At 32.4% G+C, this 72,089-nt stretch overlaps 6 protein-coding genes and 1 non-coding gene across 14 annotated transcripts in view; 6 read left to right on the top strand and 1 right to left on the bottom strand.

The window, feature by feature from the left end:
* LOC102621016 (putative receptor-like protein kinase At3g47110) overlaps positions 1-8,392 on the top strand; it is a 19,245-nt gene extending 10,853 nt beyond the window's left edge. The window contains exons 1-4 of one of the 6 annotated variants that reach the window (XM_052443838.1): positions 5,039-5,176; positions 5,509-5,608; positions 5,741-7,594; positions 7,864-8,392. In XM_052443838.1, coding sequence (XP_052299798.1) covers positions 5,578-5,608; positions 5,741-7,594; positions 7,864-8,243 — 2,265 coding nt within the window. In that variant the 5' untranslated portion in view covers positions 5,039-5,176; positions 5,509-5,577 and the 3' untranslated portion in view covers positions 8,244-8,392. Of the gene's footprint in view, positions 1-4,759; positions 7,595-7,863 lie in introns of those variants that run through there. The other 5 variants (XM_052443834.1, XM_052443836.1, XM_052443837.1 and 2 more) reach the window with 5 other exon arrangements.
* On the bottom strand, positions 8,389-11,684 carry LOC102613182 (putative receptor-like protein kinase At3g47110). The gene is made up of 2 exons (XM_006481344.4): positions 8,941-11,684; positions 8,389-8,857 (listed from the first exon to the last, which is right to left on the bottom strand). Exons 1-2 carry the CDS (start codon positions 11,612-11,614, stop codon positions 8,457-8,459), a joined length of 3,075 nt encoding a protein of 1,024 aa, XP_006481407.2. The 5' UTR covers positions 11,615-11,684; the 3' UTR covers positions 8,389-8,456.
* Positions 11,685-21,884: 10,200 nt separating this feature from the next.
* Positions 21,885-25,446, top strand: LOC127898654 (probable LRR receptor-like serine/threonine-protein kinase At3g47570). The gene is made up of 2 exons (XM_052443839.1): positions 21,885-24,771; positions 24,872-25,446. Exons 1-2 carry the CDS (start codon positions 22,089-22,091, stop codon positions 25,255-25,257), a joined length of 3,069 nt encoding a protein of 1,022 aa, XP_052299799.1. The 5' UTR covers positions 21,885-22,088; the 3' UTR covers positions 25,258-25,446.
* Positions 25,447-45,538: 20,092 nt separating this feature from the next.
* LOC102619808 (uncharacterized) lies at positions 45,539-47,890 on the top strand. Of its 3 annotated transcripts, XR_008055840.1 has the most exons (3): positions 45,539-47,002; positions 47,227-47,576; positions 47,700-47,890. XR_008055840.1 is itself a non-coding variant. In XM_025100209.2 (2 exons), exon 1 carries the CDS (start codon positions 45,745-45,747, stop codon positions 46,975-46,977), a length of 1,233 nt encoding a protein of 410 aa, XP_024955977.1. In that variant the 5' UTR covers positions 45,539-45,744; the 3' UTR covers positions 46,978-47,002; positions 47,700-47,890. The 3 variants fall into 3 exon arrangements, 2 of the variants coding, with proteins under 2 accessions (XP_024955977.1, XP_006480989.1); XM_025100209.2 differs by lacking the exon at positions 47,227-47,576; XM_006480926.4 differs by lacking the exon at positions 47,700-47,890 and having other exon boundaries at positions 47,227-47,648.
* A 1,617-nt stretch (positions 47,891-49,507) lies between these two features.
* LOC102612578 (uncharacterized protein At4g19900-like) lies at positions 49,508-51,010 on the top strand. Its single transcript, XM_006481342.4, has one exon. The coding sequence runs from the start codon at positions 49,563-49,565 to the stop codon at positions 50,931-50,933; it is 1,371 nt and encodes a 456-aa protein (XP_006481405.2). The 5' UTR covers positions 49,508-49,562; the 3' UTR covers positions 50,934-51,010.
* Positions 51,011-51,620: 610 nt separating this feature from the next.
* TRNAL-AAG (transfer RNA leucine (anticodon AAG)) lies at positions 51,621-51,701 on the top strand. Its single transcript has one exon. It is a non-coding gene; the product is annotated as a tRNA-Leu (tRNA).
* Positions 51,702-58,128: 6,427 nt separating this feature from the next.
* Positions 58,129-59,424, top strand: LOC107177427 (uncharacterized protein At4g19900-like). The gene has a single exon (XM_015531200.2). It carries the CDS (start codon positions 58,129-58,131, stop codon positions 59,422-59,424), a length of 1,296 nt encoding a protein of 431 aa, XP_015386686.1.
* The last annotated feature ends 12,665 nt before the right edge of the window (positions 59,425-72,089 follow it).

The raw sequence follows: 72,089 nt of genomic DNA, 5'->3' as shown, positions 1-72,089 counted from the left end.
CAAAAGCCTAATCAGTATAGTTAAGTTACCAAGGGAAGATGGGATTAATCCTGAAAACTTGTTACCATTCAACTCCAATCCTTCTAATTTGTTGAGCCTCCCTATAACTTCAGGAACACTACCACTTAAGTTGTTACCTTCTAATCCAAGAAGGCTCAAGTTAACAAGGTTTCCGATCCCAACAGGGATGTTTCCATGCATCAGATTATCCCCCATTGTGAGAATTCGCAAATGGGCTGAAAGGTTTGCAATGGAGATCGGCATCTCTCCCCCAAAACCATTTTGGGCAAGACCTAACACTTCAAGACTAGTACAATTAGCCAAGAATTTGAGAAAATGCAAGTCACCTATTTCTCTGCTTCCAAGTTCATTTTCATCAAAGTTTAGTCTAACTAGATCTTTCAAGCTCCCAAAGTTTTCAGGAATACTCCCAGTGAGACCATTTTCAGCAAAATCAAGAACCTGAAGATTAGAAGCAATTGACAATGACACAGGAATACTTCCTGTGAAATAGTTAACACCACCAGCAAATATTTTCAGATTAGGAAGGGTGAGGCCAACATCTGCAGGCAGCTGCCCATGCAGCTGGTTTTGAGTCACAGAGAAATAGTAGATAGATAAGATATTATAAATGGAAGAAGGAATGATACCAGATATAAAATTCCCATAAAATGTGAAAAATCCCAGGCCTGAAAGCTGGCCAAGTTCATTTGGTATGCTCCCATGTAAATTATTCCTAGACAGCAACAGAACTTGCAGAGAAGAAAAATTGCCTATCCAAGCTGGGATATTTCCTGTAAGATTGCTGGTTCCAAGGCCGATGATTTCTAGTTTTGTTAATGAACTAAGCTGGTCGGGAATCTGGCCAATGAAATCGTTGGCACTAGCTTCAAATGATCTAAGTTCTGTACAGTGAGATAAATTTGTTGGAATTTTCCCACTAAGGTAATTGTGAGTTAAATTGAGATCCTGCAGCTGCTGTAGACGTCCTATTTCTTCAGGAATTTGGCCATGAAAGCTGTTCTGGAATAGGTTGATCCCTGTAAGATATGTAAGGTTTCCTATAGAAGCAGGAATTGGGCCAACCAACTGTTTTGATTCCAGCTTTAAGAATGTGACTCTTCCATTAGAGGGACTGCACGTAACACCAACCCAGTTGCAGAAATGGACAGAATCATTCCATGAGCTCATGATTTGCAGAGGATCTTGAGTTATATGATTCTTGAAGTCAAGTAAAGCAAGCTTGTCCGCTTCAATGGTTGCTGATTCTAAGCTTGGAGCTAGCCGTCAAACAGGAACGAGGACAAACCATTTGAAGTTCAAAACCCGATGCTCCATGGATTCACTTTCTGGAATAAAGTGATTCGAAAGGCAATGCAAATTGGAGCAATTTGTCCTTTTAGACTAATAAAGGGCAAAAATAATACTTGAGTCATTAAATGTTCTGGGACCATTGTTATTATCTATCTGTCCAACTACTTGATTTATTTCGTTGACATTAAACTGGGCAGTTAAATATTCTGGGACCAGAATTAAGTCCAATTGACGTTAAGTAAGATATTTTAGGAGTTGGCTAAGTTACGGATCATGTAACTTATCCAGTGGCTGCCAACTCCCATTGCTTGTTTCAGATTTCATATTCAGATATTTTATTCAGAATTCATATTCGAGCTATAGTGTTTTTTTTTTTTTTTTTGAGAGTTCATTAATTTGGGAAGAAAATTACTAAATTTCGTTTATTTAACTCCATTGATGATTTCTTACCGGCCGTGTTTCGACATTAACAAATAAGACGATGAAAGGGAAAGTAAATACAAAAAAACATATAATAGTCCCTAATATTTTTCTTTCACGTTTTTGTTTAATAATTAAACCTTGCTTCAGGAGGAATCACATGCTTACAAAATCGGGATATGATATTCATATTGCAAATGATGAAGATAAGAAATGTTGGTCATTCATTAGTGCTATGAAATCATCTCGTTAGTGATGATATAAAAAATTAATTATTACCAAACACTTGGTAATCATTGGTATTTAATTAGATGACACGTTATTTGGGATACAAATTTTGTATTCTAACTTTTTAAGTATATAACAATTAAATTTAATTGAAATTTTATTCTCACTTAACAATTAGTAATATTTGACCGTGTCAATCTTTTCAAAATAAAATTTATAATCATATTAAAAAGGAATAAAAACGATAATAAGGATACATTGAGGATTATATAAGGTGTATTTAGGAATTTTTTTTTCAAAAAGAATTTGGTGAAGATAATTGAGAAATTTAGGCTAATGAGAATTGAGGGTCAATTTTTTTTTTTAAACAAAGCAACGTTGTTAAAAATTAATCTTTTTTGGATAGACTAGGCCTTTGGATACCCTTCAAAAATTCTTATAAAACTACTTTTTAATTGAAATTGCTAAAATTAAAGATAATTTAATTCATTTCTTATTTTTTGAATGGAAATTCAATTAAGCACTTAAATAATTTATTATTTTAACAAAATTTTTATACCTAATTCATTTCATAATTAATTATGTTATATTTTAATTTTAATACAAAATTTTGATATATTATAAGAGTTTACAGTTATAGAAATAGAAACAATTAATGAGAAGAAAATAATTTAAGGTTTTAGGATTTTCATTTATTTTATAAATAGAAAATTAAGAAAAATATTCGTTTTTTGTGAAATTTTATAGGAAGATTGTTAATTTTAATACATGCATTAATATTTTATAAATTAAAACGAGGTATTTTGGGAAATAAAATTCAAAATGGGTGTTATAAGAATTTCAACGGGCTGTTAAAAGTTCCAGTCTTTTGGATAATCAGGAAAGCCCAAAATTCAACCTGTCAATTAAGCCCAGGCCCTTCCATCGGGTCAAATTAGAAGTCCGAAGGGTTTTGATAAAATCCCTCTACTAGAAAAACCCCAATTAACTGATTAAGGGACTTCATAAATTTATAAAGACACTTATATACTGCCAAACCTGTTCTAATTCAATCTCTTTCCAGTAAATCACTTCTTTCTTTATCAAGAAATTCTTTTCTTTTCTGAAAATTAACACTTCATTTTAATGAATTAGGGGACGTACGCCAAAAAATTAGAAAGAGAATTATTTTCTCATCAAAATAAATTAAGACATGAAAGTCGGCAAATCGCTTAGGGGAAGGATGAAAAAGAGAGAAGCATTGGAGGCGAGCTTGTTGGCGTGGTGAACATGGTGGGGATACGTGTCACAAAGAGCTGTTTATTGGATGTGCAAAACACCGAGGCTCCGTTTTTGCTACACACATCACATTGGACCTTCATCTTCTTAATAATAATATTAAATAATAATAATAATCATCATCATCATCATCATTAAACTCTTTAATTTTTTTTTAACACATAAAGCCCTTTAATTAAACTTGTCAGATGTTGATTCTAAAATGTTTCAATTTAGTTGCTACAGTAATAGAGAAAGAAAGAGATTATAATGCAGAGTAATGATAGATATTTCAAAATTTTTATCCTAAAATTTATCGCAAATGATGTGTCATTAATTGAGTATTTAGTAATTCTTTACAAAATCTAAGTGATTAAATGTCTTATCTTACCAATTAATTAACGAATGCCACATCATTTGAGATAATTTTTTGAGATAAAAAATTTGAGATGTGTAACATTACTCTATAATTGGAGAGAAAATAAGTGTTAGTGTCTTAATTTTATTACTTTTTGGTTACATTACCCTACTCCTCTTTTATACTTGAGTCCTTAAACCCTTGCCGTTAATATAAGAAGCAAACAAATTAAGCTGTTAAAATAAGTTTTTGTAAATCTAGCTACTTAAATTATCGAGTACAATATAAGACATACTTACATTATATTATTATAATAAAACGTTGATCAATTAACGATATTGGAATCAAGAAAAAATTATTAATTAAGCGAATGTCAAGTAATCAAATTATAATTTCACAAGTAAGGATCGACAAATCCTATTATTTAATAGAAATTTTAATTTATCGAGCATTTTACTTATGAAAACATGCAATAAATAATTAACCAATGCTTGAAACGAAATTTCAAAATCCCAATTGTGGAAGTTTGAATGTACAGTGCTTGCACGAAATTTCAATATAAGAGTTTGAAAGTACCCTAAATAAGCAAGAGGCTTAGAACGCATTTTCCGCCGACAGAAAGAACTACCCACTAGTCATTCATTTGGTTGGTGGAAATTTTTGTCCGGTGTGGGTAGATTGTTTCTAAGCTGTGAATTCTCTCCTCTCAAATTTAAATGTTTTGTGGATTTAGATAGTTTTATTTTTTATTTTTTCAGAAGGGTATATTGTAATTTTCTTCTTTACCTAAGCTGTGAAAGATCTCAATAGTCTCAATTGCTTTATTTGTTCATTTTTTACTCATTTATTGTCATATATGTTCTTTTAATTAATCATAAAAAAATTCATACAAACATAATAAAGGATTGACCAAAAAGGGACTGTGCTTCACCGCTTCTAGAATACCAAGACTATATGTCTGTATCTTTTCTTTGATAAGATGACAATAAATTGCGTGACTATTTTATGTAACGGGTTATTTGAATCGCACTTAATAATATATATGTCGATTGGACCAACTGTTGTTAGGTTGGATGGAATCTTGAATTAGTGTGAAAAAGGACGAAGCTTGAAAGGGACCCAAGTGCTCATTATCAAGAAAATAAGGCCTCTTTGTCTCCAAGCTTCGTACGAAAGAAATAAAGCAAGAATCATTTACTATTGATATAAGATCTTCCCAGCAACTTCCTTCCCACTTACTCATAGCTTTATAAAATTAGCAGGCACTGAGGCAGATCATTGCACCAAACGCTGAATACTTGTTAAAATTCGCTTTATAAATGAGGGACACTAAAACTTCCCCTGTAATAGCACTCTTGTTTTTCTTCCTTTTCATCCTTCTAAGTTTCTTATTTCATTTCTCTTTTTCCCACTGTGCCAATCTTGGAACTGAAACTGATAAACAAGCTTTGCTTGCTTTCAAAAGCAAGGTAGCTGATCCATTTGGAGCATTGAGTACGTGGAATGATTCCGTCAACTTTTGCCTGTGGCTAGGAGTTACTTGCAGTCTCAAACATCAAAGAGTCATATCATTGAATCTCAGTGGCCAAAATCTGACAGGTACACTTTCTCCTTACATCGGGAACTTGACATTCCTTAGGCTTATCAATCTTCAACAAAATAGCTTCTCGGGAATGATCCCACATGAAATAGGCCGCTTGTTTCGGCTACGATCAATCATATTCAATCGTAATATGTTACAAGGAGAGATTCCTGTCAATCTCACTCATTGTTCTAAGCTCAGGATTCTCGACTTAGTCGTGAACAAGCTCGAAGGTAAAATACCTTCTGAATTGGGCAGTTTGTTCAAGTTAAAAGGACTTGGACTTGCTAGTAACTATCTCACTGGGCCTGTTCCTCAGTCCCTTTCAAATCTCTCATTTCTTCAACAGCTTTCTCTTTCAGAAAACAGTCTTAATGGCAACATTCCTGTTGAGCTAGGCCAATTGAAGCACCTAAACATGTTCCAAGTCTCTGTAAATTCCTTAACAGGTTCAATTCCCATCCAGCTTTTTAATATCACTCCAATGGATTACTTTGCCGCGTCAGAAAACCAACTTTTTGGTGAAATTCCACCTTACATCGGCTTCACACTTCCTAATATCCGTATACTTTTATTGGCAGGTAATCAGTTTTTTGGGAATATACCCCATTCTATATCTAATGCAAGTAAGCTTGAGTGGCTAGATTTTGCAAATAACTCTTTGACGGGCTCGATACCAGAAGATTTGGGTAGATTAAGGAATCTGACTAGGCTCAATTTTGCAAGAAATAATCTTGGAACCAGAAAGGGTAATGACCTTAGATTTCTAGATTCTTTGGTCAATTGCACTTACTTAGAAGTAGTCAGCCTGAGCAAAAATAATCTAAGAGGGATATTGCCAAATTCAATTGCTAATTTTTCATCCCATCTTAGCTATTTATATATGTCAGCTAATCCGATATCTGGTTCCATCCCAACGGGAATTGGTAACCTGAAAAATTTGATATTAATAGCCATTGAGGTGGGCCTCCTCGCAGGAAGCATTCCAATTTCTGTTGGATCACTTCCCAAGCTACAACTATTGTCCTTGTTTGGAAACAATATTTCTGGAGAAATTCCTTCATCTTTTGGGAATTTAACTTTCCTGACAGAACTTGATTTACATAGAAATTCCATACGAGGAAGCTTACCTTCAGCTCTAGGAACTTGTCATCAACTGCAGAAATTAGATCTGTCAGATAATAATCTTTCTGGGGCTATACCCAGTGAAGTTATTGGCGTATCCTCCTTATCAGGATGGTTGGATTTGTCGCACAATCATTTCACTGGTCGAATACCATCGGAAGTTGGAAATCTGAAAAATGTTCGACAATTAGATTTATCGGAGAATAAGTTATCAGGTGAAATTCCAAGCTCACTTGCAAGTTGTGTTGGCCTGGAGTATCTAAATTTGAGCGATAATTTTTTTCGTGGCCCAATCCATCCAGGCTTTAGTTCTTTAAAAGGTCTTGAAGAACTTGATCTTTCGCAAAACAACTTTTCGGGGAAAATGCCAAAGTTTTTGGATACATTTCCCTTTCTGCGAAGGTTGAATCTGTCCTTCAACAATCTAGAGGGAGAAGTTCCACATAAAGGGATCTTTAAGAATTCATCTGCCATATCGGTAGCTGGTAATGGAAAGCTTTGTGGAGGAATCTCAGAACTCAAGTTGCCACCATGTACTTCCAGTGAGTCAAAGAAAAGTGAGAAATCCAAAGGGCTCAAGTTTATGATTCCGCTCCTCCCTGGGCTTGTGGGGCTAGTTTTGGTCATGTCTCTTTTAATAATCAATCGATTGAGAAAGAAAAGAACAGTGACTGGTTCAGAGTCTTCATCAAGGAAGGATTTGCTTCTAAATGTCTCCTACGAAAGTCTCCTGAAAGCTACCGGTGGATTTTCTTCTGCCAATTTAGTTGGTGCTGGAAGCTTCGGCTCAGTCTACAAAGGAATACTAGATCCGGATCAAACAGTTGTTGCGGTGAAGGTGCTGTTCTTACATCAACGTGGGGCTTTAAAGAGCTTCATGGCTGAATGCGAGGTCTTAAGAAACATTAGGCATCGTAATCTTGTCAAAATCCTAACTGCATGTTCAAGTTCCGATTTTGAAGGCAATGATTTCAAAGCTTTAGTTTATGAGTTCATGCACAATGGAAGTTTAGAGATCTGGTTGCATCCAGAATCAACTTCGGATGATCTGAATTACAGCTCCAGGATTTTAAGTCTTCTTCAAAGATTGAACATTGCCATTGATGTGGCTTCTGCTCTAGAATATCTTCATCGCCACTGCGGAAAGCCAATTGTTCATTGTGATTTAAAGCCAAGCAACATTCTTCTTGATAATGACATGACTGCACATGTCGGCGATTTTGGGTTAACAAGGTTTATTCCGGAAGCTATCCGTTCCAATCAAAGTAGCTCAATTGGACTGAAAGGAACCGTTGGGTATGCTCCACCAGGTAACCATTGATTTCTTGTTTTATTCATGAACAATTTTTTAGAAGTCTTTATTCTCGGAAATTGTATCCCAGATGCAAAATATAACTATATATTGGGTAGGTGTTCAGTAATCATTAGCTATCAATTTGGTCGGTGTATTGGTAATATAAGTTCTTAACACGTTACCTGTGCTTACAAACAGGCCAAATTAAGCACAAGTGAGAAGTAACTGTACTTAAAACTGAAAAATTCTCCTGCTTCTAACTAATGAACGATTTGAATATTGTAGAATATGGCATGGGAAGTCGGGTTTCAACATATGGTGATGTGTACAGCTATGGGATCCTCTTGCTGGAAACTTTTACAGGGAAAAGGCCTACCAGTGACATATTTGCGGAAGGTTTGGACCTCCACAATTTTGTTAAAAACGCATTGCCTGAACAAATATCAGAAGTTTTAGACCCACTCTTTGTTACTGGAGGAGAAGAAGGAGAAGGAACAGCTGAAGAAAAACTTAAACAGGACCAAGTACAAGAGAGTCTGGCCACAATACTCAAAATTGGAGTTGCTTGTTCAGTAGAATCCCCCAGAGAACGGATGGACATCAGTGATGTTGTAAACAATCTGCAGAAAGTCAAAAGCACTCTTCGTCGATGTGGGATTAATTAATGCTCAACTCAAGATGCAGGCAAATAGCAGTTATCTTTCACTGTTGTTTCAGCGAGGTGGCTGCAAGTAATAAGAAATATATATATGTCAGCACGAAAATGTTCCATGAACATTAAATTACAGCAATAAAACCAGGCCATCTTTATTTATCTAAGTTTTTACTAATTTGAAATTACATACTTCTAAAAGATGAGTTGAAATCTTTTAGACTTCTCATTCTTCTCGCATTCTTATTTTTGATCTAATCGCTTGCAGATTGTTAACAACAAATTTCATGCCCACCCGATCTCTTGGCGAAGCTGCAGAACACATGACTCCAATTCTCATCACTGAAACCAAGCATTCTTCCAATTTCTTTTGAGCAACTTGTGATTCAATGTCTGGAAACAAATCTTCTTCCTCATGTTTTTCATGATCGTTTTCTTCTTCAAGCAACATTGATAGGTCAAGAACATCCATGACATGGCTGGGCAAGGCCATTAATACAAACTTGTGAATGCTCAGATCATCTTTAAACATATCATCTGTTGGTCTTTTTCCTGTAAATATCTCCAGCAATAGTATGCCATAGCTGTATATATCTCCAAGTATTGAAACATAGCCGTTGATGTACTCTGCACTTTGTGAAATTTGTAATTAGAATATCAAAGTTGATAGTGTCAAGAAAGAAGTGTGATGTATTTGGTTTAAGAAGTACCTGGAGGGATGTAACCAACGGAACCCTTGAGCCCATTTGACATTGTTTGATTTTTGGAGGGAGTATTGGATTCTTCAAAGAGGAATTTTGCCAATCCAAAGTCACCAACATGAGCTATCATATCTTCATCAAGGAGTACATTGCTTGGCTTTAGATCACAATGTGCAATTGGTGTGTCATACTGGTTGTGGAGATAATCCAATGCTGATGCTACATCTATCACTATATTCAGTCTCTGCATGAGGCTCAATTTCTTATAATGACAATACTCATCAGTACTTGGGTGCAGCCACTGGTCCAGATTTCCATTCCGCATGAACTCAAAAACTAAAGCTTTGAAGTCATTCCCTTCATAATCAACACTTGAGCATGAAGATACGATCTTGAGGATGTTACGGTGTCGTATACTACTCAAAGCATTGCATTCATCAATGAAGCTCTTTAAAGCTCCTTGCTGTTGCAGTTTTAGTACCTTAATTGCAGCAGTTTCCCCATCAGCAAGAGTTCCTTTGTATACAGAACCAAAACTGCCAGAACCAATCAAATTTTCCTCAGAGAAGTTTTCAGTTGCATTTGAGATCTCCAAATAAGACAGGCCGGATTGCCACTCATTAGAAGGAGGAGCGGACTGTCTTCTTGAAGTTTTGACTATACGGTAAATAACCAAAGCAGCCAAAAGAAGAATAAAAATTGGGACTGAAATAGTTACTGGGATTACTATTTTTAGAGAAAGACGTTTTCTGGGATTTTTTCTGGAGCATTCAGGTAACTGTAATTTTTGGATGCCACCACAGAGCTTATCATTCCCAACAATGGAAATGGCACTGGCATTTGCAAAAATCCCTTCCCTGGATATTTCTCCATCCAGTTCATTGTAAGAGAGATTGAGATGCCTGAGAGATAAAAGCTTGCTGAAAAATTGGGGAACCTTGCCAGACAAGTTATTACATGAAAGATCTAATTCTGCTAAACCTCTTAAACTTTTTAAGGATACAGGAATTGTCCCTTTAAATGAGTTATTCCCCAGATACAGACGCTCCAAACTAATACAACTATCAAGGCTGCTTGGAATTTCACCTGATAACCTGTTGTACGACACGTCCAATTCAACAAGATTGGTCAACTTGCCTACTTCAGGTGGGAGTGAACCAGTCAAAGAATTATGAGACATGACCAAAGAAATTGAAAGAGAAGAGAGGCTGACAACTTCTTTGGGTATGGTGCCGTTGAGATTATTACTTGATAAGTTCAACACCTGTAACTTTGTGCAGTTTCCAAGACTGGAAGGGATGCTTCCTTCAAATCTATTCTCCTCCATCAAAAGCCTACTTAATACAGTCAAGTTACCAAGGGAAGACGGGATAAATCCTGAAAATTTGTTAGCATTCAACTCCAATCCCTCTAATTTGTTGAGCTTCCCTATAACTTCAGGGAAACTGCCACTTAAATTGTTCCCTTCAAATCCCAAAAGGCTCAAGTTAACAAGGTTTCCAATTCCAACTGGGATGTTTCCATAAAAGAGATTATCTCCCATTGTAAGAATTCGCAAATGGGTTGAAAGGTTTGCAATGGAGCTAGGCAATTCTCCCCCGAAGCGATTTTGAGCAAGACCTAACACTTCAAGACTAGTACAATTAGCCAAGAAAGAGAGAAATTTCAAGTCGCCTATCTTCCCACTTCCAAGTTTGTTAATCTCAAAATTAAGTCTAACTAGACTGTTCAAGCTTCCAAAGTTTTCAGGAATTGTCCCAGTGAGACCATTATCAGAAAAGTCAAGAATCTGAAGCTTGGAGGCATTAGACAATGATATAGGAATACTTCCTGTAAAGTAGTTAACGCCACCAGCAAATATTTCCAGATTTGGAAGAGTTAGGCCAACATCTGAAGGCAGCGGTCCGTGCAGCTGGTTTTGAGTCACAGAAATATAATGTATGGATGAGATATTATAAATTGAAGAAGGGATCATACCAGACAGAAAATTCCCATAAAGTTGAAAAATTCCTAGGCCTGAAAGCTGGCCAAGTTCAATTGGTATGTTTCCATGAAAATCATTCAGAGCAAGCCACAGAACATGCAAAGAAGAAAAATTCCCTATCCAAGCTGGGATATTTCCTGTAAGATTGTTGCGTCCAAGGCGAATGATTTCAAGTTTTTCCAGTGAACTAAGCTGATCAGGTATCTGGCCAATGAGACCGTTGGCACTAGTATCAAACACTCGAAGTTCTCTACAGTGAGATAAATTTGATGGAATACTCCCACTAAGGTAATTGTAAGTCAAATTGAGATCCTGCAGCTGCTGTAAACGGCCTATTTCGTCAGGAATTTGTCCATGAAAGTTGTTCTCTTGCAGGTTGATTACTTTAAGACATGTAAGGTTTCCTACAGAAGGAGGAATTGAGCCAACTAACTGTTTTGATTCCAGCTTCAAGGCTGTGACTCTTTCATTGGAGGGACTGCATGTAACACCAACCCAGTTGCAGAAATGTATTGAATCATTCCATGAGCTCATGATTTGCAGAGGATCTTGAGTTATGTGACTCTTGAAGTCAATTAAAGCAAGCTTGTCATCTACTTCAATGATTGCCGATTTTAAACCTGGAGTCATCCATAAAACATGAATGAACTCAAGGAAGTTTAGCCAAAACCATTTGGAGTTCAAAAATTGATACTCCATTGTTTGAGGATTGAAGAGTTTCAGAAGTCAATGCAAATTTCAGCAATTTATTTAGAATAACAAAAGGAGAAATAACGATAAAAAATAGAATGATCGAATGTTTCTTGGAAGATAATTAACTCCGTTGAAATTATCTGCTCAAATAATTGCTGTTTTCCGCTGACAGCTTGACATTAATCTGATGAGTGACAGATGGCAATATATTTTATCGACATTTTTTAAAGCAATATTACCAAGAGTTTATTTTATGAAGCGTATCTTTCTCATGGGCCCGTATTTTAACACTTACAGATCCTTTGTTGACCCCCCAAAAAAAAAGAAAAGAAAAAAGACGAGGGTGTTGATTAATTTCCTTAATTATTTTACCTTGACACTGTTATACCGCCTATCAATTAATAAGGTTATATCATATCACTTGTGATAGAAATTATGTATTCTAAATCTTTTAAGGGTAGTTAGTTCATTTTATAAAATCTCTTAAATTGAATAAAAGAGATTTAGGTTCAACGCATGCTCATATGAATTGGGACAAATTTAATTTCCATAAAGCTACTTTAAAGGGGAAAAAAATGCAGCATTGCTTTATTTTTGTTTGGTAGTCTCGTTGTTCGATGCATGCAGTCGCAACACAAAAGTCAAAGCACAAAAGTCATTTTTTAATCTATTCTATTTGGGTTAGGTTAAATTACGTGAAAAAAAGCAAGGGCGTCATGAATATGTTATTTTATTGAATTCTTCTTTTATCTAGCAAAAATAGTAAAAAACTTTATATTAAAAATAAGGGGTCTGGATTTGAGCACTATTTATATAAGTTGGGGGAAATAATAAATTGCCGTTAGGCTAGATAATAATAAAAAAAAAAATTACACAATTCATATTGACGCTTCTTCAGTTGTTGTCATGCAAACGTGTCATCAAATCTAAAAAACTTTATTTTCTTTAATTTCTAAATACAGAAATTTTCAACGGTCCAAAAATAAAAGTTTAAAGGATGCATTTGTTATCAAAATTTTATGCATAAAGAAAAAAAAACACGAATTTTTTTATTGATTTAAGAGCTTTCCTGGTAATATTATTGCCTATTTACAACGATTTTTCATGTAAATGTCGTCACTAATTGAAGAAATTGTCATTTTCTAGAAACTATGTACTATAATCAGGAGGGCGCGAAGCACAGCAGTGCACCAAATCAGGAACACTAGAATTCCTAGTAAAGACATTTGCATCCCAGGTTCTCACATAAATGAAGGGTTCTAAAATTTCCCAAGTAGCATTCTTATTTTCTTCCATTTCATCCTTCTAAATTACTTTCATTTCCCTTCATTCCAATGGGCTAATCTTGGAAGTGAAACTGATAAACTCGCTTTGCTTGCTTTCAAAAGCAAGGATGGTGACGATCACTTTGGAGCCTTGACTACATGGAATGATTGTTAACTTTTACCAGTGGCATGGTGTCACTTGTAGCCGTTGACATCGAAGAGTCGTTGTATTGGATCTCAGTGACCAAAATTTTACAGGTAACATTTCTCCTTTATGAGCAACTTGACATTCCTTAAGACTTATCAATCTTTAGCATAACAAATTCCCCACCCGAAATTGGCCGTTTGTCTCGGCTACGGTTCATCATATTCCATGAAAATGCGTTACAAGTAGATATTCCTATAAATATTACTCAATGTTCAGAACTCACATCGATCGACCTAGTCGTAAACAAGCTTGAAGGGAATATTCCTTTTGAATTGGGCAATTTGCTCAAGTTGAAAGGACTTACCCTTGCTAGTAACATTCTTATTGGGTCTATTCCTCAGTCACTTTCAAACCTCTTGTTTCTTAAAAAAGCTTTTTCTTTCATAAAATTGTTTGAATTATGTACTTTTTAAAGTATATTGATTTATTTATTTTCTGAGTAATAAAATATTTGAGACATTTTCAAACATCTTAATTGCATAAATATTTTGAATAAAGTCAGTTTAATCATATTATATACATTTTATGTAATCATCATATGGATTCATAGAAGACATAACTACAAGTTATCGTATGATTAAATAAATTAAGCTCATAATTAATAAATAGAGTTGGACGCTCTATTTATGTTTAGAATGTAGTAAATTCATTAAATAATTTGTCTTAATCATGTATGAATTTACTTATGTAATTTGACTACATTGAACTAGATCACATAAAGGGATGGCAAAAATCCCCACGGGGACGGGTACCCTCGGGAATTTTTCCCATTCGGGGAGGGTATGAGGATAGTTTCATACCCAATTTCTTATTCGGGGAAGGAACATGAAAATTTTTTTACTCAATTTCTTATTCGGGGAGGGGACGGGGATGAGGTGGAATCCCTATCCCCTACCCATTTCCCCATTTTAATTTTTATTTTTTAAAATTACTAGTAAATAAATAATAAAATTTGAATTATAAAATTATAAGTATTGGTAAAAATAAAAATATCAAAATATTTATATTATTAAACTTTTAGGCCTAATTAACTAATTAAAGTCCTAAATTTTTATTTAGGACATTAAAAAGACCGGACAGATTCTATTAGCCCAAAAATTTTGTTTTAATTTTAATATTCATTAAATATTTTAAACTTAAATCTATTTTTGATTTATCTTAAATCTATTTTTGATTTATCTTAAATCTATTTTTTATTTATTTTTAGATATTATAATTGCCCACAACAAATCACAATTTTAATAGCTAATCTAATCTAATATTTGCTCTTGATTTGCTTCGACTTAACTATTGTGCTGTAAAGGGAATAGTCCACATTTATAAAGTGCCCACGCCACCATTGAAAAGTTAATTTTGAATCTAAATTTGATTTTATTTGTAACAATTTTGTATTAGGCTATTAATTTGTTCATGATAGTTTGTATCCCTTGCATGTTGTGTTACTTACTAATTTAATGTATGTGACTTTTGTAATGGATATTAATGTAAGATATATTTCGAACTTTACTTTTATTTGAATTTTTATTTTATTTTAATATGATTAACTCAAAATCGAAAATAAAAAAATGTATTAGTTATTCAGGGATCGGGGACTCTCGGGGATCCCCTGTTATTATTCGGGGAGGGGATGAAGATTCTCTTAAATAATTTTGACGGGGATGGGGAGGGGACGGGGACATACGTAAAATATCGGGGATGGGTACGGGGAGATTGGTCCCCTCCCCTCCCCTCCCCATTGCCATCCCTAATCACATATGAGATTTAATTAACCTTAAAATGACTGTCAAACTTATTAAATCTCATAGGCATTGATTTTATAGTAATCTCAATTTTGAGTTAATTATAGTTTCATGTTTGTAATTGTCATTTCATTTGAGTTATTAATGCACGCGAAATACATTTGTAATCAAGATTATCCGGAATCTTAGTGAAATCAATTATAAGTAGTGTAATTATAGATTAATAATATAGAATTTTGTAATGCACGTGCAAGCTTAAAAGAGGCGCATGTGGCTGATTTCAAAAGTAACAACATTTGCTTGCTTTGACTAAGCACATGCATGGTTCACCTGTGTGCTTTTCGTGCATGCTTGAAGCGGTGATATATATATAAAATGACGAATTAAAGTAGTTCTCACCACTAGAATAACCGAACCAAAACAGAGCAAAACCGAGAGAAGAAATGAAGAAAAACCGAGAGAAAATAGAAGAAAAGAAATAGGAAGAAAAAAAGGAAGAAACCGAGAGTGGGAAATGAAGTTTAGAAGTGGAATTAAGAGGAAATATTACGGGAAATAGAATTGGGCATTTAGATATATATTCAGTGAGTCAAGGTGGTAATGGATTTATGAAATTTAAGTAGTTATGATTTAATTTACCTCCTACATATAAGTCTTTATATTAGTTTTAACCATTAATTTTTGAATTTTAGGAGAAATTAGAAATCCAAAAACCTACAAGAGCCTTAACGAACTCAGATTGAAACATGATTCATGAGTGGATACTATTATTACTATTTATGTACTCAGTGAAGCATTTATGTTTAATAATATAATTTAATATCATGTTATGATTACATATACGCATATTATATGTTTGATTGAGTCATGAGATGTGATTGCCAGTCACCATATATGTGCTCTTCCTGATAGGCTCTGCGCATGCGTATTGAGTTAGGTTACTTTACCCGTACGATGTAGTTAAATTCCGCCGGGAATTGAGAGGATTTTCCCCCGCTCCACTCGTGCGATGATGATCCTGGTAGCTATTCATAGTTATTTCCCATCGGTACTATGTGATGCAGTTTTGTCATGTATGTATTATTTCCATGTTTGTTGATGAATTACATTCAATGTGGAGTTATGTCACATGATTATGTGTCTACTCTAGTACGCTACTTTATTTTTCTACATATTTAAATTATATTTACTCACTAAACCGCAAGCTCATTATTTTCCTATACATACTCACACTACAATTATATATACATAAAAACATAAGCAACATAAACATGCTCAAAATGCAAGTTATTCAGTAAAGGTTGTTATGTGCTTATATTAGAGACTATTTAGTTATTAGTCTGCATGATTCACCACAGATCCGACATATAAGTCGGGCTGGTCATGTCAAATTTGTACAACATATTTCTAAATGAGTTTTCGTTACTTGATTATAGAATTCTCTGGCCAGAGTGTGTCAACATAATTAATATGTTGAAAATGATCATTAGAGAAAATTAGTAAGAGTCAAGGAACAAGATATAATTAAATTGATTGAACAGTTAATATATCGATTTAATTAGCGATGTGGTACAAATGATTATTCAGTAAAGAAATCAATGTAGAATGAGTCGAATTATTATTCTAGAGCACTATCCTTGATAGCATACAATTATAGATGTTAGTTCCAATCTTTTAATGGAGTAGATTTGGAATAAAATAATTGGGTTAGTTTACTTACAGACCTAATTATTGTAGCTACTATTTTATGCACTCATATGATCTTTGGGTTAGCTCATTTAATTGATTGCTCTGCTACTCAATTAATAAACAAGATAACTAGTTAGTTCGGTTAAAAGCCTAAATATATTATTTAGTGGGAGGCTCCATTAAATATACTTGTGTGTAAGAGCTCTTGTGTTATTGTATAAGGTGGGCTCTTATAACAAGAACAAGTGTAAGACCACTTTAAGACCACTTTTGGTTTCTCTCTTTTATCTTTTCATTTAAATCAAATTTTGATTTAATAGAATTAAAAAAGGAGATAAATAAAAAGCCTAGAATTTTCACCAAAAGGAGATATAAAAATGCTTATTTCTCTGTAAAAAAGGAGACACATGAGCCACAATATTCAAATTAGAAAGAAAGAAGTTTTTTTCTCTAATTTTGAGAGAAAAAAAGTTTTCTCTTACTAGTTGCTTACAATAGTGATAAAGGCGATAAAGGTATCCACACCCACACGTTAAGTGTAGATCAAACTTGAATCATAACCTAGAAGATTGTTGGTGACAGATCGTGATCTAAGAAGATTAGTGGTGACAAATCATAATTTAGGAGCCTAAATGTCTTTTACGAAAAAGCAAAGGCACGATTTATAGATTATGATAATTTTATATATTATATGAGAAATGTGATTCAAATATTTCCGCTGCAAAAGTATTTTTAACCAACAAAAATAGCTTCAGTGGCAACATTCCTATTGAGCTTGGCCTATTGCAGTGGCTAAACATGTTCCAAGTCTCTGTATATTCCTTAACATGTTCGATTCCCATCCAACTTTGTAATATATATTCAATAGATTACTTTGCTATGACACATAACCAACTTATTGATGAAATTCCACATTACGCTGGCTTCACACATCCTAATATCCACGCTCTTCTCTTGGGGAGTATTAGGTTTACAGAGCTAATACTTCCTTCAATTTCTAATGCAACTAAGTTGGAAAAAATAGATTTCACAAATAACTCAATAAGAGGTTCGATACTAGAAGTTTTGTGAAAACTAAAGAATCTGATTAGACTCAATTTTGCAGGAAACAACCTTAGAACTGGAAAGGGTAATGACCTTAGATTTCTAGGTTCTTTGGTGAACTGTACTTCCTCAAAAGTAATCAGCCTAGGCATCAATAGTATTTTGTCCTATAACCCATCATGATTCAACTACAACTTGCAATAGTAGTGTATGATTTACTTCAAAATATTGCATATAAAAACTTGATGAGAATTTAGATGTGCTAGCTAGATTACATGTGGGAGATGTAGTATTTTGTTGAAAATGAAGGATTATCAAAGTGCTTTACATTAGACATGAGAATTTTATTGGTTATTAGTGGATTTTGTTGCATTTGTGTCATGATCTAACTCATACCTAACAAGATATTGTCTGTTTTGAGTCTTAACAATGGCTACACGGTTTTGTTTCTAATGTGGTCATACACTCGAAAACAAGTCTTGCCAATTAAAGTATGAATCACCCTTTATAAACTCATATTTTGCCGATATGGGATTCACCTAGGGTATTACAAAACTCGTGGTGGGTGGTACCCATTGCCATCCCTAGGATCAACATTTTGATAATTGGTTTACTGATTTTCTTGAAATCGTTTATTTTACATTGATGATGGCAAAAGTTGATGTGAAGGACGACAAGGTGGTAGAAGTTGATACAAACTAGATACCTTTTCCTTTATTTGGATGGCCACTCGAATGTGCAGTTTGCCTAATGTTAGGGCTTAATTTGTTAATCTCATTCTGGCAATGTGGCTTGGAAACTGCTGCTGCCAAAATTGGTTGAGCACTTGTTGGCGGCAGACTGCTAGAAAGTTAGAATTTTGAGAAGCTATTTTCTTGTGCGTCTTATATATGCGTCAGTTTATTACTACTCTGATCTTGAATAAATTGTACTGGCTTAGCCTGGGAAAATATTGATATGGATTATAAGCATCTTTCATTCCTCTTTTGCCATCTCTCATCAGCATCTCTGTGCTGCTGTTTTCGTTGAAATTAGCAAAGTCAGCAGTGAGTATATGGTTCTTTTAGATCACAGCCCAAGCACAACGGCGTAATTATTAGGGGCGTGCTCTACCACTAAGCTAATAGTCCCTCATGCGGGCCTCCTATTGGGGGCCTACTATACCAAAAGCGAGAAAAACCCCATCCTTCTCTTTCCTTTTTACACCTTTTATAGTTTGTTTATTCGGTTGGTGAATTAATTTGAAAAAAAAATATGAAGTGAAAAAAATTAGTGGCGAGTCATGAATGCTAACATTTAGCTTGTCTAAGTAAAGACATTGTATGTTCATCCGCTCCAATCCTAGCACAAATGAATGAACACAATGTTTTGAATTTATGATTGATAAAATTTTTATTAGACGGTTCATAATTAAACTTGAGAGCCAAAGTCAAGAGCCAACAGATTTGGAATCCTGTGCTCAGCGGAATTGCCGAGTGATAGAATGAAGAACAAAGATGCTATCATGGAATTAATATTTGCAAGAAGCACAAAAAATGACACAAGCAATCAAGTCCCATAATAATGGCTCATGGCCGGCAGTTATTGTCGAAGTCCTTGGTGAAAATTCTGTGAACAATGTATGAACTCCTATATTTGTGGTTTTTCTTTTCTTTAAATTAACTTTTGGAAAACATTGTTTTCACTTCTAATATTGGTGATGACTTGATAGACATTCATATTAATTTGGAATATATTTGATTGGTTCTAGAAGAGCTGCAAACTTCTATCTGTGTTGCCTTATCTTACAGCATAACACTTGCAAAAGTACTCAACTGGAGATTACTCCACAATTAATGCACAAATTAAATCCTGATTCAATAGAATCGTAATATAATCCCTTAACATCACATCCATGCATTAAGCTTTAACGTTAGCCTATCTTTTAGTTATATTCTATTAGCCTTCTATTTATCTATTGGGATGATAACTTTTGGGTCCTGATCTTTTATGTTTACCCAAATAAGGGCATACTTTTTTTCATTTGTATCAAACAGGTCACTGACCCCATCAGAATCCCTATTGAAATGACCAAATTAACCTTGTGACAACGATTTTGAATGAGTAGATCGAAGTATGAGAGTTCTAACACTAGAATGTAATTCAGTCATTTCAAATAAGAGCTAAGGAATTATTTGAAATAAATAGACAAATTACATCCTTGAGAAATTGTATACGAGATAGGGACCTGGATGCATGCATGTTTGTATTAACTTTGTAGTTAAGAGTTTACAGTCTTTTAAGCTACTGCAGGTAAATTGTAAGTCGTTATCTTGCAAGGCAGCCTTTTTATCCGTGACAGCTAATTAATAGATCATGCTCCAATATTAGATTGTTACATAGTTTAAAAGACTGTTGTCTTTTGACATCTTAAATAGTTAATTTTGTTAAATGAGTTTTATTAATCACAAACTCTTTGCAGATAAATTTTAGTGCGGGTATCATTATTTTCTAAAGGTCAACTGTATTAAAATTTAAACTATCCCATTAGAATTTAGATCGAAAATATCTGAAAATAATGTTAGATATTCCAATTTTTCTCCCAATTCAATAAATGATGTGGTGTGTATGTGCTAAAAGATTTTAAGAGCAAATTAAGTAATAATCTAGTCTTGTATATTGAAAAATATATTTTTGCTTATATTGATATGAAACTATCATACATTATTTTCAACTCATAAAAATCCATTGAGAAGTTTTCAACTAGAATAATTGTACTAAGTAATTTTATTATCAATGAATATTATAGTTGTAATGTTATATATTGATATCTAAATTTTTAAAAGTGTATTATATTTTAAATAGGATTTCAATTAGATGCATGCAAATGCACTCTATAAGGAGCACGATTGTGCATGTGGTAAGCTCTCATTTGGAGTTTGTGGGATCCACAGCACAATTTCCCAAATGCAAACTTGTCACACACGTAGTCTCGCATTCGAGTCATCTTTGATTTTAAATGTGCCCCACCTCGATCAAAATCCTCGCTACGTCCCTGTCTAAGAATAAGTTATTTATATTTTTCATTTAATTCTATATTTATCAATTACTTTTATTTATTTTTCTTGTTCATTAATTTATTTCAGGTACGTAGAATGGAGGAAATGTGCACGAAGAAAAACAATCAGAAAACAAATAAAAACCGATTGGACATTATCGTGTGGATCAGGTCCCTCACGTGCTACAATGACAGGCTTAACCAATCTAAATATATTAAATAGTAGAGTAAATCTGTCCTTAAATTTTATTTTTTAATTTGGTGGGTCCCATAATATTAATTTAATAAAAGGAAAACTACTTTATTGAACAGCACATCATCCTTAACAACAATTACGTAGATGAAAAAACAATTATGAAAAAGGACATATTAAACTTAAATTGAATTAGTTCAATTATATCACAGTTCAAATGTTAACACCATTTTCTTGGTTGCAGACAAGACACCCAAGTTTTAGTGTAATTTAAATTTACTCTCGTTTGAGGAGAAGATGCTCATAGTGAATGAACTTGAAAATTTGTGAGAACAAACTATGCGTCTAACCATTTAGCCACTGGTTAGCCTTTTCCACAATAATATTCTCAATAAAGTTGAATCGACTTATTGAAAATGTCCACTCGTTAGCCTTTTCCACAATAATATTCTCAATAAAGTTGAATCGACTTATTGAAAATGTCAACTTTTTTAAGGTAAAGTAGGAACAGTACAAAAAACTCGAAGGAATTAACTCTTGCATTGCTATCAGCATAAACAATTTAGAAGTTTTTGATTCAATTAATACAAGCTGAATTGTCTATCTACAGATGTATATTGGGACAATAGAATCCAATGGTTATAAAATCATCAAGCAATGATTTTAGGACCAAGTGTCCTTGATATCTTATCTACACCATGCTCAATTGCTGTTTCACTCACCGCAATTTCTTGTTGCCCAATCCACGAGGATTGAGCTGCTGGGTTATCCTTCAAGATTGCGGAGTGGGAATTTCATCAAACACCTTGGGGAAATATTAAACACCTTTAGTCATTTTCTTCAACTATGAGAGAGTCGATGTCTGAAGAGTTCTGAGAAAATAGGCTAAGTGTGTCATGAATATATTATTGATTTCTTGCATTTTAATTACACGACACCTATTTTGTGACGTCTTCATTTGTGGTCATGCAAACTTGACATCAGGTCTACCAAACTTTATGTTGTTTTCTAGTACACGAATTTCAACGGTACAAATAAAATAGTTTAAAAGCTGCATTAGTTCTAAAATTTTCTACAGAAAGAACAGAACAACATTAATTTGTTATTGATTCAAGAGCTTTCCCTGTAGTTTCCTTGCCTATTTCAGCATTTTTCCACGGAAATGTCATTGCTGATCGAAGAAATTGTCATTTCTCTAGTAACTTTAAACTATAATTAGGATGGCGCTGAGGCATAGCAGTGCACCAAATCTGGAACACTAAATTCCCAGTAAAAACATTTGGATCAGAGATTCTCACAACAGCAATGAAGCCTTCTAAAATTCCCCATGTAGCATTCTTAATTTTCTTCCATTTCATTTTTCTAAATTACTTTCATTTCCCTTCTTCCCATTGTGCTAATCTTGGAAGTGAAACTGATAAATTTGCTTTGCTTGCTTTCAAAAGCAAGGTTGTTGATGATCCCTTTGGAGCCTTGAGTACATGGAATGATTCTGTTGACTTTTGCCAGTGGCATGGTGTCACTTGTAGCCTTCGACATCGAAGAGTCGTTGCTCTGGATCTCCGGGCCCAAAATTTGACAGGTACAATCTCTCCTTTTATAGCCAACTTGACATTCCTTAGACTTATCAACCTTCAACAAAATAAATTCTATGGTAAAATCCCACCTGAAACTGGTCGCTTGTTTCGGCTACGATCCATCAGATTCAGTCTTAATATGTTGCAAGGAGAGATTCCTGCAAATATTACTCATTGTTCAGAACTCAGGATTCTTGACTTAGTCACGAACAAGCTTGAAGGGAACATTCCTTCTGAATTGGGCAATTTGTTCAAGTTAGTAGGACTTGGACTTACTGGTAACAATTATACTGGGTCTATTCCTCAGTCACTTTCAAACCTCTCGTTTCTTCAACAGCTTTCTCTTTCAGAAAATCGCCTCAGTGGCAACATTCCTAGTGAGCTTGGCCTATTGAAGCAGCTAAACATGTTCCAAGTCTCTGCAAATTCCTTAACAGGTTCGATTCCCATCCAGCTATTTAATATCTCTTCAATGGATTACTTTGCTGTGACAGAAAACAAACTTGTCGGCGAAATTCCTCATTACGTTGGCTTCACACTTCCTAATATACGCGTTCTTCTATTGGGGAGTAACAGGTTTACGGGGGAAATACCTCCTTCAATTTCTAATGCAAGTAAGCTGGAAAAACTAGATTTTTCGGATAACTTAATGGCAGGTTCTATACCAGAAGATTTGGGAAAATTGAAGAATCTGATTAGGCTCAATTTTGCAAGAAATAACCTTGGAACTGGAAAGGGTAATGACCTTAGATTTCTAGATTCTTTGGTGAATTGTACCTTCTTAGAAGTAGTCAGCCTAAGCAGGAATAGTCTAAGTGGGGTATTGCCTAATTCCATTGCTAATTTCTCATCCCACCTTATCTATTTATACATGTCAGCAAATAGGATTTCTGGCACCATTCCAACAGGAGTTGGGAACTTGAAAAATTTGATCTTAATAGCCATGGAGGTGAATCTTCTTACAGGAAGCATTCCTACTTCTGTTGGATATCTTCTGAAATTACAAGTATTGTCCTTGTTTGGAAACAAAATTTCTGGAGAAATTCCTTCATCACTAGGGAATTTAATTTTCCTGACAGAAGTCGATTTACAGGGAAATTCCATACGAGGAAGCATACCTTCAGCTCTTGGAAATTGTTTGCAGCTGCAGAAATTAGATCTCTCAGATAACAATCTTTCTGGGACTATACCCCGTGAAGTTATTGGTCTATCTTCATTTGTGTTGTTAGACTTGTCCCGCAATCATTTAAGTGGTCCTATACCTTTGGAAGTAGGCCGCCTGAAAGGTATTCAGCAGCTAGACTTATCGGAGAATAAGTTATCAGGTGAAATTCCAAGCTCACTTGCAAGTTGTGTTGGCCTGGAGTATCTGAACTTCAGTGATAATTCCTTTCAAGGGCCTATACATTCTGGTTTTAGTTCTTTAAAAGGTCTTCAAGACCTTGATCTTTCGCGGAACAACTTTTCCGGCAAAATCCCCATGTTTCTGAATACATTTCGCTTTCTGCAAAAGTTGAATCTGTCCTTCAACAATCTAGAGGGAGAGGTACCAAGTGAAGGTGTATTTAAGAATGTAAGAGCAGTTTCAATCATAGGAAACAATAAACTCTGTGGTGGAAGCCCAGAATTGCATTTGCATAGTTGCCGATCCAGGGGCTCGAGGAAATTGTGGCAACATTCCACTTTCAAGATAGTCATCTCGGCAGTTCTCTTGCCTTGTTTGCTCTCAACATGTTTCATAGTATTTGTATTTTATCAGCGGAGGAAAAGAAGAAGAAGAAGCAAGGCTTTAGTTAATTCTTCAATAGAGGATAAGTATTTGAAGATTTCTTACGCAGAGCTCCTAAAAGCAACAGAAGGATTCTCCTCTGCCAATTTGATAGGTATTGGGGGCTATGGTTACGTGTATAAAGGCATCCTTGGTACTGAAGAAACAAATGTTGCGGTGAAGGTGCTAGATCTTCAACAGAGGGGAGCTTCAAAAAGTTTCATAGCTGAATGTGAAGCCTTGAGGAGCATCCGGCATCGTAATCTTGTCAAAATAATTACTTCTTGTTCCAGTATAGATACCAGAGGCAATGAGTTCAAGGCTTTAGTTTACGAGTTCATGCCTAATGGGAGTCTAGAGAATTGGTTAAATCAAAAGGAAGACGAGCAAAATCAAAGGCCAAAGCTGAATTTGATGCAAAGGCTGAGCATAGCCATTGATGTGGCTAATGTATTGGAGTATCTTCATCACCATTGCCACACAAGCATTGTTCATTGTGATCTTAAGCCAAGCAATGTGTTACTTGACAATGAAATGGTTGCTCATGTCGGTGATTTTGGGTTATCAAGGCTCCTACATGACAACTCTCCGGATCAAACTAGCACAAGCAGAGTAAGAGGATCTATTGGTTATGTTGCTCCAGGTACTAGTTCATAACATCATTTTTCATTAATTTTATATCATTTTAATCCTTTCTTATGGTGACAATTGTCCCATACTAATGAATAATTCTTAAATCATAGAATATGGAGCATTGGGTGAGGTTTCAACACATGGAGATGTGTACAGTTTTGGCATCCTACTGCTGGAAATGTTCACCGGAAAGAGACCTACCGATGAAATGTTTGAAGAAGGCCTTAGTCTTCACAAGTATGCAAAGATGGGTCTTCCAGATCAAGTAGCTGAAATTATCGACCCGGCAATTCTTGAAGAAGCACTTGAAATTCAAGCTGAAATTGTCACGGAATTGCAACCAAACTTGAGAGCTAAATTTCATGAGATTCAAGTGTCAATACTGAGGGTTGGAATCCTGTGCTCAGAAGAATTGCCGCGTGATAGAATGAAGATCCAAGATGCCATCATGGAACTGCAAGAAGCCCAAAAAATGAGACAAGCAATCAAATTATAACGCAAGTTCCATAATAGTTGTGATATGTATATGGCTATCAAATTTTGTCAAAGTCCTTGATCGAATTCTTAAAACAAAAGCTAGTTCACATGTATAAACTTACTATTTTTTGTCCTTAAGTTGACCTTGAATAACATTCGTTCACTTCCAAGAGAGATTTGATCTGTGTTGCCATAACTTACCGCATGACACTTGCAAAAGTACTCAACTAGCAACTATTCCACTGTTGATGCAAAAATTAAATCATAATGCAGTAGAATTGCAATAAAATCCCTTAAATTTCAGATAAATTGCAACTTGCAGGGCAGGCTTTTGTCCGTGACGACCGTGAGAATTAACAAGTAAATCATAAATTAACTCCATTAAATTATATGCTCAAATAATTGATGTTTTGCCGTTGACTCCTTGACATGAAACTGATAAGTGACGAAAATGGCAATGTAATTTTATTTTGTGAAAGAATTATCTATCCTAGGCCCCCGTATTTAAAACACATACAACCCTCAAACAACGAAATACTACTCTTATGTTGTGTTTACTTGCTGGAGTGGGAGTGAGGAGTGTGGATTCCTCCCACTCCAGCGTTTACTTACTTAAAATGGGGAGGGATTGGGAGTCCCACTCCGTGGGCCCCACCCATTTTTGGAGTGGGGAGTGGGAGTGAGACTCCCATTGGGGGAGGTGGGAGTGGGAATCCACTCCCACCTCTCCCATTTCTACCCTTTTTTTATTTTATGTTTTATAATTAATAAAATAAAATAAATAATATTATATTTATTTAAATAATAATATTATATTTAACTAAATAATAATTTACATTGATTCTAAGTTTAAATTATTTTAAAATAATATTATTATATTAATAGAGAATTAATAAATATAATATTATTATATTTATTTTAAAAATAATAGTACTATATTTATTTAATAATAATAATAATAAATACTTTATTCTAAGAAAATATTAATTTTGTACTAAATAATATTATATTATTATTTTATATAATAATAAATTTAATATAATTATATTAAATAAAATAAAATAACATTTCATTTTATATTAAAATTCCAATTAATAATTTATTGTTCATAATTAAGAATATTAATAATTATAATAAATTTACAAATATAATAAAATAAATATTATTCATTAAATATATTTTTTATTAGTTTTGTAATTAAAAATTATAATTCTTTAAATAAGGATAAAATTGTAATTTAAAACTATTTACTCCCAATCCAAGACAAAGTAAACACATAAATTGGATTCTGATCTCCATTTCATGCTTCCATTCCAGTGTAAGTAAACAACCTACTCCCACTCCCACTCCACACTCCCAACCCTAGGATTCCCACTCCCCAAGATTCCCAATCCAATCCAAAAAGTAAACGCTACCTTAATATTTGGCAGATTCTAATTCCTCGAGCCTACCGCCCCAGCACATATTGAGTTCGACTGGCCGACCCTCACAAGTCTTTTTTTTTTCTTTCAAAATCAAATCTAATTTGAAATAGGTCAATGATATGGTAGTTCAAATATTTAAACTATTTTCTTGATTACACCTGATTTTATGTGAAATATACTCTACTCAAAGAGAAAGTGCTTATGGTGAATGGACCTCAAAATTCGTGAGAGCAAAGTATGTGCTCATTTGGCCAACTCATTTCACAAAATAAAAACATGTGAGTTTAATCAAAATATGTTTTGTCCTTAAGTGTAATTTTACGAGAGGCTAAAGTTGCAAATGTCCAAAAGGAATTAAGGAGGATTTTAAAGGGGTGCCAATAGTAGTCCTACTCTACTATAATATTTAATAAAACTTATTATTACTTTTCAAATAATAGGATCCCAATTCCCACAGTCAATTTTCTATTGAGCTTTGACTATCGGCATCCCTTCATCAATCTGATAAAACCCTTCATCTTGCAATGTTTTGAACACCATTCTCAAGCAATAAATAAAAAACTTGGGCCTTTGGAGGCGGATCCCACGGGGCGAAAACAGAGCAGAGCAGGGCTTTTCCAAAAAGGCCAAACCCGGTTTATTTATTAATATCCCTTTAGCGGCACAACAGCTAAGAATGGCAAAATTACCTTCTACCCTACAAATCCGCTAAAATCAATCCGTAAAAATTCACTCATTGTGGGCAATTTTTTAGATTGAAGGCAGGCTTCATATTTCAAGTTTAAACTCGCTGTGGATTACATGTGCATTTGGTATTGAGAGGAAAATCCATCGGATACCCAACTTGCATTCTTTATTTTAATTATTTATGTTTTTAATTTTAATCATAAATATATGTTAGCTAAAGTTCTTAACAAAGTGTGGATTGGTGTCCTCATTAGATAATGATATATATTAAGATAAATATACTAAGTTTTTAATAAGTACAGATTTTTCAATTTTCAAGTTTAATATTATTGATATTTTATTTTAATTTGATTGATTTTGTTTGTTTTGCTTTAATGACTTGAACCCAATGATTGCTTACTAAAGTTGGATTTTTATTTGTTTAATTTACTATTAACGTAGCTATAATATAAAATTTACTTATTAATATTCTTGACAATACTTGTATATTGATTAAAATATAGAGCAACGCATACGTATTAGTAATGATGCTTTGCCTATAACAGAAATATTTTGTGTTAGATTAATATATTTTGTGTCTATTTTTTAATGTTGAAATTTTAATTTCTTATTTACATTAATAAAATCTAGAATTTAGTATTGTATATAGGTTTTAGACAATTATTACAAATTTATAGTTTGAATTATATAGTTTAAGTTTTTATGTATTACTAAAAGTATTTCTCTAACATTTGTGATTTTAAATAAGAAAATTCACAAAAAAATCATTGTAGATTGTTGGTGGGTTTGATAATTGTTAAAACCCACAGCGAGGTTGCGAGCGGGATTAGTAATTTAAATTTTGTGTGTGTACGGGCTTAATAATGCAAACTTGTAGTAGGTGGTACCCATAGTCATCACTAACGTCAACATTTAGATAACTGGTTTATTTGTTTTCTTCAAATAGCTTGTTTTACATCGATGATGGCGGAAGTTGGTGTGAAGGACGGCAAGGCGGCAGAAGTTGACACAAACTGGATTTTTGTTATTTGGATGCCCACTCGAATGTGCATTTTGCTTAATGTTAGGGCTTAATTTGTTTATCTGGTTCTTGCAGTGTAGCTCGGAAGCTGCTGCTGCCAAAATTGGTTGAGCACTTGTTGGTGGTAGACTGCTGGAAAGTTAGAATTTTGAGAAGCTGTTTTCTTGCTCATCATACATATGCATCATTTTATTACTACTCTGTTCTTGAATAAATTGTATTGCCTCAGCCTGGGAAAATATTGATATGGATTATAAGTATCCCTCATTCCTCTTTTTCCATCTCTCATCAGCATCTCTGTGCTGCTGTTTTCGTTGAAATTAGCAAAGTCAGCAGTAAGTATATGGTTCTATTAGATCACAGCCCAGGCACAACGATGCAATTATCAGGGGCGCGCTCTACCACTGAGCTAATAGCCCGTCGTGCGGGCCTCCCGTTAGAGCCCCACTATGCCAAAAGCGAGAGAAACTCCCCTCTCTTTCCTTTTTACACCTTTTTATAGTTTATTTATAAGTTGGTGAATTAATTTGAAAAAAAAAGAAGTGAAAAAATTATTGGTGAGTCATGAATGCTAACATTTAGCTTGTCTAAGTAAAGGCATTGTATGTTCATCCACTCCAAACCTAGCACAAATGAATGAACACAATGTTTTGAATTTATGATTGATAAAATTTTTATTAGACGGTTCATAATTAAATTTGAGAGCCAAAGTCAGGAGAAAACAGAGTTGGAATCCTGTGCTCAGCGGAATTGCCTAGTGACAGAATGAAGAACAAAGATGCTATCATGGAATATTTGCAAGAAGCACAAAAGTGACACAAGCAATCAAGTCCCATAATAATGGCTACATGGCCAGCAGTTATTGTCAAAGTCCTTGGTGAAGATTCTGTAAACAATGTATGAACTCCTATATTTGTGGCTTTTTTTTTTTTAAAATTAACTTTTGAAAAACATTGTTTTTCACTTCTAATAGTGGTGATGACTTGATAGATATTCATATTAATTTGGAATATATTTGATTGGTTCTAGAAGGGCTGCAAACTTTTATCTGTGTTGCCTTATCTTACAGCATAACACTTGCAAAAGTACTCAACTGGCGATTATTCCACAATTAATGCACAATTTAAATCCTAATTCCATAGAATTGTAATATAATCCCTTAACATCATGCCCATGCATTGAGCTTTAACATTAGCCTATCTTTTAGTCATATTATATTAGCCTTCGATTTATCTACTGGGATGATAACTTTTAGGTCCTGACCTTTTATGTTTCCCGAAATAAGGGCATACTTTTTTTCATTTATATCAAACAGGTCGCTGACCCCATCAGAATCCCTATTGAAATGACCAAATTAACCTTGTAACAACGATTTTGAACGAGTAGAATGAAGTATGAGAGCTCTAACATTAAAATGTAATTCAGTCATTTCAAATAAGTGCTAAGGAATTATTTGAAATAAATAGACAAATTACGTCCTTACTTGAGAAATTGTATGCGACATAGGGACTTGGATGCATGTATGTTTGTATTAACTTTGTAGTTAAGAGTTTACAGTCTTTTAAGCTACTGCAGGTAAATTGTAAATTGTTATCTTGCAAGGCAGTCTTTTTATCCGTGACAATTAATTAATAGATCATACTCCAATATTAGATTATTACATAGTTTAAAGGATTGTTGTCTTTTGACATCCTAAATAATTAATTTTTTCAACTGAGTTTTATTAATCACAAACTCTTTGTAGATAAATTTTAGTGTGGGTATCATTATTTTCTAAAGGTCAACTGTATTAAAATTTAAACTATCCCATTAGAATTTAGATCGAAAATATCTGAAAATAATGTTAGATATTCTAATTTTTCTCCGAATTCAATAAATGATGTGGTGTGTGTGTGTTATATATAGTGTGAATGATAATCTTTTACAAATTCGAAGTAAATTTTTTTACGCATTTCATCATTCATATGATTGTGACTTCACTTCTACAGAAATTTTGGAATTGAAAATTGAGATGTCAAACCTTGCTCAATTTTCAATTGTTTTACAATGAGTTTTTATTTTTAAAATGTGGATGTTTGCATTAAAAGGAAAATATTTTATTAGAAAGTATTTCTGATTACATAATTCTTTTTTTAACAATTAAAAAAGTTATTTTTTTTTAACCATTAAAACATGTTATTTAAAAAAAAAACCATTAAAACATCTCATTTGGAACCAAGTGGCAATTGTTTGTGCTAAATCTCTAATCTAGTTGACATAAAACGGAAGCAAAGATAAACAACGCCATATTCTCAAAGAGAAAAATTTTATAATAATAATCAATCATCCCGTAGCTAGAGTTTTAACACTCTTTATTGCGAACATATTCCAATGGGTCCATTCAATTGCCAAAATAGAATAAATAAAACATAACACTTAGATCTTTTTTTTTTTAAAGCAAAAAATATAAAAATCTCAAAAATAGAAAAAATAGAAAAAAAAAAAATCAATAGCGATTTGATGTCCAAAATGAAGGAAATTTGTGATAATTTACTGTCTCATAAAAATAAGATGATGTTCTCTTTTTGTCGAAAGGATAAATTGCAGGCCTACATCTCCACGTGCGGACCTCAAAGCTGATGTCCTGCTGATGTAGTGGCCAATGATGTTACATGACAAGGACGAACTATTTGTTTGAAGATTCCATCTTATCATGTCAAGCTTTCAAGTGGGCTATTAAAATACGGGTAACACTAAGTTACGATTAACCTAACATACATTCAAAAGAGAAAATATATGTTAATACCCTTAGACTCTATGGAAATTATTTTAATTGAATTAAAAGAAATATTTTTAAATCTTAAAGAAGAAATAAAAGATATAAAACAAGAAATAGGAAAAATAAAAATAGAATTATTTGTAATACAGATGAGTCAAAAGAAAAATAAAAAAGTAAAAAAATTTGAAATATTAAAATCAAGAATAATTGGAACAAGTTTAAAGAAACCTATACAAAAACTACAAACAAGAAGTTATGATGACTGGTTTATAAAAACTCAATACCCAAAAATATTAGAAGAAACAGAAAAATTAAAAGCAGAATTAAAAAGTAAGGAAAAGGGTAAAGAAAAATTAGAAATAAAGGAAGCAACTCCTAGTGATTCAGATTAATGGAAGATAGAGTAGAAAAACTAACTGAAAAATTCAGTGATATAAACCTTAGTGATTTGGAAAGACTTTGAAAAAGAATATTGCATAAAAATGAATACTGCTAGAGGACCAGAAATGAAACCCAATGTAGCAGAACCAAGTCATAGATATGGAATGAATAAAAAGAAAAATAGACCATTTTTTGAATATTATCCACCCATTAAAAATACCCCTTGGAAAAAAGAATATCAACCTAATAATGATAACCTGACACCAATAAGCAATGCAGGTACATTTTTAGATTTAGATTGCAAATTAGATCCCCTAAAAGCTTTAGTAGAATGGGGAATGCAAATGAAATTATTTTTATATTTAATGGTTCTAGAGATGATTGGAACGTAGAAACTGAAGAAGAAAAAATAAATATATTTGCTGATATATTAATAGCAAGTTTCACAGGAAATGTATTCAATTGGTGGAAAGGACTAAGTGAAGATACACCAAAATTAATAAAAGATTCAACCAAAATAGCATTAAGTAGAAATAGAGGATTAGGAATTGAAAGAATAATTGAATATATTGACAGTGAATTCTTAGGAGAAGACTGGTTACAAAACTCAGATAATGAGGCAAAAAATGACAAATTAGAAGCCAGAATGAAATTAATAAATCTAACAATTTGTAACATGTGTTTTGTAAAAGAATATACTTGTGAATTTACTAAATATTATTATACTCAATTTATGAGTCATGAAGATCAAGATATTGATAAAAATTTATACTATTCTAAACTACCATACTCTTGGAATGGATATTTTATTAACGAATATGAAAAATACAGTAATACTGTCAATAATAGACTCCCAGATATGTTAGGATCTAGAATAAGATTTTTAAATACAAGATTAAGTGAAATATGTATTCAAAGAAGTTTAATGAAAAAGAGTAAGAATATAGGAAAAATATGTTGTGAAAAAACAGAAATGCCTACCCAATGGGGTTGTTATACACCCTATAAACAAAAAAGAAAATTATATAAAAAAGAAAAACGATATAAAAAATACAATAGCTTTAAAAGAAAATACAGAAAACCAGAAGAAAGTATTATAAAAGGAAGTATAAAAACCAAAGAAAGATACTGGATAAATCCAAATGTAAATGTTGGAATTGCGGAGAAATGAGACATATAAGTACAGACTGTACAAAAAAGAAAGTTAGACTCTTAAAAGAGGATTTTGAAAACATAGAAAATGATTTAGAAGAAATAAGTGATCTGTCAGATTATGAAGGTAAAGAAGTTTATATGGCAGAAGAAATAGACAATGAGTCAGAATAAAGAAGAACTTATGGAAAATGAAAAAATAGAAGAAACTGAAGAAATAGAAAAAGAAGAAAATAAAAGTGGATATAGTCTTGTTGCCACTTTTAACAAAGAAAAATGTAATAAACTTTTAAAAATAAATATGAAAAAACCAGAATATGGAATAATACATCGGCTTAGAGATATGTTCAAAAGAAAACGAATAGTGTTGCATGAATACTATGAACAAGAAAAGGCTATAACAATAACACAAGCTGAAGGAAATATTAGATTCAGTTTAATAAATAAAAGATCTATAGAATTAGCATTAAGGAAAATAAAAAACGAATCAACAAAAGAAAAGATTCAGTATGTATATTTAGCAGAAATCCAGATCTTAATAAAATCTCTTTTTAAGGAAGGAATAGATAGCCCTATAGTCCTGTCAATACATGACCAGAGGTTTACTAACCCTAGCATAGGACATCTAGGAACAATAGAATGAAATTTATGTTACACTAAATTATTATTTACGTGTCACCCTAGATACTGTGTACACATAAAAGATAAAAATATAGATGAAACATTAAGTTTACATTTTAAACTATTAAAAATGAACTTAATGAAAGAAGGAAATAGATTAATGACAATACATTACTCAGCACTATACAGTTTTTGTAATTCCAATTATGGAGAAGTATATGGGAAGAAACCTTATATAGAAATAAATAAAGAATGTGAAGACATAGCAACGTTTATAGAACCTGTAATCCAAGATTATAAAATCCCTATTAATTATGAACTAAATATAGATGATAGAAAATAATTTTTAGATAATAATAATGAAAACTCCATTATCCCCATAAGCGTTGTAGGAAGAACATTAATGAGAGGAAATTCATCTAGAAGATTAAGTACTGATAAACAAATAGTTAAATCTATAACAACAAACAATGTAATAAAAATATTAGGACAATATTTTAATGGAATAGATTATACAACAAAAATACTTATACTAGTAGATACTGGTACAAGTCATAATTATATGAATCATACTAAAAATAAAAGACTTTTAGTAAAAGAAAAAGAAATCTCGTATGAATATACTGATTTCAATGGTAATAAACATACTTGTAAGCAAGAAGTAAAAGTCCCTATAATCATAGAAGGACTTAGAATAGTAGTATCTTGTTATATAAACTCATTTATGACCACAGATCCAGAAAAAACATATTGTATTAGGAAATAGTTTTTTAAATGATTTAGAATATTATAAAATTGAAAAGCATAAAATAACCTTACAAATAGGAGGACAAAAAATAATATGTGAAACATGTTAAGACAAGCTTATATAAAATATCCTATGTCCGTTTATATACAAATAAATATAACAGAAAAAGATATAGATACATGTGCTTTAATTGACACTGGTAGTGAAATAACTATTATGAAATCTTTTTTATCAAATCAATGGAAATCAAGTGGACAGTTAAAAATCATCGGAATGACAGGAGATAAACAACAAGTCAATCAATCCTTAATAAATTTTGAAATCTTACTAAGTAAAATAGTACGTATTAATCAAATATTTCAATACAATCTTATGGATTGTGATATCCTCTTAGGGAATGATTTTCTACAACAGTTCCAATATTATCAACAAACTCCGTACATGATAACTTTAAAAACCCCATGTAATCATATTCTTCGTATTCCTCGAGAATTTAAACTCTACAGATTTCAGCCAGCCCAGCGTGGTGATAAGTTTACCTTTGAAAAACATTATTTAATACAACAATGACAGAGTTATAATATAAAACTAGAAACAATAAAGTCCCAACTCGAACAAGTTTATAAAGAAAACCCATTAGCATTATGGAAACTAGATCACCCGAGAGCAAAAATAGAATTAATTGAAAATAGGATAATAAGACTTAAACCTATGATGTACACAGAAGAGGATAGAGAAGAATTTAAAATTCAAATAAAAGAATTATTAAATCTAAAGTTAATTAGAACTAATAATAGCCCAGCCTTTATGGTTAGAAAAAGATCAGAACAGGTAAGAGAAAAGGCAAGAATGGTAATAAATTATAAGGAACTAAATAAGTATACGAAATTTGATGGATATTTTCTCCCAAATAAAGAAGTATTAATAAATCTTGTAAGAAATAAAACATACTATTCAAAATTTGACTGTAAATCAGGATTTTGGCAGATAAAAATGGAAGAAAATAGTATCCCTTATACAACTTTTAGTACCCCACAAGGACATTACGAATGGCTAGTAATGCCTTTTGGACTAAAGAATGCCCCTCAAATCTTTCAAAGTCGAATGGATAAAATATTTAAAGATTATAAATATATCATAGTCTATGTTGATGATATATTAATTGCGTCGGAAACAATAGAAGACCATAGAAACCATTTAAAGGAATTTGTTAATATATGCATTAGAGAAGGAATAGTGCTATCAGAAAGAAAAGCAGTTATAGAACACAAGAAAATAGAATTTTTAGGAATGATTCTTGATAAAAAAGGAATAAGACTCCAAAGCCATATTGGGAAAAAGATTATAGAATTCCCAAATAAATTGGAAAATAAACAACAGATACAAAAAATTTTAGGATGTATAAACTATGCAAAAGGATTTATAAAAGATTTAGCAAAAAAAAGAAACATACTTCAAAAGCTGCTTAGAAAAAATAATACTAGAGGATGGAGTGAAGACTGTACAGAAGCTGTAAAAAGCTTAAAAGAAGAATGTAAAAATCTCCCAGCATTAAGATTGCCAGAAGAAAATGATAAATTAATAATTCAAACTGATGCATCTGATTTATATTGGGGAGCAATCCTTAAGACTGATATAAATGAGATTTGCAAATATACTAGTGGAACATTTAATCAAGCACAAGTTAATTATCCAGTACATAAAAAAGAACTCCTTGCAATATACAAAGGAATTAAAAAATTCTCATTATTTTTACTCCAGAAACAATTTATCGTAGAAACAGATAATTCCCAAGTAAGTTCACTTGTTAGTAGAATATTACCAAACGAACCCCAGTATAGAAGATTACATAGATGACAAGTTTATTTGTCCTATTATAATTTCAAAATTATACATATAAAAGGAACTAACAATTTTCTTGCAGATTTCCTGAGCAGGAACATAGAATTCGAAAAATGAATGCAGAAATAAATAAAACCATGTATGCAATAAATACCGAAATACAAAAGCTTAAAGCCGAGGCATCAGACATGCTTGATACAATAACTTACATGAAAGAGGCCACAGAGGCTCATGAAAAGGGAATACATTTGTTAAAGTCATACATAAACGACCTAACAAAAGGGCTTTCAATAAACATTAGCCCAATAAATATAGGAAGCAGTAGTGGACCACACCCACAACAAGAACCAATCTCTGACCCAATTGTCAGCCGAACCATATCCATAGAAATTGAATCACCAAAAGCAACTTCTTCAAAAACGTTTTTCAAAATAGACAATACTCCATCAGAAGAAGAAGAAAAACCTTCCCCACTAAATCCAAGAGAAGAAGAATATAAACAATTTTCCACGTGGGTATATTCTACTTGTTCCCACAACAACACTATCTTCAAATCCCCAGGGAAAAATATATATCCCAGAATGATAGCCGTAAAAGTAGATCCACTCCTTATTGGGAAAATAGCCAAATACGGGTATCTAGACTTAGTATATCTAGATACAGATCTAAGAGAAATAGCCAGTTTAGATGAGCTATTAGTCAAAGAAGTCTCTAAATTTGCCCAAAAAAGATCAATATACCTAAAATTCTATACCATTAGCCCAAAATACCACCAAAATATCAAATACCAAGCTTTTTACATGATCTCGGTGGGACATCTCACAAAAAACTTTCAATTAGAAGTAGGGACTAATTATACAACTGTCCCACAAATAACCAAATCATGGATTAGGACCCGAAGGGCTCGGGGAATAAAAACAATATGGAGTATCGCTAAAGATCTCTACAAAAGAAATTATAGAACAATTATTAGATTCCAAAACTATATCCTTGTAACTTCAGAAGACAGCCATACACCTTCAAACATCCTTTTGGAACTCATCAACGAGATAAGCACGATGAGATTTCCTAGCAGCAGCGAAACCATACATCAGGCTTGTCAACTTATGGAAATAAAACAAACTGACAAATAAAAAGATGCTCGTGGCAGACAAAGAAAGATAAAAAGTTGCTCGTGGCAGACAAAGAAAGATAAAAAGTTGCTTGTGGCAGACAAAGAAGATAAAAAGAGGAAGATAGTGGCCAACAAAAAGAAGATGCTCGTGATAAAAGAAAGGCATGTGGCATTAAATATAGAAATGTAACGATGTAATGATGTAAGCAGTGATGTAAGAGGCCAATAATGTAAAGGCCTATAGCAAAAAAGCCAATAATAGATGGGCAATAATGTAATAAAAAAAAGTTTTGAAATTGAAATAAAAAGCAGGAAATAAGGGGAGAGACCTCAGAGCTTTCCGAATTTTGATAATTCTCTGAAATCATTGAACAATGAATAACCAAACATTTCCTTGCTCTAAATCCAAAATCAGAACTTCATCAATAAAAAACAAAGTCCATAAGAGAAAAAGAAGAAGAACCTAAACTATCAAACACTTCTTTAACTTAGCGATCAAGATCCACACAGTAAAGCCGACTGAGTCCACAGATCCCGCTGAGGCAGGAGGCCGTTAAGGGAATAGGACAACCAGGCTGCAGGTCACTAGAAGGAGATCGGGAAGGAAAGAAGAGCTGATAATTTAAGTAATAATACTCAACTTTTATCTCATGGTGGAAGTTGTTGGAGGTTGCTGCTGAGATGATTTATGGAGGAAGAGCAAAAGTTTTCTTATTGATTGAAACAAATTTTATAAATTTTATTTAAAACACGAATCACGGATTTTATTTAAGAGAATCCAAAGAATATATGATAAATCCTACTACTAGAATAACATACAATGATTATATGATGATAATTGATTTTAACTTAGGATCATTTAAACAAAGCTCATACCTGTTTAGTAAACAAGAACTAGTAAGAACAGAAGATTTATTAGCTGTATATTCTCTTGATTTACCTCAAGAAATAAAATGAAAAATTATAAAAAATATTGAAATAGAAACTCTTAAACAGAATATAATTATGTTAACAATAGAAGAAGAAATTGATATAGCTAAAGCGTACTTAGAGCATAGAAATTTCAAAGCAGGACCTGCATATACCTATAATTCAGAAGAAGAATTTGAGATTTGAAAAGTATATAGGCTGGAAACCTCTTCGGGTTGCGGGCTACTGGTCCAAAGGGCGACTTAGATCGTTTTATCAAGAGGTAGAACAACGCCACGTACTTTTCTATCTTTAATAAATATACTCTCTGTGAATACCAAATCTGTTAATCATACATATTTGTTTATAGTATTTTTATGAATTTTATAAATCCAATTATCTGTATTATCTATTTAATTCTTTATCCAGTTTATTCTGTTTAGTTTTTGTAAGTATAGTTTGTTTAATTTTTGAAAATTTTGCAATTTTGAAATTTTGAAATTTTGTAATTTTGTAATTTTTATTCCACACGGAAAAATGGTATCAGAGCCATAGAACTAATATCAGAACCATAAAATGGATCCTATACAGGCAATAGTTGATAGTTTATATACATTAAAAGTATATAATAAAGAAGAAATAAAAAATTTAATAAAGGCATTGAAAACTGAAAAAAAATAATATAAGAAACATAGAACTTGAATTAACCGAGAAGTTTAGAGAAAGATTTATAGATACAACAGGAGGTGAGATTTTGATAGAAAAGAAAATGAAATTTATTGATAATTTCGTAAAATTTTTAATATATTGGTATAAAACCGAAACACTATGAATCAAGCTGTTAATACAATACAAGAATTAGCAAATAGTATAGAACGTATGTGTCTAGGATGGGAAACCATAGTAAATACATATATAAATTTAATAAATCAGAAAATAGATCTGCTGGAACAAGAAAGAATAGGATTGATAAATTTAGGACCAGAAATTTATTCTGAATTTATAGATTTATATGAATTTGACAATCATTTATTATTATTGAAAGAAATCAATAAAACTTTAGAAAGAATAAAAAATAGATGTAGAAGAGATGGGAGAAGACAAATACTTCCTCAATTATAGAAATTGAAAATAAAGAAAAATGAAAGGACTTAAATAAAATTTGCAAAGAAGAATAAAACAAAAACGGTAAGATACATTGCATGTAACTTAGGCGGTCCTAATACGACTAATAATAATAACAACAAAACTAAGGAGTAATGACATTTAACATTCTTAATTTATTTCATTAATTGTTTCATTATTTATTCTAGTTCTAAGAATCTAACATAATTAAAAGTAAATATTTTTCATCTCCCTCAAATTTTCAATAAATTAATTTTTTATCTTTCAAATTTCTTTCAATTTTTTAATTGATTCACAATTTAAATCAAATATTAATTACCAATCAAATTCTAAAATAAAATAAAATAAAATCGTAGATTATCATATCAAATCAAAAGCATTACTATTAATAACAATAAAATCCATTACTTGTTCATAAAATTTTAACAAAACCAAAATTAAAACTGATCATATGTGTGATTTATAGTGTGAATGATAATTTTTTTACAAATTTTAAGTGAACTCTTTACACATTTCATCGTGATATGAATCTGACACCACTTAGACAGAAATTTTGGAATTAAATATTGAAATGTCTAATATTACTCAATTTTCAGATGTCTTTCATTAAGTTTGTAATTTTTTTGTCAAAAAACAAAGTTTGTATTTTTAGATGTGAATGTCTTACTAAAGAATAAATATTTTACTAGATAATATTTCTCATTTAACAATTCTTTTTTTTTATTGTTGAAAAAAAAGTTCATCTGTACGCACTAAAAGATCTTATTCCCCCCCCCCCCCCAAAAAAAAGAACATATCATTTAAACCCGATTGAAAATTGTTATGCAAAATGCAAATCTAGTTGACACAAAATGGAAGTAAAAATAAACAACGTGATATTCTCAAACAGAAAATTTTATAATAATAAGGGAAATTATCATTACAACACCTTTATTTTGTCTTATGTTCATCCAACCACTATAAAATTTTAACATGTACTTTGCACTACATTTTTTTTCACATTTGTATCAACTAGCCACTTTTGCATTAACACTATTAAATAATTTTAATAAAATGACAATTTTACTCCCAAATAAATTAAAAGACCATTTTCTTTTATAAAAACTTTAAAAAATATATATAATGATAAAAATATCCTTAAATTTAATAAAAATAAATCCCAAAATTAGAATTTTTTAATAAAAATTATTTTAATATAAAACTATAATTATAAAAATAATTACAAAATTTTGGGATTTAATAAAAATCCCCTAAATTATTAAAATTTTAGGATTTATTCTTTTAAGAAATAAATTCAGTTATTTTAATAAAATTTTACAAAGTTATAATTTTTTAATAAATAAATTCATTTATTTATATTAAAATTTTGTAATATTATAATTTTTAATAAAAATAATTATTAAAATTTTGTAAAATCTAAATTTAGTAAAAATCAGTTGAGCACCTCTATTTGAGATTTATTTTTTATTAAATTTAAGGATATTTTTATGATTATAATTTTTAATTTTAAAAGTTTTTATAAGATAAAATGGTATTTTAATTTATTTGGGGGTAAAATTGTTATTTTATTAAAATTATTTAATAGTGTTAATGCAAAAGTGGCTAGTTGATACAAATGTGAAAAAAAATGTGGTGCAAAATACATATTAAAATTTTGTAGTGGTTGAATGAACATAAAACAAAATAAAAGTGGTACAATGATAATTTTCCTAATAATAATCAATCGTCTTATATCTAGAGCTGCTACACCATTTCTTCAAAGTTTATTACAATAGGTCAAATTCAATTATCAAAATAAAATAAAATACAGAAACAACACTTAAACAGTTAAACCTGATTTTTTTTGTTTGGGGGGGGGGGGGAATCTAATGAGAATTTTAAAAATAGGAAAGAAATTGTCAATAGCAATCTGATACCCAAAATCTTAAAAATAGGAATTCTGAATTTCACGACAGCCCATATTCTCTCTTCTTTCGACAGCTTCAAAAAATAAAGGAAAATGCTACTTACCCCGAGTCAAGCCTCGGGTCAAACCCCGAAAACAACAAACGACGTCGTTTTAATTCTTTTTTTTTTTCATTTCATTCTCCCTAAAACGACGTCGTTTTAAGGAAAAAAAATCAACAACAACCCCACTCCTTCACTTCGTTCTGTTCGTCTCAACAAATTGCTTTCTCTTTCTTTGTCTCACAGCCCCTCCTATTTCTCTGTTTCTGTTCCCCTTCGTTTCAGCTTGGTTAAAACAAAATCAACAACAACTCAAAAATGCTCTCTCTCTTCATTTTCTCTTCATCTCACAACAGCCTGAAATTGCAGTAATTAAACTTGTAATCTAAGCATATGAGAACGAACTAAGAAGTGTTTTTGCTGAGAGAAATGAAGTGCTTTTCATTTTGCAAAGAAGAAGATGCATGTGTGCATGTGAAAATCCAATGACACGTTGCTGGTAATGTGAATAAATGTATATGGATCTAAATCTAAGAAGTGCTTTTCCTCGGCTCGGGTTGAAGAATGTATAGCACAAAGTTGCTCTCTAATGTGACATGACCCTTTTTTTTTTCTCTTTTTTCCCTTTTGAAACTATTCAAGAAGAGTCAAAATGGTGAAGAATCTCAAGATGAAAGGGTTTTACAGTGCTTGGGATTGGTTCTGAAATGAAGATGAAGAGAGAACAATTGGGGCTGATGCTAATTAAACCAAACATCGTTTTATCGAGAACAAAAACGAAAAAAAAAAGAAACGACGTTGCTTCAATTACTTTTGGGGTTTGACCCGGGATAAATAGCATAACTAAAAAATAAATTATACGACTATACGTGAGAATCACTGTAGTTCAACCTACGGACCCCAAGGTTGAGGTCCTGCTGATGTTGTGTTCGATGATGTTACATGCCAAGAAGCAATTATTTGTTTGAAGATACCATCTTATCATGTGAAGCTTTCAATTGAGCCAAAAGAAAAAAAAAACAAAAAAAAAAGAAAGAAAAAAAAAACAACAAATATTAAACACAAAAGTTAATGTTTAGCAAAACAATTAGATTAATCAAATAAAAAAAAAACGTTTTTACCTCTATTCCTTTAAAAACAAATTCTTCTCATCTCAATATGCTGAAAGAGTGAGACATCTTTCACCACCGATCGCCGCAGCTTCGGTCGCTAATGACAGTCCCAGTTAGTGTTGCCTTAACTCTTCGTGAGCCTTTTTATAATAATAAAAAGAGTGAGATATCTTAATTTATTATGTCACTGAGCGATGAATTTTATTATGAAATTACAATAAATTCTTGAGTAGGACTTATTAAATATAGTATTAATATATCACTAGATCTTATATGAGGATCCTCTGCTCTTATATATGATAGAATACCATTAGACTGTCTCATCAACTAAGCAGACAGTTCCACATAAGTCTTTTCCCTTCAAAGATATATATAAAGACAAAAGATCTTCTTCAACATTTCGTATTAACATTTAATTCTTTAGGATCAACCCACGTCACCTACAAAATGACCCAAAAATCTTAAAACTTTACGTTCATTTTTATTAGAACTTTGAAGACGTTGTCAAGGAGTTTGAGTAAATAATTGTTTTGTTTTTCTTATCTTGTGATGAAATGTTTAAATCAAAACTTGTTCATTAATGCAAGATTACCTCAAGAGACGAGTGAGCATTTGATTGGATTAGAAGGATATTGTTTTAAAAACTAAGGAAAAATGATATTTTGGTTAAGAGAGAAAAAATTTATGTTATTTTATTTATTTATTTATCTATTCTTTTGGATATATTATTTTTGATATCAGTGACATCCCATCTGTCAAGATATTTTATAGTAAATTGCATGAAAAGAAAATCTCATACGGGACCAAACGTTAGAAAATTTTCTTTAAGAAATTATTTAGTATGTCTTGAAATTTTTATTTCTCAAAATTTCTCATAAATTAAATACTTAATCTGGTAAATTCATCTAATGGTTCGTTAGCTTAAATAAATTGCGTAATACAAAAACTTATTTCCGTAATTTGTGCTCTTTAAAAAATATTTTATTTATGAATAAATTGACCAAAGATTGAGTCATTAAAGACTACAATCTCCTACTCCTACTCTCCTTGTTTATTTCACAAGAAATCTCTTATCTGAAAGATTGTATAATTATAATTAATGATCTTTGAAAAAATAAAGCACAACAACTGCTGCAAATGAAAAAAAAAAGGGGATAATAGCATAATGAACCCTAACTTCTTACAGTTATCATTTCACCCTCGAAACTTATTCCTTTTAAAGTTAATATCCACTTCAAGAGGTCACACAGTGTGACTCACACCAACCCGAATGTCCCCTTACCCTTAATGATACTTTAATCTCAAGGTACATAGTCTCAGATTGTGTTGCTCTAAATTTAGTATTATAGGGACATTTCGGTCGTTTCATTTGGGTTGGATATCTTTTCGTTAATTACAAATAAATAAAATAATATATTTTTTTTAGAAAAATTAAGAAAGTAGGGATGTAGTGTTTATTACCCCATTAGAGTAGATGCAATGATATTTTCCCTTCACATTTTTTGTGAACTCACCCTACTTCAAAAAATAATTACAAAAGATTTGCATAACTCTTAAGAAATTTAAAAAAGAAGACGTTTGGACAATTAATCAATTATATCAACTAAATTAATTTCTTTATTGTCTTAAGTGTCTTGACCACCTTTGACCACTAAATTACTCTTAACATAAATTTAATTTGATTATTTTACTCTTATATCATAATATGACTAAATTCCTAAAAAAAGAAAAAAAAAACAGAAAAACACATGCTTTGTGCCATCATAATTTAGTTTTTTTTTAGTTTATAACCTATAAAATCTAATTTTTTTAAATAAATCCAATAATTTCTAACACTACGAGTATAAATGACATAAATTTGATAGCCCATAAATTTCATATCACAAAAATATTTACTAATTCAATTAAATTAAATAACTATACTAATAAGGTAGAATGACATAAAATCTTGAATTTTGTAGAAAGTAAAATATTTTTTCTAGTAATTAATAATTTCGTGTATATTTTGGTACATTTAGCTAGGAAGAGAATTGCCGGATAGCAGACTATAGGGCTGGTAAGACGAGCGCCGCCCCAGACCAACCTTTATTGAGCACTTTATCAATATTCAATAATCTTGATCCGGCTTTGCCTGCCAAATTTCTTTTGTCTCACGTAATGCATGAACGTGACATGACATAAAAACGAAATAAAAACTTGTTCATTGTGGGGATACTGAATCATATCACGCATAAGAAATTAGAATAAAGAAATTATGATTTGAAAAGTATATGTTTGTCCATTTAGAAATAGAAAAATTATAGCCTGTCCTGTCGGTGTCGCAATATTCATAAACTGCATGTTTCTTGAGAAAAGAAAATTGCTTTCCAATTGGTTAGTTCAAGTCCGATGGGGAAAAATAACGATAAGAAAGTAAAACTTTCAAAACTACTTGTTTCATGTGGAAATCGTTGTCATGACACTATATGATTGCTAACTATAATGTTATAAAAAATGATGAAAGTGCTTTTCTAAAAACCCACTTTTATGCTAAAATAATTTCATATCTTCGAATTACATATTGAAAGTAAATGAAAAATATATATACACTTTCGAGAAAAAAAGGAGTACTCATATATAGATCCGCTATAAAATTGATATATTCATATTTTTATAAGTTACGGATGTCTACACTAAATAATTATTATTTGACCATGAGCCAAAATTACTTTCAATTTCCAAACACGTCCTAATTAAATTATCTTCGTTTTCATACTATATGAGGATGATAATGATCATTATCATTTGACCAAGAGAACTTTTGATATAGAGAGAACAGGGATCTAATTGTCAATAGTTTTAATATTTATCATTTCTGTTCATATAAATTATTCATTCATGGCCCCTATGGTACGTAGGTAGAAGAGTCAAAAGTCTTGAAACAGCTGCTCAACAACACAACAATGTTGACCGATTGACATAATTAAATTAAAGACGCCATGCATGTTCGCAAACAAAAGAAAAGTAATAATAAGACTGTTAGATTTCTAGCTTTACCCAAATTATTTAATATTACAATTAGGGTTTTCGATTTATGATTATAGTCAAATCAGAATTAGGATTATATCGAATCGCTACAGTGTAAAAAATTAATTATTTTTAACAATAAGAAATAAATTAATTCTAAATCTATAGTGCAATAAATAAATTAATTCCAAAGCCATTTCTCTTAGATCTTCTTTCTCTCTCAATATTTCTTCTCTCTTTTGTCTATGAATTCTCAATTTCTTCCCTATTATTCTTCTTGATATTCTAAAATATTTACTCTAATCTGGCCTATAAACCCATTAAAGTCCATAATATACATATTCCAAATAAAAGTGATGATTTAAAAATTTTGTTTTTTCATGCGTCAATGGCGGCTTTCCACTTCTTCCAAACAACACGCTAACGAAAATACACGCTAATTTAATTGGACCATTTCAAAGAACCTAGACTTGTGCACAAAGCCTGGAGAAAAAAATAATAAGTCCGAAACAACAATGAAGACTCAAAACACAAGCTGCTTAATCTTTTGAGTCATCTGATTCATCGATTGTTATATATAACCACTTTGTGTGTGTGTTTTTTTTTTCTCTGCTTCTTCATAAAATCCCTTGATTAAGCGATTTGTTTGTCTATAAAACATGTTCATTTACAGGCTACTTAGCCGTCGTGTCAAATCAGCTATACTGGCACTTGTTATTTTTATTGCTACATTCTTCATCATCTATGAAGATACTGTGATCATTTCTAATGATTCTCTTCACTCTGCTGCTGGTGCTTCGAGGGCTATAAAAGTTTTGGAGAAGTTCCAAATAAGTAATAGGCCGCTCTTGTCAATACAAGAAGAGACAGACAAAGCTGATAGCGGAAGTTGGAATTCTTTAAAGCCTCCGTTTAATGTCACAGAAGATGAAAGAACTGCTTGGTTTCGGAAAAAGCTACCGGAGTTTGATATTCTTAAATCGGATAATTTAACAGAGCAATTCCACGGCCGTGTTCTTGAATTTTTTAGCCACGAGTGTGAGCTTCAAGCTTTCATGACATGGATTTCGCCGGCGAATTTGTTCGGGAAAAGGGAGGTTTTGGGCTTGGAGAGCTTCTTCAAGGCTCATCCGAACGGATGTTTAATGATTCTGTCGAGAACTCTCGACACCCCAAGTGGGTACAGAGTTTTGAAACCGTTGCTTGATGGAAAGTTCAAAGTTGCTGCTGTGACGCCCGACTTGTCGTTTTTGTTCAGAAACACTCCAGCTGGAGCTTGGTTTGATGAAATGAAGAGTGGGAATAAAGACCCTGGTGAGATTCCATTAGCTCAGAATCTATCTAATTTAATAAGGCTCGCTGTTTTGTACAAGTATGGTGGTGTTTATTTGGACACAGATTTTATACTCTTAAAAAGTTTTGAAGGGTTGAGGAATTCAATTGCGGCACAGAGCATTGATGTGGTGTCAGGAAATTGGACTAGACTGAATAATGCTGTGCTCATTTTTGACATGAACCACCCACTTCTTTTCAAATTCATTGAGGAATTTGCTGCCACTTTTGATGGAAACAAATGGGGACATAACGGCCCTTATTTGGTTTCCAGAGTAGTGCAGAGAGTACAAACTAGGCCTGGTTATAATTTCACAATCTTGCCACCGACCGCCTTTTATCCAGTTAACTGGAACAGAATTGGAGGGCTTTTTAAGGTGCCTCAAAACCAGGCTGATTCCAGATGGGTAAATGCAAAGCTGCTTCAGTTGAGCAGAGAGGCTTATGGAGTTCACTTGTGGAACAAGCAAAGCAACAGCATCGCCATCGAAGAGGGCAGTGTAATGGGGAGAATGATCTCACAGCATTGTGTCATTTGTGATCAAATTTACAGCTCTTAGAAGAAGATTTTTCAGGCTGAAACAGGTGATGCTTCTGCTTTGAAGTTAACAGACACATAGGGTACATATTATATACTCTGTCCTTGATAGGCCCTGCTAGGGGTGGGGCTAGGGCTAGCTAATTCTTATTCCTTTGTTTAATTAGTTTACTGATCCCAATGTACATGAGATGTGTATTATTATTTGCAAATCTTACACAGAGCAAAAAGAAAAGAAAAAATAATGTCTGTATTTTATGTATTTGTATAGGATTACAAGGGTACAAAAATAGCGTTACATTTTTCTACCACAAATCATAATCTTTAGTCTTCTTAATCTCAGCCTAAATCTAAATCCTCTAAATCTCCAAAAACCAAAACCCGGCAATCTTCTAAACGACTTTTTTCTCCTCAATTTCCGGTGGCTTCCAATTATTTCTTTCTTGTTCTTCAAGTCAGGATCTTCCTTCCTGAAGCTACTACCATCAGAAGCAAAATTACTTAACCCCTCATTGCTGGGATCAAATCTTGGCCGTCCGATCTGCTTGATTGATTCCCATGGATCATAAGCTTGTTCATCGTCAGCATCACTGCCCCATAATAATATAGGCTTTGACACAGGTGATCCACTGTAATTATCAAAATAAGTACTCAAACTTGTATGTTCCATATCAAACAATCTCCTTAAAGAACTGCTTCCACCTTTCATTAAATCTAAAAAAGTGCTTTTCTTGCGACATGAAGATAAAGACGAACATGAAGCTGATGAAGATGATAGCGACGACGACGATGAAGAAGACCAATACAAAGATTTCTGATGCTCTATTATGTGCCTGATTTTTTCCCTTTGAGCTCCTGTCAACCAACAAATCTCCTCATCATCTTCTTCTGTAATCTCTGATTTCATCATTAGCTAAGCGGGTAATTTTTTTTTTCCCTTTTTTGGGTGACTAAGAAACAGAAAATAAGAACAAGGGGAAATCTGAAAATATTCCCTTTGTATAAAAATAATTGCAAAAGCTGGCCATCGAAAGCACTTTGTGATTCATTTGTCTTAAGGAATTTGGATTTTTGCATTACAAAAAGACAATACTGGTGCACGTTAGCTTATTCTAGAATCTGAAGGTAATCTTTTAGGTACGCAAGTGTAACTAAAAATATAATATTAGTTAATAATTGAAGCTTACTTTGAAAACCAGCTTGCCAGCCAATCTTAATAATAAAAGTGTGCACCAAACAAGTAATTACTCGAATGATTTATTCTAAATATGTTTGATTGTATAGTAAATGATCTGTACACATATAATGAATGCTCTTCTTAGACTACAAAAATTATATTTGAAGAAACATGAATCCAAGTTGATATTTATTATTTATAAGAGAAAGTGTTTAAAGTCTAATTTTTTTCTTTTTTACAAACAGTGACATTTGATTGACTTGTTCGTTTCTAAATATTAAGTAATTTTTTTTCATTAATATTATCATTGTTTTTTTAATTACGTATTCAAACATAATAAATTAGTTTAAACAGCAACACCAACAACAACAACATCAACAATAGCGGTTTAGTGGTGATGGTGCATGTGGTGGCATGGGTGGTGGGTCAGAGACAAAGTCTTGACAATGGAGGTAGAACAGAAGGATGCTAATAGAACTTTTTTTTTTTAGACACAATAAAATGTATTTCAAAATTTTTCTATTTCCAAATACGACTCACAAAAACTCGTTCTTCTAAACTTCTAATGATTCAATTAGATGCCATCCATACATCAAATGGAAGGATCTCCTCCCCTCTAACATAATTTTGTATCATAAGAGTCTAGAAAATAAATTTTAAATAAGTTATATTTTATGACAAAGTACCATTTTTATTTTTCCTTTAAATGTGAAAAATTCAATTTACAGTATCCCCTAAAGTCTCAAATTTCCCCAGAACAGCCTCTGATTTCAAATGACACAGAATCTAATCTTAAAAAAATTTCTATACACCATCATCATATTCTAAACTAATTTAACACGGAAGATATATTTGTAACAACTCTTTTTATGCAGATTAGGATTACAATTCCTTATCCTATTTAGATTAGTTTTAGTTTAGTTATTGTTAATATTATTTATTTTCTTTTTCTCAATGTTTTAGCAATTAGTTTTCTTTTTTCTTAAGTTTAGGATAATTGCTAATAGTTTAAGATAATTGCTAGTAGCATGAATAGACTTATCGTATAATCTTTGGAAGCAGACTTGCCTTCAATAATATTTTCAATTCTCAAAGCTCTCTATATGAATTTTTAAGTTCAATTAATTAGTTATCGGTATTATGTGGAATAAACGAATTTTAACCTCCTAAATCTAAGGGTATTCTTGAGAATCAACATAAATTTAGACTATTCTTTTATTTTAATATTCTAAAGAATTAATAAAATATTTACTTTCACAGCATTACTTTTTGCTTTTTCACGTCTGACTCAACTCAAATAAGCGTTAAACCTAAATTAATGTTAAATAAATTACCATCAAATCTTGATTCTTTGTGCGCAGCCACAACTTTCTCCTTCGCAAAGTCAACGAATACAACATGCATATATACAATATGCAAAACTCGACCCCATGTTCATACAAACTTCCGTTTCATTACAAAAAAGGAAAATGTTGAATTGTAAGGTCTTTGGCCAAACTATCAAATCACCAATTTTCTCGACACTCTCATTCGTTCTAATCGTTTTCGTCATCTATGCATGCAGCTCCATTTATAAAGTTTCTCTTTATCCCTCACAACTTACATCCATTCAAATCAGAGCCCCACAACAAGCAGCTCATAACAATGATGTACAAGCTGCTGCTAACAAAACTCTCCAAGTTCAGGCAACATCTCCTCCTCTCAAAGTTGATCAATCAAGCATCATTGTCGTGTCAAATAATCTGACTGAGCAAATAAATATAGAAGAACTAGAAGAAGAAGAACAAGATGGTGAGGCTCCGGATCCTCTAATTCCACCAGCCAAGGTCACAAACGAAGAAAGAATGGAATGGTTCCGGAAAAAGCTACCCGACCTCGAGGTTCTCAAGTCAACAAACTTGAGTCGATCGTTTCACGACAGGGTCGTGAAATTCTCTAAAAACCAATGTGCAACTCAGTTCTTTATGATATGGTTCTCGCCAGCTCGAACATTTGGGCCCAGAGACTTCTTGGCTGTAGACACTCTAATGAAAGCCAACCCTCAATCTTGTTTAGTACTTATATCCAGATCTCTCGACACACGTCGTGGGTATAAAATCCTGAAGCCATTACTCGACCGTGGGTTCAAAATCCTTACAGTCACTCCTGATTTGCCCTCTCTGGTTAAAGATACACCGGCTGAAGCTTGGCTGAAGAAGATCAAAAATGGAAAAATTGATCCTGGTAAAAATCCATTGTCAATTCATCTGTCTGATCTTATAAGGCTAGCCGTGTTGTACAAATACGGTGGCGTTTATTTGGACACAGATTTTGTAATCCTGAAAGATTTCAAAGGCCTGAGGAATGCTATCGGTGCACAAGGTGTTGATCAGGTGACACATAAATGGACAACATTGAACGGTGCAGCTATGGTTTTTGACAAGAGGCATCCAATTTTATTCGACTTTTTACAGGAATTTACTACCACATTTGATGGTAGCAAGTGGGGACATAATGGGCCATACCTACTTACGCGAGTCATTCAACGAGTAGGAAATACACCGGGATATAACCTTACGATTCTGGGACTTAAGGCTTTTTATCCTGTAAATTGGATTCAAATAAACGGATTTTACAAGAAACCGGTATCGGAGGAAGAATCAAAATGGGTGGAAGAAACGGTGCTTGAGCTGAATAAGGAGACTTATGGATTACATCTATGGAACAAAATTACAAGGGAATTAGTTGTTAATGAGGGAAGTGTTATAGATAGATTGATTAAATCTCACTGTCTCATTTGCCGAGACGCCTATAATTCTTAAAGAATTTTTTTTAATGTGATTGCCAATAGCCTTTAAATTATTTGATTAAACAATTTGTAAATTTTTGTTGCTTAAAAAAAAAACTTATTAATGTGCATTTCATATTTCCAGTTCATGTTAGCTCATGTATATATAGTTTTTTTTCCTACACACATCTCAATAAGTGCAAAAAAATCAAAATTAAATTAGGTATACGGTACATACAAACAATCAATTCTAAAAGGTTATATATATATATATATATAAGAAATAAATGAGAAAAATAAATCTTAAAAACGGAGCAACCGCGTTGTTAATTATTGGAAAAGTCAACTAGAGATAAGAATCAATAAATTCTTTTGGTGGATTATAATTAAATAGAAAGGACAAGAGAACGAGAGAGATTTAATAACTAACATGAAGTATGAACTTTTTAAGCATTGCGTAACTTATACAAATAGTACAAATTTCCATAAATAATGATCATAAAAGTTGGCAGTCGATGCCTCAGTCATACATGGTTTCCTGTCGATGTCATTTGGGGAATAAACCTTACAAATATCAATTAATTAGAAGTTAAATTAAATTAAGGATCCCAAGAATAACCAATAATATAATCATCAAAGATTCGATGACGGGAAACTAAGCAAAAGTATGGTACTCTTTGATTAATTGATTTAATGTTTTACAAGCTCCATATGCCACCGCGTTGGGATGGCCGAGTTGGTCTAAGGCGCCAGATTAAGGTTCTGGTCCGAAAGGGCGTGGGTTCAAATCCCACTCTCAACAGGCTTGCTTTTTTAAGCCTTAAAACAAAGTAGCATTGTAATCGGCTGTTTAATAAAGTAGTATAGTAAATTTGTAATAAAAAAGCAAACTAGTATTCTATTCTAAAAAGTGACACTTCAACTCCTAATGCAAACCTAGATCATAGTTGCCTTAGCCAATATATGCAAATACATAAGCATTGGCCCCAATAATTATTGATATAAAGAGTGAACAAAGGATTGAATTATGATTTATAGAGACAACAACTTAATATAAGCTAGAGAATTAATAATAACTATTAGAGAAGTCCTTTGTTACAGAGAGTCTCTCGGCTCTCACACTATACTCTTTGAGTGTGGCTCTCTCGTGTGTGTGTGTGTGTGTGTCAACTAAAAGATAAACAAAACACATATTTTAAGTCAATGTATTTTATCTTGTGGTATATTAGAGTTCACGTATGTGTGTGTAATGTATTATTCTATCTTTTTTTTCTTAGGTCTGTTTGTAGTTGTTCTTCGTTAGAACCATGAGAAGTTGAAACACGACTTTTTTCTAGCCCATTAGTGCTTTAAGAAGACTTCGGCTCAATCTGCTAAATCTATTCAAAGGGACATATCAGTAGCCATATAAGTGCTCTACACAGTAATTTTTTGTGCATTTTCACTAGGGTGACGTTTATTTTTTTCTCTTAAATTGACATATTTATTTTTTAGTTTGAATCTCTAATAATAACTATTAAATTATTTTCCAGCTACAAAGTATGAAAATATAAATTTTAAGTGTTAAATAATTAATAAATATCTCAACGAACATAATTACAATGTTATTTTAACATAACAAAAATTATGTTCAAGTGATTATAATCCTTTAATATTCTAATTAGAATATATTAATCAATTTTATTGTAGTTTTATGATATACTGTATGAAATGTATTCATAAAAAGTTGTAAAGATAAATAATGTTAATTTGAAGAATATAAAAAAAAATAATATAACAATAATTTGTTATTATATTATCATAAGTTATGGAGAAAAATATCAATGTTAATCAGTAAGTTTTATTTAGATAGGATAAAACAAATTAATTAAATAGGAATATTTTGAAGAATATCTTTTGATTGATGTCATTCAAACTTTAAATTAAACAAAAAGCTAAAAGCTGACTTAATAATTTAGTGGCTTAATGATAGAAAACTTTTATTAAGCTAAAGAAACAAATAAACTTAACAACTTAACTAATTAAAATTAAGTCAATTAAATCATTAAGTTAAAAAAATGCTTCTTGTTGATGCAAATTTTCAGTCAACTAGAGAATTAATTTAGATGGAGGGATATAATAAAAAGATATAGTGAATTAACGTGATTCGGAGAGAAAATAAATCTTTTATTAAGATCGTGATTACAATTCAACTTTCCCTCTCTTTACTACTTATTTAGTGCTCGTCCCCATCCAATCAGGACCTTTGCCTTTATAGCGTTCTACAAATAAAATCATTTTCTAACTTAAACTCTACCTAATTCTCCTCTATCCCCTCAGATTTGAATTACAAAATATCTCTATCTTTTTTTTATAGGTTATACCCGTGTCAAATTTTATTTAATTTACTTCTGGACCAAACAATGTCCTCCATTGTTGACTTTTATCTTGCTGGGCTTGATTCAATAATATCCCCTTTATTTAGACTTGATTTTTTTCTTTGTGGTCCATAATCTAAAACTAGGTCAAGGGCCCCTTATGAGTTATAATCTTGCTATCCTCCATTCCTAGGAACCATGACTCCTGCTCCTCATTCTTGGGGGAGATAGTTCCTAACTCTCCATTCTTGGAGGAGCATGGTTTTACTTCTTAAGGAGCATGACTCTTGCTCCTTATTATTGGGAGCGTACTCTCAATATGCTCTTTATTCTTAAGGAGCGTCCCTTTTTACCGCATACCTTTATTGGTTTTTTATATTTTCTACAACAGTTGCTCCCCAGCTCTTAGTTTTTTTTTTCCACCAGAACCAGAATCATAAGAGCTCAAATTATTTCTCTTTCTACCCATTTCTATATAAACCATCCTTTGCACCATTCGCCCATCGTGTGGAGTTTCAATCTTTTGGCTTTCACTTTCCTTGGTGAGTGTCTTTTCTTTTCTCTCTATTTTTAGAAATTTCAATGTCTTCTGATTATGAAAATAACTCTAATTCTTTTTAGCATGAATACTTTGAAGATGATGTGATTACTATCATATATCATCCGACCAACCACCCCTTGTTCTAAATTTTATTTCTGCATTGTTTGTTCTCGTTAACTAAACTAACCTCCAATCTAGCACCGACTGGTCCATCGATGAGATGGGGAATACAATTTCTGAAAAGTCCATTTCATCTTTTAGAGTCAAATATGAAATCCCAAGTTTAGTTGAACTTAGAAAATCGCAAATTGGTGAGCTCGCCAGCCAACATCCTCGTAGGGTTGTTACCTTTCATCTTGATTTTTTTTTTCGTTATGGCATTAGGTTACCATTGCATCATTTCTTGAGATATATATTGATTTGCCTGAACTGTGCCCCGGCACAACTTTCCCCCAACGAATGAGCTTTTCAGGTGATAAAGGCTCCCCTCTTAGGGGTTGGTATTATGTTTTTGCTTGAGCTAAGTCTCCTCTTCTAATCATCTAGGGCAAATCTCATGATGGTTCTTGGAAAGATTCTTAACTTTTTGCCCTAGTGGATTGGGAGGTAGGAAATTCTCTTGATATGTATCCTCGGTATCAGGGTCAAACCCACTTTTCTACTCTAGGTAGCTTTATATGAAATTTCTACAGGATGTGTTTTTTTTTATCAGTGTACTTACTCTTTTTTTTTTTTTACAGTATCATGGGGTTGCACCCCTATTGGGGGAAAGCTGTGCCGGGGCATAGTTTAGGCAAACCAACATGTATCTCAAGAAGGGGTGCAATGGTAATCTAATGCCATAACGAAAAAAATCAAGATGAAAGGCAACGACCCCATGAGAAGGTTGGCTGGCGAGCTCACTAATTTGAAGTTTTCTAAGTTCAACTAAACTTGGGATTTCATATTTGACTCTAAGAGATGAAATGGACTTTTCAAAAATTGTATTCCCCACCTCATCGATGGATCAGTCAGTGCTGGGTTGGAGGTTAGTTTAGTTATTGGGAACAAATGATGCAAGAGTAAAATTTACAACAAAGGGTAGTTGGTTGGATGACAGTAATCATCATCATCTTCAAAGTACTCATGCTAAAAAGAGTTAGAGTTATTTTCAGAATCAGAAAACAAGGAGAAAAAAAAAACACTCACTAAGGAAAGTGAAAACCAAAGGATTGAATCTCCACACGATTGGCGAATGGTGCAAAGGATGGTTTATATAGAAATAGGTAGAGAGAGATAATTTGAACTCTTATGCTTCTAATTCTAGTGGAATAAGAAACTAAGAACTAGGGAGCAGCTGTTGTAGAAAATATAAAAAATCAATATAAAGGTGTACGACAAAAAAAGATGTTCCTCAAGAATAAAGAGTATACTGAGAGTAAGCTCCTAAGAATAAGGAGTAAGAGTCATGCTCCTTAGGGAGCAGAACCATGCTCTCCCAAAGAGTAGGAGTCATGCTCCTCAGGGAGCATGAATCATATTCCCTCAAGAATGGGAAGCAGGAATCATGCTCCCCAAGGAGCAGGAACCATGCTCCCCAAGGAGCAGGAACCATGCTCCCCCAAGAATGGAAAGTATAAGTCATGGTCCCTAAGAGTGGAGGATAGCAAAAAGTCATGGATCCTAACTCATGGGGTGTCCTTGACCTAGTTTTAGATTATGGACCATATAGAAAAAGCCAAGTCTAAATAGAGAGGTTATTGTTGAATGAAATCCAACAAAATAAAAGCAACAATAGAAGACATTGTTTGGTTCATAAGTATATTAAATGAAGTTTAACACGGATACAACCTATAAAAAGAAAGATAGAAATATTTTGTAATTCAAATCTGAGGGGATAAAGGAGAATTCAGAAGAGTTTAATTTAGAAAAGCATTTTATTTGTTGAAGGCTATAAAGGCAAAAGTCTCTCATAGTATGGGGACGAGCACTAAATAAGTAGGAAAGAGAGTGAGAGTTGAATTGTAATTGCGATCTTAATAAAAGATTCATTTTTTCTGCCGTGGACATAGGCCAAAGGCCAAACCATGTTAATTCTCTATGTTTTTTTATTATATTGCTCCCATCTAAATTAATTCTCTGGTTGACTGAAAATATGCGTCAACACTCTTTAACTCTTCATAACAATCAAATTTAGGTAAAGACAATGGCATTATGTGATATTTTATTGAACTTCTTTTTTCATAGCCTCTTTCTACAATTCATCAACGATTTTTATCTTGACTTTCTCAAATCCAATTTCCTTAACTCGTGATCTTAAATCAATGACTCAATAATCAATCCTATCATCAGGGCCCAATGCTATCATCGGGGCCAGGGGTGGAACTATGTTGACCAGTTGAGGCTTGGCCCCCAGGCCAAAGAAATTAAGGAAAACAAGGGGGTCAACTGCAATTTAGCTTTAGCTTTATTGTTTGGCCCCTCATATCAGTCATATGATAATATAATGTGGCCATATTGATACTTTTTCATTGAGAAAGACTTTCGATCTTGACATTCTCGTCATCATCGAGATATTTGAGTTCCTTTACCCGTAATTGTAACTCAATGATTCAGTTCTGACACCCCAAACAAAATTCATTGCATAGTTGTAGTGAGCTACTAAAGAGCGAGAAGAAATTGTAAAGCTTTTGGTTGTGAGAAATGCCATAAGTGAGCTTGTGAGGAGGGGGAAGCTTTTGATTCATGCATGTTGCATCAACTTGTTGGCCAAGGTTCATATTTTTTCTTCTGTTTGGATCGCACTTTTAAAATTAACTTGGAGGCCGGCTCTGTCATTAAGGCAAAAGTCAAGCCAACTTGCTTATTACATCATACAATAAAATGGATTAACTCAGTAATTGAATACTATCATTTCCAAGAGAGGAATTATGCTCAAATTTTTGGACAGTAATAACATCTTTATTACGGGTTGAAAAAATTAGTCATTAACAGTATATTACTTAATTATAAGTAACGAATAACATGTCAAAATGAGATTAAAGTTTCTCTTAATCGAAATTTTCCTAAACTTGTAAAGATCTTGTGTCACATGTACTTTAGTATTAATGTATGAATACAATCTAACAAATTTTCTTTTTAAATTTATTAACCACCATTCACTTAAGTGGATTTTACTCCAGAGAAAATCAGACCATAAGAGATTCCCGATCCATCAAAATGGTCGAAAAAGCTTCGAAAAGGACTAAGTTGATGAACCTCTAATGCTGGGTATCCTAAACATTTATTTTCCATACATCAAATCTTCCCTGTGAACGCTATCAATTCACGTTTAGATCATTTTCAAACTCAGCAATATATAAAGTTTAGGCCATAGTACATGCAAAAACCACATTGTTCACAAAGCTTCCAGAGAAAAACTTGAGTCTATGCAAAAACCACATTGTTCACAAAGCCTCCAGAGAAAAATTTGAGTCTTTCTATACATTAATAGTAGCTTGGTTCAGGGAATTCATCTAAAGTCTTGAAGAAATATGTATCCAGTATTCTCTACGTAAATTTTCGATCCCTCTATTCAACTCTAACGGCAGTGAGAAATGAGCCTCTTACAAGACGTTTGACTATATGCGACCCAGTGCCTTTATCCAATAGATTGGATTAAGATAACCCGGCTTTTCAAGAAACCTAAAAGCAGAGGAATCAAAATGGGAAGCAGACATGGCGCTTCAGCTATGGAACAGGAGAACAAGAAACAATAGCCATTGAAGAGGGAAGTATCATGGAAAGGCTTAATAGAAGATCACTGTGCCATTTGCCAAGGCACAGAAGTGATGAAGCATCTTGAATTGCAGGCATACAATGAGAGCAAAGAAGTAGTCAATGGATAAATCAACGGAAGTGCCGCAAACAAGTAAAACAAGAAAATATATTAAGTACCCTTAAGTAAATTTTGTATCACAAAAGTCTAGAAAATAAATCATATTTTACGACAAATTAAGTACCATTTTTATTTTACTTAAGATGTGAAACATCCAATTTGTAATATCCCCGTAGAGTCCCAAATTTCCCTAGAGCCGCCCCTAACTTCAAATGACAAAATCTAATCTTGTGAACCAAAATTTCAATACATAATCATGCTGTTCTGAACTCATTTAACAAAGAAGAGATTTCTAACAACTCTTTTGATTCGTAATTAGAACTAGTATTGTTCCTTACTCTTTTTAGACTAGTTGACGTTTCTTTATTGTTAGTAGAATTTAATGGTTTTGGGAAATTGCTTTACTATAAATAGACATTCATCAAAATCTATGTTCCTACAAAATTTCCATGCATCACCAAAAAAGGAAAAAAAAATGTTGAATTCCAAGGTCTTATTCGTTCTAATCGTTTTCAGCATCTATTCGTACAGCTCCATTTCTATAGTTCGTCTATATCCTTCAAAATCTATATCCACTCCAATCATCGAAACACCACAACCAACTCATAATAATGATGTACAAGCTGCTGCTAACAAAACTCTCCAAGTTCAAGCAACAACCCTTGCTCTCAAAGTTGATCAATCAAGCTCCATTGTCGTGTCAAATAATGTGATCGTGCAACCGATGAATATAGAAGAACTAGATAAAGAAAAGCAAGATGGTGAGACTCCGGATCCTCTAATTCCACCAGCCAAGATCACAAAAGAAGAAAGAATGGAATGGTTCCGGAAAAAACTACCCGACCTCGAGGTATTCCAGTCAACAAACTTGAGTCGAGCGTTTCACGACAGGGTCCTGAAATTCTCTACAAACCAATGTGCAATTCAGTTCTTTATGGTATGGCTCTCGCCAGCTCGAACATTTGGGCCCAGAGACTTCTTGGCTGTAGAAACTCTAATGAAAGCCAACCCTCATTCTTGTTTAGTACTTATATCGAGATCTCTCGACACACGACGCGGGGACAAAATCCTGAAGGCATTACTTGACCGCGGGTTCAAAATCCTTGCAGTCACTCCGGATTTGGCCTCTCTGGTTAAAGACACACCGGCTGAAACTTGGCTGAAGAAAATTAAAAATGTGGAAATTGATCCTGGTGAAAATCCGTTGTCAGTTCAACTGTCTAATCTTATAAGGCTAGCTGTGTTGTACAAATATGGTGGCGTTTACTTGGACACTGATTTTATAATTCTGAAAGATTTCAAAGGCCTGAGGAATGCTGTCGGTGCACAAGATGTTTACCAAGCGACACGTAAATGGAAAACATTAAATAGTGCAGCTATGGTTTTTGACAAAGGGCATCCGATTTTATTTGATTTTTTACAGGAATTTGCTACCACGTTTGATGGTAGCAAGTGGGGACATAACGGGCCATACATGCTTACGCGAGTTATTCGACGAGTAGGAAATACACCAGGGTATAACCTTACGATTTTGGGACTTGAGGCATTTTATCCTGTAAATTGGGTTCAGATTGAAAGATTTTTTAAGAAACCGGCGACGGAGGAAGAATCAAAATGGGTGGAAGAAACGGTGCTTCGGTTGAGTGAGGAGTCATATGGGTTACATCTATGGAGCAAAATTACAAGGAAGTTCGTAATTAACGAGGGAAGTGTTATAGATAGATTGATTAAATCTCATTGCATCCTTTGCCAAGATAGCTATGATTCTTAAAGAATATTTTCTTGTAATTGCCAATTTGCCTTTGTGTCGAAACATATAAAATTGTGCAAGTTTGCCTAATAATTCATGATAGGTCCAAATTCGGTGCGGAGCTGACTTCTTGCTCAGTTTTTAAGCTGTCTTCTTTTACTATCGGTGGCTAAGATTTGTTTCCTTTTCATTTTTAGTTTTTATGTATCTAAAAAACGCATTGTTATGGGTTGAGATGGCCAGATTAAGGTTCTGGTTCTAAAGGCGTGGGTTCAAATGGCAACATTTTTAAGCCACTAAAGTGAGAAGCATTAATTAATTATATAGGATAGGGTAACATCTTTAAGCCAATAACTTTTATAACATTTGCATTGAGTCTCCCAAGCAATCAAATTGAGTTAAAATTCATGAAGAAAACTGACCATTAAGTGATGAAGCTTCTTCCATTGAGAGCATACACCAAGGCCAAAGAACTAGCCAATAAAGAAATCAAGACAAGTGTCTCGTTTTGGGAAAGACTCTATCCTTTTGTAGCTTGAATAAGAAACACTTTTACTTGTTTTTGAGCTACACACACACACACACACAATTTTACTTGTTTTTAAGCTACCACGCACATTTCCTATTTCACTCTTTGGATTAATGGTGTGTTTACTTGTGGGTTTGGGGAATGGGAATGAAAGAATGAGAATGAAACCTATGTTTACTTGGCAAAATGTAATTTGAGAATGAGAATAAAATGTGTGGGTTCCACACAATTTGGGAATAAGGAATGAGAATCTCATTCTCATGGAGGGGTTGAGAATGAAAATGAAACATATATTTACTTTTCTATCATTCTAATTTTTTCATATTTCCTAAATTACCTTTGTTCAAATCACGAATAATTTATTATTTTAAATGTCATTAATAATAATAATAATTATTATTAAATTTTATTAACTTTATTATTTTAGTTATTATTAATATTATCATTATTAACAATAAAAATAATGATAAAAATAATTAATTTATCATTATTAACAATATTATCATTGTTGTTGTTGTTGTTGTTGTTATTATNATTATTATTATTATTATTAAAAATAATAATAACAATAATTAATAATAACTAAAATAAGAAAGTTAATAAAATTTAATAATAATAATAATAATGTAATTTTCATTATCTAGATACATGTATAAATATTATTATAAAAAATGATATTAAATAATAATAATAATAATAATAATAATAATAATAATAATAAATGATAATAATGATAATAATAATGATAATATTAATAAAAATAATATTAACAGTAATTCATAATAACTAAAATAATAAAAATAATAATAATAATAATAATAATAAATGTTAATAATGATAATATTAATAAAAATAATATTAACAATAGTTAATAATAACTAAAATAATAAAGTTAATAAAATTTAATAATAATAATAATAAATGTTAATAATGATAATATTAATAAAAATAATATTAACAGTAATTAATAATAACTAAATTAATAAAATTAATAAAATATAATAATAATAATAAATGTTAATAATGATAATATTAATAAAAATAATATTAAAAATAATTAATAATAACTAAAATAATAAAGTTAATAAAATTTAATAATAATAATAAATGTTGATAATGATAATATTAATAAAAATAATATTAATAGTAATTAATAATAACTAAAATAGTAAAGTTAATACAATATAATAATAATAATAATAATAATAATAACAACAACAACAACAACAATAATGATAATATTGTTAATAATGATAAATTAATTATTTTTATTAATTATTAATACTATGGGTATTTTGGTAAATTGATTTCCATTCCCATTTATTTTGCCAAGTAAACATATCAATGACATTCCAGTACATTCTCATTCCCATTTATTTTTGTCAAGTAAACATTGAAATCTCATTTTCATTCTTCATTCCCATTTATTTTTGTCAAGTAAACATTGAAATCTCATTCACAATCCTCATTCTCATTCCAGCCCATTGTAATTCCTCATTTTCATTCCATCACATTCTAATTCTCAGTCCATTCTTATTCTACCTCATTTCCATTCCAGAAAGTAAACGCACCATAAAAGTCTAAAAACAAAACCTATTTGACTTGAATCTTAAGGAAGTCAAAAGTCATTGTAGATGATCACTTCCAATTTTACAACCATAATTAACAAATTTCATTTAGCAAGGTGCTTGAAGAATAGTGCACACTTATGCAATCTAATATAAGAGCTTTGCACCACAACACATAATATCTAAGCAGTTCCAATAAACCAAACCTCAGCAACCTTGTAATCATTTTTTTCTAATCACCTTGCACAATCTATCTTCTGCCATTCTCTTATTTAAGCCAATCTCTTCTACCATGAAGTACATTCAAAGCAGAACCTACAAAATCCATCAGATGCAAGAAGATAGGTGGGTCCATTATACATAGTGAATTAACGGATCATGATCAAGTACTTCAGCTTATGTACCATTGGCACATAAACACTTACTTATGGGTGAACCACTCTAAAGTGTAATCCTATATATCTGTCAGCCGACTATATTCTTCTTTTCAGAAGATCTCACTAAAGATATTCTTTTTTCGTTCATCCATTCTAGCAAATTGCAACTTCATTCAAGATAAAAAAAGCAACATATAGGGAAACAAGATGAAGATGAAGACCAAAGTACATAACTTTTTATACCCTATGACCTGTATCAACACTTTCCCATGTCATAATTTTTTTGTACTTCATGTCGACCTCTCCATCCTTCTCTTATATTACCTCCTAGAGTAGGCGTTGTTTTCACGACTACTATAAGAATATTCTCTGCAACTACAAATTCATATAGCAAAAGCAATTACAAGAACATAAATGAGAATTCATTAACTCGTAATAATAATAATAAGCATCTCAAAGGTAGCACTGCTAAAATTACAATCATGGAAGCATTTCTCAATCAATTAGAGAACAAAGACTCGTCGAGGCCGATATGGATTTTCTCATCATCATCAAACTAGTCTTTCCTTGGCGGAGCGGAGGGTGCCGCCACTCGGGGTGGTCCTCAGCCCTTCTTCTTGTCACGCGACCTTGCCCGATAAATATATTCAAACGCAAACAAATTCCTTAAGCAACCAAAAGAAATGTTTAGCTACAGTTGTCCGACAGTAATCCTGGGTCCCTCAGCTTTTGCCCAAATCACATAGTATTTAATGAAATCCGCTACTCATTATCAAACAGTGAGAAATAATACAAATACTTACGTTGCCGAAGGAGTGATTGAAGCGCTTTCCTTTGGCTGTTTTCTTGTCACCGCGGTCGCAGTAAACTGAGTGATTAAAGAAAAGCAAAAATTAGGGAAATTGAAACAAAAATTAAAAAAATAAAATAAAATAAAGAGGGTCAAAATGGTTAGTAGACATAGACTGTAGGGGATTGAAGGAGAGGGAGTAGAAGGAAGTGAAAGTGAGCATTTGAGGTTGAGGGGTGTGCCCAGAAGTTGAGATTGAGAAGAGAAAATGCGAGATTGTGGAGTTATTGGTACAACTCCCACTAACAGCGACACATTGCTGATTTGTTGTTGCCTCTTTGTGAAAGAAAACAGAATAAATGTGTTTGGCAAGCAAGAAAACACAGGAAAGATGAAGAGAAGGTTAAATAGAAACTTGTAAAAGATTCAATATTATTCCCAAAGCTGCATTACTGAAATGATTTTGGTTACATATTTATATACATTGACCTACAAGATTCATGCTACTAATCTTTTATTCACGCGTGCATTGTGCTGAAAACAAAGTGAGCTTAATAATTAATTTTGCCAGCCAGGCTCAATGAGCTGTTCTGGTGTTTGCTGTTATATGGTACTATTGTGCTTTGTATTAAATGTAATAGCTAAATCACCCCCCTCTCAAGCTGAAATGTCCTAGATAAACATTCAGCTTCTTCTGCGAGTAATTAAATTGTTTAAAGGTGAGTGCTTTTGTGAAGATGTCTTTTAGGCACATAACATATATACTTCTATTTACTTTGTTGCAACTTTATCTCTGATGACGTGTATGTCCAATTCAACATGCTTGGTTTTAGCATGATAAATTGGATTACATGCCAAGGCTATGGCCCTTTGATTGTCACACCGCATGATTGGTGTTGTATCAAGCTAAATATGCAGGTCACTGAGGAGAGATTGTATTCATATCACTTCGGAGGCAGCATGAGCTAAGGCTCAATAGTCAACCTTTATTCTTGATCTTGAAATTATTCCTTGCTTTTTAGAAGACCAAGAGATTAAATTTGGACCAAGATAAATTGCGAAACTAATTACTGACTGCTTATTATCTTGATCATAGGCCCAATCTGAGTCAGTAAAACAATGTATCTGCATTGCTCCATTGATATGAAGTTGGAGTTCAAAGTGCTGAGTACCATTTAAGTAATTTAACAAGCTCTTGCAAGCTTTCCAATGCTAAGTTCTTGGATTGGACAAAAATTGACTTAGTTTATTAATTGAAAAAGTAATTTCTGCTCTTGTGAGAGTGACATACTGCAGTGCTCTAATGATACTTCTATATTGAGAAACATTATCAATAACATCCCCTGAGTCTTTAGTAAAATGGTGCCCTTTACATATAAGAGTGGGAATTGGACTGCAACTGATCATATCATGTTTAGCCAAAATATCTGCAATATATTTTGCTTGAGACAAATGAATCTCATTGGCAGGCTTTGTGACTTCAATTCCTAGGAAATAGTGAAGGTCTCCTAAGTCTTTTAGAGCAAAGGTCTGATGCTTTTTTATGATAATTTTATGAATAATAGTAACATTAGAACCAGTGATAATAATATCATCAACATAGACCAAAACTAGAAGCAGGTGTCAACTATTCCATTTGTAAAAGAGTGAGTTAATAGATTTTGAGTTTTGAAAATGCCACTGAGAAATCATTGTAGTTTTAAACTTGTCAAACCAAGCTCTAGGAGCTTGTTTTAAGCCATATAATGCTTTGTTTAGTTTTCAGATGTAATGAGGTTTACTAGGATCAACAAACCCCTCAGGCTGATACATATAAACATCCTCTGTCAACAAGCCATTAATGAATGCATTATTCATATCCACCTGTCTTATAGTCCGTTTATTTTACACTGCCAGGCTAAGAACAATCCTAACTATTGAGGCCTTAACCACTGAGCTAAAAGTTTCAGTATAATCAATCCTATATGTTTGATGGAATCCTTTTGCAACAAACCTAGCTTTGTATCTTGAGATGGAACCATCTGAGTTATATTTAATCCTGAACACCCACTTGTTTCTCATGATTTTGACAGGCACTGTAAGTAAGACCAATTCCCAGGTCTGATTTGTCTGAAGAGTTTGAAACTCTTCTTGCATTGCCTTAAACCATATTGGATAAGATATTGCTTGAGTGACTAATGCAGGTTCTGATGGTTGTGCTAGCAGAGCTGAAAGGTAAGATTTTGGTTTAAAAATGATATTTTTTTATCTAATTATCATGGGGTGACCAACTGGTGCAGGTGGATGAAGCTTACATGGTGGTGAAACATGTGAATAAAATAAAGAATTATGAGAAAAATGTTGAGAAGAGGAGAAAGCTGAAGATAGAGAAGAGGGAGGAAGAGATTGATGTGAGAAATATGGAGATACATGAGGTGAAACATTTGGAACTAATGCTACTAGATGTGCTGTAATTTGAGTGATTGAAGGAATATGATGCTGTAACTTTGTGATAGAAGAATTGTTTGCAGAATTTGATGAGAGAGTCAATGAACATCTTTCTGTGATTGAAGAAATATCCAATTCAGGATCATAAGAAGAAGAGTTTTCATAAAAAATAACATGATTAGAGATGTAGACCTTCCCTGAGGAATTGTAACCAATGAATACTCGCCTTCTTGTTTTAAATCAAATTTATGTCTATTATAAGATCTAAGAACTAAATAGCAAGCACAACCAAAGGTTCTAAGGAAGGAATATGTTGTCTTTTGTTTGAATAATTTTTCATAAGGAGAGATGTTATTTAAAACAGGAGTAGGAAGTCTGTTGATTAGAAAGACAGCAGTGGGGAATGCATTCCACTAGAATTGTAAAGGTAAATTGGCTTGTGCTAATAATGTTAGACTAGTATCAACTATTTACCAGTGTTTCCTCTCAATTTTTCCATTTTGATGATGGATATGAGGGCTAGGATGTTGAAAATGTATCTTTGATGAGGAAACCAATGAAGAAAAGGATATGAATTCCCTTCCCCAGTCAGTTTGTATAATTTTGATATGAAGTTGCAAATGTTGTTCAATAAGCTGTTTGAAAGTAGTAAAAATTTGAAGTGCATCAGATTTTGCACTTAATGGAAAAATCCAAGTAAAACATCTATAGTCATTTAAAATAGCAAGACAATAACTATATCCTCATGTAGAAGAAACATGAGAGGGTCCCTAAAGTTTTGCATAAAGTTATTGCAAAGGTGTTGTTGTTTTAGTTTCTACTGCTACTGAGTTAAAATGCAGCATATGATTTTCCCTAAATTGACAGGCATTACAGAAATTTAAATGCTCAACTTTATTAAAATCAGTGAAGTCATTACAAGTTTTGAGTACAGTTCTAAGTGTAAGACTTGTAGGATGTCATAACCTCCTATGGAGGAGATTAACATTTAAAGATTATACTATAACTATAGATAAGCATGACTTCTTATTCAATTCACAAGAGTTGAGAGCATCAAAATTTGTAGAAGGAAAAATAGAACATGACACAAAGAGTGATTCAGGCGTATTAAAAACAAAATAATTGATAAAGGATGACTGATCTGCACCAGCTTTAGTAGAGGAACTTTTGACTTTATATAATCCATCTTTAGCAATAGCTTTGAGTAGGAAAATCCCTGTGCTCTGAGCTTTAATAAAACAAAGATTTCCAAGAAATTCAACAAATAATAGGATTATCAGTTAAAAGTTTTGAAATACTGAGCAAGCTTTTACTGATATAGGGTACATGAAGAATATGATTTAAAAGTAAAGGTTTAGATCCTATTAAAAAAAAAACGTAAAGGTTTAGATGTAGATGTATCAAGCAACTCTGATCCAATATGTTTAATTTGCAATGCATTATCATCACCAACAAATACTTTTCACTACCAAGATAAGCTTGAAAGTTAAGCAGCTTACTTAAGTCATTAGTGATGTGGTTAGTTGCTCCACTTTCAATGTACCAAGAGGGGTCTTCAAGAAGATCAAGAGATGGAGCAAATGAAGCTGAGGAAATGGATGCATTTGATAAACCACTAAAAGTGTTTTTATTAGTAAAAATGAATGCTCCAAAGTTGAGTGAATGATAAGCTGAGTGAGCTACAGAGGTGTTATCAGAATACACAATATTTCCTTGGAAAATAGGACCTCTTGGTGAAAAGGAATTGCCAAAATTGGTTCCAAATCCCCTGCCAGCACTATTGAAAGACCTTCCAAATTGTCCTTAATATGGTCTAAAACCATTATTAAAGTTCTCTATGCAATGGTTTCTTTAAGGAACAAAAGATGGATTAAACATGTTCTTGCATCTATTAGCATAATGTCCTGGAATGAAGCATATTTGACAAATGACTTTTGAAAAATTGCCACCACCAGTAAAGTAACCAGATTCAATTCCATTGAAACCCTTGTTTGAACCTTCATTGAAACCTCCATAACCAGAACTACTTCTTCCTTCAAAATTCTTCTGAAATCCACTATTATTCTTTCCTAAATATGAATCCCTATGTGCAACATTAATGTGAAATTATGCATAACATCACTAGCTATCTTTCCTTTCTTTTGTTCAATTCTGTTTTCATGATTCAGAAGTAAGGAATACAATTCATTTAAGGCAATTGTCTCTCCTCTGGCCAAAACAATAGTAACTAAGGATTAATTGTCAGAAGAATCAAGTCCAATTAGCACATGCATGACAAAATCACTTATCTCAACTGGTTTGCCTGCTAAGGCCAAAATGTTTGTTATGCATTTGATCCAAGCAAAATAATCAGCCATGTGCATATTTATATACATTGACCTATAAGATTCATGCTACTAATATGTTATTCACATGTGCATTGTGTTGAAAACAAAGTGAGCTTAATAACTAATTTTGCCAGCTAGGCTCAGTGAGTTGTTTTGGTGTTTGCTGTCATACGGTACTATTGTACTTTGTATTACATGCAATAGCTAAATCACTAACACTTTGGTATATTCAATTATGAGAAGCTTAATTGGGTGTTTTTAGTTAAGAGTAAGAAATAAGTTTTAGTGTGGTAATATTTTTTTTTCTCTTCATAAAGGTGGATGTACCCGGATATATAAAATATGATTTTGGAAATTGTAATGCAAGGTAAACGTTCATCTTGTGAAATGAGCTCTTGCCCTGTGTTAAGGCATTGCATGTATGCTTATAATGTGAGATTTATCATTTATCATAAAGTCAATTCCTCGGTTGCTTTCAAATTCAACATTGAAGCAACAACTCCCATTAAGCATCTCCAAATTGTGTTCACATATGTTAACATTTTCTTTCATTTCTCTCAAATGTCACACCGATTTAACTCATAATCTTTATCTTGCATAGCTCAACATTAATTTTTGAAATATTAAATACAAATACCCTGATTTTTTTGTTTGAATATAGCATTCCTTTATTCTTTTAAATATTTTTTAATGAATTTTTTTCTTTTTTTTTTTAGCTTAACAGTAATTCAATTCCTTCTCCACCTATATGAGTGCACTTTAAACCCTAAATCTCTTATTTTCACACACAAAAAAATTATTATATTTATAAGATGATAACGACAATATTTTATTATTAAACATAAAAAGTTGAAATACAAAAAATTAGATCATAATAAGGAATTAATAGTGATGTCAATTGAGATTATACATACTCCCTAAAATTTATTAGGTTTTTATATAGTTATTCTCTTTTATCACTTAGATATTCTTAAAGCAACTAAACATATTATATTGCCTCCAAGTGATTATAATCCTTTAATATTCTAATTAGAATATGTTAATACATTTTATTGTCGTTTATGATATATTGTATGAAAGGTATTCATAAAAAATTTTAAAGATAAATAATGTCAATTTGAAGAATACAAAAAATAAAAAAATAAAATAACAATAATATGCCATTATATTATCACAAGTTATGGAGGTGAATACTAATGTTAATCAGTAAGTTTTATTTAGATAAGATAAAACAAATTAATTAGATAGGAATATTTTGAAAAATATCTTTTGATTAATGTTAGAGTGCAATTTATGCACTAGTTTTGCATTGTTTACTTCCCTTAATATCGATGTTTTGCATTTAATAATAGTGATTTACTTGTGATTTACTTTTGTAGGTGCAATTCTATTGATTGGTGATAAAATTGAGCTACAAGATGATGTTTAGGGATGATTGTTCCCTTGGAGAAATTATGAGCGGCAGAAGAACTTTGTTGATAAGGCGTGGGCGCGTGCTGTCAATTGCAGAACTGCAGTTTTTAGTTTAACGTGTTTTATATTTTTGGCTATTTTTGTAATTACGAATTTAATATTTTAGATATTAGTATTTTATTTTAAATAGAACTCTAAAAGAGAAGAGAGAGAGAGTATTTAAGGGAGGAATCTATTGTGAAAAAGGGGGATTTTTGGATTGGAGAAAAAGAAACCCTAGATCTAATTTTTCTCTTCTCTCTATGAGGAACTAAACCCATTTTTCTAGTTGAAGGTTAATGAAGTTTTGATTCATCACTACTGTGAGATCTTTCTTGTGCTTTAATTGTTTTATTACTTTTTGGGTATTTGTTTATTCTCTGAATTATTTTCATGATTATGTTTGTTAATTAGGTAATTGGCCACTATTTAATTATCAACTTAATCTATTGTCAATTAAAGGATTCATCGTATGAAGAATTTAATATTTGTGACAAATAACATAGCAGAGAGTTGTGTTGTGAGAATAAACAATCTAATTTAAATGAATCATCATATGTGTTGATTAGGATTTGGGTCTCTCTGGTTTTTCAGGCTGTCAATTGATTAAATTCTATGATCGTATCTAGGGTTGTCTATTGATTAGGGAAATAACCAATGGTCGTACCTTGGTTATCGACTAGTTAAGGAGAGATTGGCTATTAGAGGGTCTCAGTAGCTATAACCGGTCTATTCATGAGTAATAATAATCTATATTTGAATCAATGATCAGTAGTCGAATCAAGCTGAGTTAATTCCTTCAACCAGAGCTTTCTCCAATTTGAATTACAACTTTAATTTGCATTCTTGTTATTTTAATTTGATTTTTATTATTGTCAACAATTCCCCCATTTTACGTTTTACGTTTCAAAAGGATTTAAATAATTACCGATCTCTGTGGACACGACCCTGCTCAATCACTATACACAATTTATTTAGAGTAGGAATTTATTTTTGTTGGCTTCGACACCCATCAATTAATGTCATCAGACTTAAAATTAAACAAAAAGCTAAAACGTTTATATAAGAATTTAGTGGCAAAAAAAATTTATTAAGTTGAAGAAACAAACAAACTTAATAACTTAACTAATTAAAAGTTAAAAAAATGCTTCTAACTCTTCGTGACAATCAAATTTGGATAAGATAGAGGTATTATGTGATATTTTATTAAACTTATTTTTTCTTAGCCTCTTTCTACAACTCATCAACGATTTTTATCTTGACATTCTCAAATCCAATTTCCTTAACTCGTAATCTTAAATCAATGATTCAATAATCAATGCTATTATCAGAGCCAGGGGTGGAACTATGTTGACCAGTTAAGGCTTGGGGGCCAAGCCAAAGAAATTAAGGAAAACAAGGGGGCCGATTGTAATTTAGCTTTAGCTTTAGCTTTGTAGTTTGGCCCCTTATATCAGTCATATGATAATATAATGTGGCCATATTGATACTTTTACGTCTTCTAATCACATGGTCTGAACACATCTTGTACAAGTAAAGCTTACCCCATTAATAACTTTTTACATTATGAAAAACCTCTTTTTCTGCTCGTAACTCAAATCAGGTGGTAATAGACCACTCACCAAATAATTAGCAAAATATGTATACCTAAGGAATTCGAATTGCTGTAGTATCGGAGAGTGTTGTAGCATAAACAATTGCTCGTCAGGAAATGTTTTTATGATCTCTTGCTTGGTCAAAGTACTTTCATCTACTTCCAGCTTTGAAAGATGGTCTGTTACTTGATTCTCAGTGTCTTTTCTGTCATTGATCTCCAAGTCAAACTCTTGTAGAACCATGATCCACCTAATCAACCATGGTTTGGAATCCTTCTTTGAAATAAAATACTTTATAGCTGAGTGATCGGTATAAACAGTCACTTTGGTGCCAACTAAATAAGATCTGAATTTATCAAATGCAAAAACAACCATCAACAACTTTTTTAGTGGTAGTATAGTTGAGTTGTGCATTAGCAAAGGTCCTATTGGCATAATAAATGGAGTGAAAAATATTGTCTTTCCTTTGCCCTAGCACTACTCTAACAGAATGGTCGCTGACATCAAACATCAACTCAGAAGGCATACTTCAATATGTGCAACAACAACTAGTGCTGTAATAAGAGCTTTCTTTAACTCAACAAAAGCTTTTAAACAATCTTCATCAAAATTGAAATATCTGTCATGTTCCAGCAATATACATAAGGGTTTAACTATTTTGAAAAAATCCTTAATCAACCTTCTATAGAATCCAGCATGTCCAAGAAAACTCTTAATACCCTTTACTGAAGTAGGCGGTGGAAGTTTATGAATCACCTTTACTTTTGCCTTGTCAACCTTTATTCCCTTTCTAGAGACTCTGTGGCCAATGATTATCAATTTTTGTACCATAAAATGGTACTTTTCCCAATTTATACTTTTCCCAATTTAATATTAAGTTGGTCTCCTCACATCTCTTAAGCACATTTTCTAAGTTATACAAATAATCATCATATGATTCTTCAAAAACTGAAAAATCATCTATAAATACCTCAAGTGTGTGCTCCACGATATTTGAAAAAATGGACATCATACACATCTGGAAAGTTACTGGAGCATTGCACAAACCAAATGTCATCCTTTTTAAAACAAAGATTCTACAAGGACAAGTGAATGTTGTCTTCTATGATTCTTTGGTGATATTGCAATCTGGTTGTAACCTGAATATCCATCCAAGAAACAATAGTATGCTTTTCCAGCAAATTTGTCCAGCATCTGGTCTATGAAATGCAATGGGAAGTGATCCTTCCTTGTAGCTTTGTTTAGCTTCCTATAATTCATGCAGACTCTCCATCCAGTCATGATTCTTGTTAGAATAAGCTTGTTCTTTTCATTTGCTACAACAGTCACTCCACCTTTCTTAGGAACACATTGTACATGACTTACCAATGAACTATTTGATATTGGGTAAATGATTCCAGTATCGAGCCATTTAATGATCTATTTTTGCATAACTTCTTTCATGATGACATTCAATATTCTCTGTTGCTCTACAAAATTGCTGCTGCAATCTTCCAACAGAATCTTGTGCATGCATATGGATTGGTTGATTCCTTTGATATATGTCAAGGTCCGTCCAATAGTCTTATTGTATCTTCCTAATATATCTACCAAGCTCTTCTCTTGATTTGCATTCAAAGAA

This window comes from Citrus sinensis, chromosome 6 (assembly GCF_022201045.2).
Source record: "Citrus sinensis cultivar Valencia sweet orange chromosome 6, DVS_A1.0, whole genome shotgun sequence".
NCBI lineage: Eukaryota > Viridiplantae > Streptophyta > Magnoliopsida > Sapindales > Rutaceae > Citrus > Citrus sinensis.
The sequence above is the reverse complement of the archived record's forward strand: the minus strand, read 5'-3'. Positions and strand labels throughout refer to the sequence as shown.

Bases quoted from the DNA above. Each gene is read 5' to 3' on its own strand.
- LOC102613182 (XM_006481344.4), bottom strand. From the start codon at position 11,614: ATGGAGTATCAATTTTTGAACTCCAAATGGTTTTGGCTAAACTTCCTT. The intron at 8,858-8,940 runs GTACTTCTTAAA...CACAAAGTGCAG, and splicing joins CGTTGGTTACATCCCTCCAG to AGTACATCAACGGCTATGTT.
- LOC127898654 (XM_052443839.1), top strand. From the start codon at position 22,089: ATGAAGCCTTCTAAAATTCCCCATGTAGCATTCTTAATTTTCTTCCAT. The intron at 24,772-24,871 runs GTACTAGTTCAT...CTTAAATCATAG, and splicing joins TATTGGTTATGTTGCTCCAG to AATATGGAGCATTGGGTGAG.
- LOC102619808 (XM_025100209.2), top strand. From the start codon at position 45,745: ATGTTCATTTACAGGCTACTTAGCCGTCGTGTCAAATCAGCTATACTG.
- LOC102612578 (XM_006481342.4), top strand. From the start codon at position 49,563: ATGTTCATACAAACTTCCGTTTCATTACAAAAAAGGAAAATGTTGAAT.
- LOC107177427 (XM_015531200.2), top strand. From the start codon at position 58,129: ATGTTGAATTCCAAGGTCTTATTCGTTCTAATCGTTTTCAGCATCTAT.